This window comes from Sciurus vulgaris, assembly GCF_902686455.1.
Source record: "Sciurus vulgaris genome assembly, chromosome: 3".
NCBI classification, from domain to species: Eukaryota; Metazoa; Chordata; class Mammalia; order Rodentia; family Sciuridae; genus Sciurus; species Sciurus vulgaris.
Genome location: NC_136463.1, coordinates 152,599,225 through 152,671,313, shown reverse-complemented (window position 1 = coordinate 152,671,313; position 72,089 = coordinate 152,599,225). Strand labels below are relative to the sequence as shown.

Sequence of the window (72,089 nt, the reverse complement as noted above, 5' to 3'; positions counted from 1 at the left end):
TTCTTTCTCAGCATTTAGGTTTCAACTTAACTGTCACTTTTTCAAGGGACTTCATTGACAACCCTACATAAAATAGCCCACCTTGGTATTTTCTATTATAGCCCTGTTTTAGTCAACTGTTTCACTGCTGTGAACAGAACAATTGTAGAGAAGGAAAAGTTTATTTGAGGGCTCACAGTTTCAGAGGTCTTAGTCCATAGAAAGCTGGCTCCATTCCTCAGGGCTTGAGGTAAGGCTGAACATCATGGTAGGAGAAGGTAGCAGAGGCAAGCAGCTCACATAATGGTGATCAGAAAGCAGAGAGAGAGAGAGAGAGAGAGAGAGAGAGAGAGAGAGAGAGAGAGAGAGAGAGAGAGAGAGAGAGAGAGAGAGAGTCTCCACTCTCCACATAAAAAAACACATACTCCATAACCATGCCCACAATGGAACACTTCCTCCAGCCACATCCCATCTGCCTTCAGTTACCACTCAGTTAATCTCATCAGGGATCAATTGACTGATTATGGCCCAATAATTTCTCCTCCAAACCTTCTTGCATTGTCTCACATATGAGCTTATGGGGAACACCACATCTAATCCATAATATTCTGCCCCTGGCCCCCAAAAGCTCATACTCACCTAACAATGAAAAATACATTTAGTCCATTCCCAAGAGTCCCCGTAGTCTCAACAATTTTGAGATTTCTCACAGTTCAATCCAAACTCTTCTCTGAGGCTCAAGGCAATCTCGCATTGTGAGTGCCTGTAAAATTAAAAGCAATTTAAAGTATTCAGTATATAATGGTATAGAGTAAGCATTTCACTTCACAAAATTAGGGTCTTAGAAAGAAGGGATAGGACCAAAGCAAGATTGAAATCCAGCTGGGAGAACAAGTCCTATAGCTCCATGTCCAGCATCTGGGCACATGACACTGCGATGTTCTTTCCAAAGGGCTGCGTAACTCTACCCCTGTGGCCTTGTTGGTTGCAGTCAGTGGCCTTCCTGTTGGTTTGTTTCTGCTTGATTTCTTCAGCTTTCCTAAGATGATGTCCCATGTTAGTGGCATTTCTTAATCTCCGGGGTCTCCCCTGCAGCTTTGGCTTTCTCCTCAAATCTCCACGTTTTGCCTTCCCAGGTGGTGCTGGCAGGGATTCCAACCCTGCTGCACCTTCCCTGGCCTCCAAGGACTTTTTTTTTTTTTTTTTTTTTTTTTTTTTTGCAGTACTGGGGATTGAACCCAGGGCATTGTGCTTGCAAGGCAAGCACTCTACCAACTGAGCTATATCCCCAGCCCCCAAGGACTTCTTTTGAAATATTGGTGGAAGCCTCTATGATCCCCCAACTCCAGCATCCTGAATTCCTGCAGAACCAACACCATGTTTGACACTAAGGTTTGCTGCCATCTGGAGCAGTAGCAAAGCCCTCAGGGACCCTGACTGCAGCAGACTCTTGAGTACCTGGGTGGATGAGCACTTTGAAAAAACTTCCCAGGCCCCCTTGTGCCAGAAGAGTGCCCCCCACTTCTCAAGAAAATTTTCACTTTTACTCCTTTGAGCCTGAAGTGGTGTGGTCTTGCCAGTTCTAGATGCCCTCAACCATCTTTCTTATTGTCTCTGGGCAAAGTCTTTAGCATTTCTTTAGTGGCAGTAAGGTCTTTAACAACTGCAACTTCCTTAGCCCCAGTTTTACTCCCACCTTTCAAGTCCAAGTTTTTCAAATATTTCTGCTCTGCTTACTGCACCTGATTACCACAATAAATTCAGTTAAAAGCTGCCAGCAATATCCATGCTACTGCTTGAATGGTAGGCTGCCTATAAATTTCTTCTGCCAGATTAAAAAGTCGAACTCTTAAAATCAGCTTCACAGAAAATCTCAGGACATGAGCAAAATGCAAACAACTTCTTAGCCAAAATATAACATGAATGGACTGTACTCCAAATTCCAATAGAGTTCTCCTTTTCTGAACCCTTTTGAACTTGGTCTTCACTGACCACGGTCCTATTGCCATCCTGGTCTTCTGAGCTCCCACCAGAATTGGCCATCAAGCTCAACTTAAAACAACCTAAAGCATTTCCAACTTGCACTGCTAAACAACTTGAAATTCCTCCCACCAATTCCAAAAATCTCAAAAAGCTTCTGAACCACCTGGTCAGGTTAGTCACGGTAGTAACCCCACTTCTTGGTACCAATTTCTGTTTTAGTCAGCTTTTTCACTGCTGTGACTAAAAGGATCTGACCAGAACAATTTGAGGGAAGGAAAAACTTACTTGAGGGCTCACATTTTCAATGGTCTTAGTTCATAGAAGTTTGCTCCATTTCTCGGGGCTCAAGGTGAGGCAGAACATCCCGGTGGAAGAGTGTGGCAGAGTGAAGCAGCTCACATGGTGGTTGGGAAGCAAAGGGAGAGAGACTTCACTTGCCAGATACAAATATATACTCCATAGCCATGTCCCCAGTGAATCACTTCCTCCAGCCACACTCTACCTGCCTTCTGTTACCACTCAGTTAATCCCATCAGAGATCAGTTCACTGATTAGGTTATGGCTATAATCCAATAATTTCTCCTCCAAACCTCTTTGCATTGTCTTTCACATGAACTTTTAGGAGTTACCACATTTAAATCATAAAAAGCCCCTATTATTAATGCTAAATGGAATCTAATTTTGGCCATTTACACGTTTAAATGTTTATTATCTTTCCCTATTTTCTCCAGTACTCCCCCGCACTAATGTAATCTCCATAAAATCAAGACCATGACTGTCTTATCCACCATTAGATCCCACTGGATCTGGTACAAAGTACTTGCTTTTATATTTATTGAATAATGAATGAAAAACTGGCATGTGCTTCACCAGGCAAGTGACATATGGATTGTTGAGATGACTGGTCCTATCTTTACCATCACTTGAAAGTTAAATAACTCAGATACCAGCAGAGATGCACATTCTTCGAGATTTACATATAGTTGAAAAGAACTTCCTTTTCTGCAAAAGTACAATGCTATCCTCAGGATGTTTGGGAATTCTTGGTGTCTGAAGTTCTCAAGAGTGCTCCTGGTTCTAATTTGCTGGTTCTGTAAGCTTTCAGCCTCATTCATGTCTTTCTCATGCAGCTGATCTCAGCTTTCTGCTCCAACATGACCCAGATGAGTTTAAAAAAAAAAAACAAAAACCTGACCCAGCATTTGAGAATAGACTAGATTTCCTGAAGTGTTAGGGCATTGGTAGGAATGGAAAAGAGGCATCCAGGGGACATGGTTTTTGCATCCTAACACTAGGAAACCAATAACTTTAAATTTCAAAATTAAGCACTTCTGTCTTTAAAAGTTCTTTAGTTACCACCACTACCCTGCTGTTGGTCATTTTTCACTGGTGACATTTCTCAACTCCTCTTTTCCTTTCTATTTACTCTTCCTCTTATTTCTTTAGGAGAGGAGCTTAAAGCTCTCCTCTTGTTCTTATAAACCAGAGGGGTAATGGAAGGGGACAGAAAGGGAGGAGAAAAGGATCATTTGCCTTTCAAGCAACTCCCAGAGAAACAGCCCAGTCCCATATAAATAGAGTAGCTTTAGGCTGATGCGGTTTTAAAGAACACTTTCTATAATCCCACTTTACCCTTATATTCTGTGTCCCATTAAGGGAAATGTACTTACTGCCATCATAGCAATAATTTTGTTTACTTTCCAAAGAACTTCTATAGATAAGCCAGATTCTGGTGGACCGAATTCTCAATTAGTCATGATATTAGAATTTGAACAAAGATTCTCCTTGATTGAGACTTCTGGCCTCCACAACCTCACCCCTTCTTGCTGATATCTGTTACACTTTGATGCAGGTAGACCAAGTAACAAGTTTGGTAGGCTGAGTATAAAACAAAACAAAACAAAACAAAAAACAATTACATGTTCAGTTAAGATCAGAGTCAAGGAAGAGTAAGAACATGCTCATTTGAATGTAAAGGATGTAATATCAGTGGGCATGGATTGACTTGATTTCCAAAGGACAGCTTTCAGCACATAGAAACCCTCATACATCTTAGAAAAAAATAAAGAAAATAATAAAAGGACTATGCTCCTCCAGTGAAAGAGATTGAAACCATTTTCTCTAGATGAAAACATTTGGAAAGGTCATGTTTAGATTACCCAAGGAACATGATAGCTGACTCCCCAGAGCTCAGAGCAAAGTACCATCTCAAACTTCAAGTTTCTCTTTTATTCTAAGTAAAAGTTGACATATTCTAGACCAGTCAGGCCCAAAACTACTCAGTCTCTGAATACTGAAGAGTTTATATGTTAGAGAACTCTGACCCATTGCTGGCTTGCTTAAATGATAAGGAATGAGGCCATAAATGGAATGTTTGGATTTATTTTCTTCGGGCCACTGAATGAGATACATGCCATGTATTCTAGGAAGGTAGGACTGTCCCACCATCTGTGGCAAGATGGGGAAAAGAGAGACCGTGCTAGTCCTGTGGCTCTCCTTTTCCCATATAGGATCACTCTTCAACCCAGGGCATTGTCTCTCTTGAGAAGTCTCATTTGTAACCAGGTCTGAGAAATATAAGGAAACAGATTCTTTGTCTTTGAAAGAAGATGGGCCTGTTCACTGGGTCTATCCCAGACTCTCTAAAAAGGACTGCTGCATGCCTGTTCTTGGCATGGCTTTTATTCACGACTCCTCTATCACACCCTTCTTTACCTTCTGCCTCAGTGAGGATCAACTCCCCAGATGAAGGCAGTAGAGGTCACTTCTCAGAGTTCATGACTAAAGGAATTATTCTTCTCCTTCTCTTTTCTTCTATCTTCAGGTGTAACTTGCTCAGAGATCCAGAAGTGAGGACTTAGGGGGTTCTGAACTGGGGTTCGTGGTCAATAGGTGACTCAAAGTCCTTTCAGTCCCTTCTTCGAGTAGTTGTAGCTATGACTTTTATATGATTCATTTTTTCTTTGCCTCTGAATTTAACCTATAGACAAGACTTGTACATGGATCTCTCAAAGCCAGCTCCTTCGCTGCAATTCCAAAAACATAAGCCTAACCCAAACCAAATCTGCTGTAATGGCCAACCCCATTCTCTTCCTTATCTTTTTGTTCACCTCTTATTTTCCACATACCAGCCAGAATGATCTTTTAAATGTTAATTAAGTGATCTCACTGCTCTAACAAATCTTCTCACATACTGGCAGCTTCAAAATTTCTATGTGGGCTGCAAGAGGGACTAGTGGATATCACTTGCTAATATTGAAGAAATAACCATTAAAGAATGATGGGAGGATGAACTGATGGAGATTATAGGATGTAGGTGGCCTCAGCTCACTTTGAATAAAAGCCTTCTGTTTTCCATGACTTTAAATGACAAGGCAGACTTCCTCTTTCAATGCATCCAAAAGTTCCTATGTTAATGCAGGAATGTTCAGAGTGAAATGGTTAGATTATGAGAGCTATAATCTAGTTGGTCCATCCTAATTTGAATGGACTAGTTAGGTGGTAACTAGAGGCAGGTAGGGTATGAATGGAGGAGGTGGGTCACTGGTGGTGTGCCCTGAAAGGGCTCATCTTCCCTGTGACCCCTTCCTCCTTCTCTCTCTGCTTCTTAACTGTAATGAGCTCCTGCACCATGATGCTCTGCCTCACCTCAGGCCCAGAGCTATGGAACCCACGAACAATAGACTACCTCTGAAATCATGAGTCAAAAGAAACTTTTTCTTCTCTAAGTTGTTCTGGTCAAGTATTTTGTTCACAGCAACAGAAATCAGACTGACATACCCACCTTCCCTTTGCTCCTTGGGGGATGGACACACCAGCCCCTCCTGGAAACTGAGTCCAAACCAGGAGTCCTCCATACACGTTCTCCCCGCTCCACTCCTGATGTGGTATGACAAATGTCATCTCCTCAGAGAGGTCTTCTCTGAACTCCTTATTGAAGTTAAGAACAAGTTCCCATCCCCACTCCATTATTCTGTTCAACACAGTTTTCTTTATAACACCTTTCTCAATTTTATCAGGCTTCTAACTGGAATGAAAATTTCAAGAATGAAAACCAAAATGATTTTGTTCATCATTGTTACCCACCACCTAGAAGAATGCTTGCCACAATAGGAACTCAGAAAATAAGTGAATGACTGGCCTAATTCTTTCTTTTCTGGTCAAAAGATGATATGTAACTAAATTAAGAAGCTGACAAGGATTAATAGCAAGTTTGGGCCTCTGTATATGTAACCTCAACCATTCAGATACATAATTATAAAAAATGAAGTTGAAAGTATGTATGTGTTATCAAAGGACATTCATTGATCATGCCCTGGACCCAGAGGACAGGCATCAAGAATTTAGGGAAGTATATACATAAGTGTCTTATTAGTGCATTTAAGTACAGCTAGAATCATTTGGTCTGGTGCAGGGGTTTCTTCCTTTCAACACTATTGGAATTTTGGACTGAATAATTTTGATTGAGAGCAATAATCATGTGCATTGTAGGATATTTAATAGTACCTCTGGCTTCTACCCACTAGATGCCAGTAATAACCAACCCCTAGTTATAAAGAACCAAAAATATCTCCAGAAATTGCCAAATATCTCCTGGATGGCAAAATAGTCCCAGTTGAGAACCAGTGGCCTTGAGGACACTTACGTCTTCAGATGGATTACAGTGATCAACAAACGCTTGGGTGCCACAAAATAAAGAAAAGAAAAACTCAGATTGCTGATAGGTGGTTTTTTATTTCTGGCATGAGGGCTAGCACAAGTATTCAAAGGCCTGAATGTGTAATCAATCCAGCTTTAGCCTCAGAAATAGACAAAAGATCTACAGGATGAAGCCTGGAGCTCACCAGAGATTTCCAAAAGAAGAAGGAGGTAAATTAAATATGACTAGATAAAATAATTCATGCAACAGTGACAGGATTTAATTATGGGTGACTGCAGTCTATGAATGTGAATCAAAAAAGTGCCAAAGGCAGGCCGTGCAATGATGACTGAAATGATGCTCACCATAAATGACTGGCTTGTGAACCGGGCTTACTGGGTGAAACACGTGGAAAAGCTGCTCTCACAGTGGCGTTAATCAATAGGCAAGTCTAGGTAAGCAGTTCAGAAGCTGCTAAACTGGGGCTGGAGACATAGCTCAGTTGGTAGAGTGCTTGCCTCACAAGTACAAGGCCCTGGGTTCAATCCCTAGCACCGCAAAAAAAAAAAAAAAAAAAAAAAAAAAAAAAAAAAAAGCTGCTAAACTGATGGTATCATTGGCCCATGGCACTGGGATGAGAGGGCTTTATAAATCATCTTGACATCAATCCAAGCACTAGAAAACCAAAACTGAGGCTACAGATCTTAGGTCTGGAAGAATGTGACAAATGCTTAGATAAATCGAGTAGAGAGAAATGGTAGGGATGGGATGGGTATGAAATAAACATTGCAGAAATTTGTCAATGCAAATTTAGACCCAGTGCAGGCGTCAAAACAGTTAAGTAAATCAGCCTAGAAGGAGCTTGGAATGGAAAAATGATTACAGTACAGAGTCCTCCCAAGGAAAACAGGAAACACGCTGCACTGGGGGAAAAGCACAAAGCCTTTCTCTAACAGACAATCCTACATGCAAGTGGAAACTTGAAAGGAGATACAGAGCCGCAAACCCTCACACAAACACTCAGTAACCACATAACAGCTGCCTGATGCAGAGCAGACTCTGTGAATATGTCTTTGAAATTATCAGCGGCAACAGCTGAATAGGACAGAAGCTGTGAAGGCTGCTACTCTGTTAAGAGAAGCTTTTAGAAAAGAGCTGGGAGACCGTGGACTTCATGATTTCAGCAGCAGGGGAAAAGTGTTGTGAAGCTCTAAACCACAGCTTGAATGTAAGAATCACTAAGATTCTTAAGTTTAATTACGAAGAAATCAGCACAAATTTTCAGTGGGGAAACTGTCCTGTAAAACTGTGAGGTTAAACTGCAAGGGAAAATGTTAATGGATAAAGCAGCCTAGTCAAATAATTTAAACACCTTTCTGGAAAGCATTTGACACCGTTCTTCATAAAAACTCTAATCTGTAAAAATATATTCTGGCATTTACAAGGCAAGCTATTTAAACTACAACGAGAAAAAGGATCCCGCAAACCAATTTTGAGATAGGCTATCATATTCCAGTCAATACTCTGGCATGGCAGGAAGAACACTGAAGCTCATTTGAAATACTGTGTGTGGCTCTGATAAGGACATAAATATGGAGAAGGTGGAGCAGAGAGCAACCAAGTGATAAAGAGACTCAAAGGAGACATACTTTACATTAGCACGTATCTTGCAAAATCAGCAACTGCACAGCACTTGGTCAGCAAAGGAGGGGATTTATGAGAGAATTTCATTGAGATGTTAAGAAAAAAAATCTAAAGGGATTACAAATGATAATGCAACAGGGCTGCTTGACTTTAGATGTCAGACCAGGGTCTGCAAATTCAGGTGAACAACAACAACAAAATAAATAAATTGATTTTTTTCTGTTTGTTGAGGGAGGGTTTAGAATTTTTAAGGTGGGAAATGGGGCCTTGAGCAGCACGGAATGGGAAAGAGGGATAGTGGGTAATTGCCAGTGCAGTGGAAAGGAGAAAGAAAAAAATAAATTTTATAGCCCCTTAGACATGTATTTTAGAATCATCCTACCTTAGACTGGAGAGAGACACCTGTGAGTCTACTTCAAGGATTTATGTATAGATATTTCCCTTCTTGGGTCTACCTCAGTGGATTTTGTGTAATTCTGGTTTAGGATGCAGAAAATAACTTATCTCATTGATAGAGAATCTGGATCACAAAGTTCAGACTTCTTAACATTGTTTCTGGCTTTTCTTTCATTTCAAGTCCAAGCCACTGTTCAAGGTTCAGTTCCAATTCTATCCATGTCCACTGTGAAGTCCTTGCTGGTTTCCCCAGTTGGTGTGAACTCTTCCAGCTTGTACTACCTTTCACATTCCCTGGCACTGTTTAACTCTCAGGGAGAGGTCCCCAACTAGATCATAATAAATTTAAGGACAGGGATAATACATTGTATGTTTTCCTGTTTCCTCTTGATTCTTCTCACTGAACCTTTTGATAAAGGGCTCAAACATGAGTTGGAATTTAATTAGTGAAATACATATGGGCATCCTATAATGAACTCATTGCACCTTGTGTTCTCAAAGGTTTGGTTTTCAAAGAAAGCCAGAAAAGTGAAGCTGGGTTATGATAATGATAATGAGTATCATTTATTATGCACCTACTATGTACCCAGCACTAGAGATCTGAATTCAATCTATGATTTGAAAATGGAAAAAATTTATTTTCTTAGAAAAAAGAAGAAAAAAATTTTAAAAAACTAATGTATAGTTACATTTACTTCAAACTATTTTATTATGTTTTTATTATGTGGTCATATTCTCAATATATGAGTGTGTGTGTATGTGTGTGTAAATGTCTTTTTTAATGTTCTAGAGGGACAGACACCTGCTGATAACTGTGGTTTATCAGAGAGTGGAATAACTAAGTGACAGACACTCAAAGGAAACATAATTTACATTATCACATCAGTATGAGTTTGAAAAGGAGAAGATATTACTAAGAACTCTCCATTTGCCTCTACTGATACATTATTTTTATTTTTATAAATGTCTAATCATGTGTGTATCATTTAGGGTCCCACTAAAAAAGAAATAAACCCCTTAAATTATATCACCAGTGAGAATTTAAAGATATTTTAACTAGGTATTAAATGATTTAAAAGGCAAAATGGGAACAATGAAGTATCACAGAAGTGATCACCTTTGTTCACTGCTGGGGAACAAAGAAATAAGGTTGAAATTATTAAATTTTAAAAGCTTAGAAAGGAGCTTGGTTAGGACTGGAGTCTCCAGATCTCAGAGGACAGTTGTGGATCTCTGATAAAGGAGTCTCCGTAAAGGCTCTAAAAACTGCAAACTGGAATCAAGTGCTTCTGCTGGAGTGAAAGGACATTGCTGGGCAACCCTAACAGGAACAGGAAACAGCTAGTTCTTCCTCTTCCTTCCACCATTGTCATCATTTGGTGCCCCCTAATGGAGACAAGTGACTTGAGCTTCCTTCTCAGTCCCAGGGCCATGTGTATAGCTTATTGGTGAACCTCCCAATTAAGCTGTGCTACAAATGCCACCAGATGAATGAAAGAAACAATTTAGCTCTATCATAGTTGCAGGAGCCAGAAACAGTCTCAAAGACATTAGAAAGTGACTTACTATGTGTAACTAGGTACATTGGTTTGTTACAGAGTAAACATAGTAGTAAAATTTCTATTTATGGCTTTGCCACTAATTTAATTGGACAATATCATAAAAATAACAATTTTAAAATAATAATTATAATAATAAATAAGTAACAATAATTTAAAAAAAACAATAATTAAAAAGTATTTTCTTACTTTACCATGTGCAGGTACTAAGTTTGTTATACACACACACACACACACACACACACACACACACACACATATATATGTATGTCAACTAATTTAATCCTTACAACAACCCTATGAAGAACAAGGTTGTTAAGTAACTCACTCAGGGTCACAATATATTTTCCACACTTTTTTAGTGGTGCATTATAATTGTGCATATTGATGGGATTTATTGTTACATATTCATAAATGCACACAATATAGCAATATAATTTGGCCAATCCCTCCCTAGCATTTCCCTCTTCCCTCCCTGCCTTCAGTCCCTTGTTTCTCTTCCTCTACTGATCTCCCTTTGATTTTTAGGAGATCCACCCCTAACTTTGTTTTCCTTTTTCCTCTCTAGTTTCTGAATATGATCTTCTGAGTTTGACTTATTTCACTTAACAAGATGGTCTCTAGTTCCATTCATTTTTCTGTAAATGACATAATTTCATTCTTCTTATGACTGAATAAAACTTCATTGTGTATATATATACCACATTTTCTTTATCTATTCATTCATTGATGGATACCCAAGCTGGTTTCATAGTTTGGCTATTCTGAATTGTGGTGCCATAAACATGGGTATGCATGTATCATTGTAATATGATGACTTTAATTCTTCAGGGTAAATACCAAGAATTGGTATAGCTGAGTCATGTGATGGCTCCTTGCCTAGTCCTTTGAGGAGCCTCCATATTGATTTCCACCGCAATTGTACTAAATTACCATCCTCTCAACAGTGTAAAAATGTTCCTTTTTCTCCACATCCTTTACAATATTTATTATTTGTATTCTTGATGACCACCACTCTGACTGGTGTGAGAGAAAATCTCAGTGTAGTTTTGATTTGCATTTCCTAATAACTAATGATGTTAAACATCTTTTTTCATGTATTTGTTGGCCATTTGTATTTCTTCTTTTGAGAAGTGTCTTTTTATTTCATTTGCCCACTTATTAATTGGGTTATTTGATTTTTTGGTGTAAAGTGTTTTTTTGTTGTTGTTGTTGTTTGTTTGTTTGTTTGTTGTTTTGGTACCAGGGATTGAATCTAAGGTCACTTAACCACTGAGCCACATCCCCAGCCACACACCTCCTGCCCTTCGCCTTTAAAAAAAAAAAAAAAAAAAAAAATTGAGATGGGGTCTTGCTAAGTTTCTTAGAGCTTTGCTAAATTGCTGAGGCTGGCTTCAAAACTGCAATTGTCCTGCTTCAGCCTCCCTAGCCTCTGGGTTTATAGGCATGCACTACTATACCTGACTGCTGCAAAGTCTTTTGAGCTCTTTATATATTCTAGATATTAATCCTCTGTCAGAGAAGTAGCTAGCAATTTTTTTTTCCCATTCTATAGGTTCTTTTTTTATATTCCTAATTGTTTCCTTTGCTGTGAAGAAGCTTTTTACTTTGATGTTTCCCCATTTATGAATTATTGGCATGATTTCCTGAGCTTTAGGGGTCCTATTGAGAAAGTCTGCCTGTGCCTAAAAGTTGGAGTGTTGAACTTGCATTTTCTTCCAGGAGTTGCATAGTTTCTGGTCTAATTCTAAGGTCTTTGACCCATTTTGAGTCAATTTTTGCAGGCGGGGGGGAAAGGGTCACAAATATTGTGGGAAGGCCAGGAACTGAACCTGGCAGTCTGATAGAGAGATTGTCTCTTCATTACCAAGTTTTGCTATCTCTCAAACATTAACATGGGGTTTATCATGTACCAGGCAGAGTTCTACATCCTTAAAATATAGAACAACCATCTAAGGTAAAGACTGTTATCCCCATTTTACAAATGAGGAAACCAAAGACTGAAACCCCCAGACCTTCTTTCCCTCTCTACCAGTTGACAGTGTAGTCTCTTCTGCAAAACAGTAAGAACTCTAACACAAAAGAGCTCAAGTGTCCTGGCTCAAAGACAACTAGAAATAAAGACTGCCTTACATATTTATAGGCCCCTGACCTCACTAGATTGATGGAAGACAGTCTGTACATAAGTCCAAAAAGAATGCCAACTCAACATAGATTTTTATTCTTCTAGGAATTAGATAGGGGGATCATCAGCTTTTTTGAAAAAATTAGAAAAATCTTGCTTTTGGCAAGTAGCTCTCTGGCCATATGCATATCTGACAGTAACGCTCCATATTGAGTTGGGAGGGCAGAATACATTTTTTTTTTCATAGTTCTGCTTTTTCCCATTTTTATTTTTATTTTTTCCTGTTTTACTTAAATTTTCAGTCTACTACAGTCTTTGAGATGATTTAATACTGTCACAGCAGAAAGGTACAGAGCACAGAGAAGCTCAAGAACTTGCCTGAGGACACCCACCTGGTAAGAACTGAGCTGGGATTTGAACTGGTGATGAATTTCACGGAAAGTGACAGTATCAGGACTGCCAAGACTAAAATTGATCTTGTCTTGGAAATTCTATATTTTAAATGAAAACTCTCCTGTCAGTATATAACTTTGTAACTTTTGACAAGCCAGGGATAGGGACATTGATAAACTGCCAGTCCCTCAGCCGAGTGACCATCATTGAATCCCTAACAGTCTCACCACAGCAAGCCACAGGCCGGCCAGGCAGTATGCTGACACCACTTGAGGTCCACAGTGCAGGGCCTACCACCCCAAGGGGCCAGGCATATGGAGTAGGGAAGACCTGACTGAACCACAGAAATGGATTGAATTTATAAGGATAGAGCTCCATTTTGCTGGAAAGGCTCCCATAGGAGGGAAAAAAATGTGTGGACAAAAGCAAGCCCTTTCTGTTCTCTACTAACAGATGACTTCAGTTACCACTTTGGCTTATAAAAATGTTGGGACTGGGATTGTGGCTCAGTGTAGAGTATTTGCCTAGCATGTGTGAGACACTGGATTTGATTCTCAGCACCACATATAAATAAATAAGTAAAATAAAGGTTCATCGACAACTAAATATATATATGTGTATATATATATACATATATATATATATTTTTTTAATGTTCCTAATATAATCTTCTGGGAAACAAGTCTTGCTGTAATGACAAGTGTCCTGCCTCAGAGCAAGATCTGAACTCCTCCCTTTGAACATCTGCAGAACCCCCTAAAACAGTCCAACTGGGAATAAAAGTGAAGGAGAAGAGCGACCATCCAGGGATGGTATTGAAATGCACATTCCCTGTAGTTACTCCAAGAGCAGTTAAGGGAAATGTGGTTTGGGAGCCGCTCCTATTTCAACCCTTGCCTTCCTCAAGTAAGCTACCACAGGTCATGTCCAATGACCCCTTAAGCTTGCATGTGAGTTACTTTAATCAATGATCATAGTTCATCAAATCCAACACTAAGGGAGGAAGGAAGGCATTGATGTTACTTAGACAAGTGTTCATATTCCAGGACTCCATTGGTTATGCACATCTTTGCAGGTACTTAGTTTCTATGCCTGGGTTTCTTCATTTGACAAATGAGTGTGATATGCCTGTCTTATTGGCTGATGTGTTATGTGGCTATGGACGTCATGACAAAGTACCAAAAACTGCAGGAATGGCTTGAAACATCAGGAACTTTTTTCTCTCTCATGGTTCTGGAGACTAGAAATCTAAAGTCAAGGTACCAGCAGGGTATGTTTCCTCTGAAGGCTGTAAAGAAGAATTCTTCAAGCTTCTGAGGATCCCAGGCATCCTTGATTTTGATAGACCTCCAGTCTCTGCCTCTGATTTTATGAGGCCATCTTCTGTGTCTCCATGTCTTCTTCTCTACTTAAAAGAACAACAGTCATAGAATTTAGGGTCCACCATAATCCAGAATGATCCCTTCTTGAGCCTTAAAAAAACTACATTAGAAAAAACTCAAGTCAAATTCTGAGATTCTAGGTGAACATGATCAGGGGTATATTATCAATACACAACAGGGGTTACATAAGAAGATATCTCAGTACCTATCTATTATGTCTTTAATAGGAAGTTCCTATTGTTAGTTATTAACAGAGAAAGGTTTGATTTGGGAATGGAAGGGCAGAACTGAGGAGTGGTGGGGGAGGGGTGACATAAAGACCCAGCTGAGAGAAAGGAAGAGGTTCAGAAAGGGGAAGAAAAAGTGCTAGATGACAGTCCTCCAGGAGGTTTGCTTGGTTCCTGTGCCGTCAAATGCCAAAGCCCAGGATAAGCAGTTGGACTGGATGGGAAAAGAACACAGTCTGACCCAGTCTGACCCTGTCCCTCCAGTGTGGTCTTACTTCCCTGAGAGAAAGTAAATAGAGAAGAATAGGGGGAAAGAAGCTATGTGAGTTCCCACTTCTCCCTTTCCTTCTGTTATCAGCATTTCAAAATCTTTATCATGGGAGTGGGAGGAGAAAAGATTCTGAAAGCAATACTGCCAGAGTACTGAGGCTTCTCACTGAGAAGCAAGTAAAGCTCAGTGATTTCAGAAGATTCCTGAGCCCTGGAAATGAATCAAGCATAACAAAAATGTGAAAGCAGCTGGGAAAGCTAGGCCTCTTCCTTCCCAAAGCCAGGATAACAGGCATCCTGGATGCTCTAAAATTTGGTCAACATAATTCTGAATACACCAAAATTTCCTCCTGATGTAAACTGTACTCTGCCAAGCATGATGGCAAATAGTTTTGATGTAAGTGTAGCATATGTTTATGTTACTAGAAGAGATGGAAAGGCAAGGGTTGAGTCATGACTAAAAATTATTGAGGACAAAGATTCCTTTTGAGAGTCACTTCTTCAAAGATCATCCTAGTAGCCTTCCAAACCAGGTGTTCATAATGCCTTTTTTTTTTTTTTTCTTGTATCATGAACACTTTGACAGTATGGTGAAGTCCACAGGCTCCTTCTCAGAATAATGTTTTTAACTAAATAAAAATACATAAGAATACAATGCAAAACAATGATTTCAAAAGACAAGTGATTGGGCTAGGGTGTAGCTTGGTGGAAGAGAACTCATCTATCATGTGTGAGGCCTTGGGTTTGATTCCCAGTATCAGGAAAAACAACAACAACAACAACAACAACAACAAAAACCATATATTAAAAGGCAGTTATTAAAATATCAACAACACAACACATTTGTGATATGGTTCTATATGTGCTTCTTTATTAACACACTAAATAACAATATCTAGCAGCAGGTTCTATAGCTACTGTAATTTTAAAGTAATGAAGGATTTAAATAATATTTTAAGATATCTGCCACAAGTATAGTGGGATCTGCAAATATCTGTGATTTGTTGCCTATATTTACAATCGAATAAAATGCTAAATTTCACTCGGAGGCTAGTAAAAATAAACATGTTGTAGTTCTCAGAATCCTATTCATGGAGATTTGTGGAACCACAAGAATTTCTTCTAAGCAAACTTTTCAAAGGTATCCAGTTTGGGGTGAGACGCTTCCTGCTTGCCTGAGCACCAACTCAGTTATGTTTGCAAAGGACGCCCCCTGCTGGAAAAGACTGTTACTCTCTGGTCAACTCAATTGGCCCTGTTAGAAAACAATAGATCAGGCAATTAATTCACTGACACATCAAGAAACAGAGCAGGATGCTGCCTGTCAACCAGGCCCCATGGCATCTAATCAGTACATATTTTAAAACCCCTTAGGTATAAGGAGAAAGTGCTTATGGCTGGTGCTGTTGATCATTAGCAAAGGGACCAAAATGCCAGCCCGGCAGGCTATTTCTAGGGGGACTGATTTCCCCATTATTGCTGGTCAATAATAGCAAAACTCTACATATTGAGTCAAGGTTATATTTCCCAATGGGTTTGTCTGCCTAACTTCTTTAGGATCTGCTTTCAGTGCTTGCAGCTTGGAGCCAAATGGAAAGGAAGGAGAGGGGAAATGAATTCAGAACTTATCGTTTGCCAGAAACCAGCTAAGTAATTTCACATGTGCTATTGGATTTAATTCCTAATGCAATCCTGCATCAAATTTACTGTTATTATTGAGAGTGGTAACTAAGGCTCAGAGAGGAAAGCCATCACTCACCCACGCTCACTCTGAGTAAATGGCTGTGTGGGTTGGGTGGAGGTGAGGAGCCCATTTCTTACCCAGTCTCTGCCAGCAGGGGTAGGGCCACAGATTCCAAGAGCAGTGCCCACTCCTGTGCATGTAGAGTTCTGGAGCCTATTGTTTGGTTTGGATCCCCGACTTCATCACTATCCAATGGTATAAACTTGGACAATTTTTAAATGATTTTTGACTTAGTTTCCCTCTCTGTAAAATTAGGATAATAATACCCATTATACCCATGGTAAGGGTTGTTGTGAATGTTAAATGCAAGTACCCAATACTTGTAAACATTCAATAATTGCTAAATTTTTAAAAAATGAAGATGGAAAGAATTCTTCAGAAATAAAGTTTGAATCTGTTACCAATAGAGATGTCCCGTAAGAACTCTCAGACAGTATTTCCTCTTGAGATCCGAAGAAGTCAACAGCTAACCCAGAACATATCAATCACATTCAATTTTGTCCTCTTGGGAACAAATATTGCAAATACAAAGGTATCTAAAGGGGAGAGGTCAGAGAGACTGTTAAACATTCTACAATGTGCAGGACAGCTTCCCACAGCAAAGGATTATGTGGTCCCAAATGTCAAAAGTCTGAGACCAAGATACCTTGCCCTAAATGCAACACCAGTGAAGCACAGAATAATTATGACCGATGTGCTGAGCGGCAAAAGTGAAACTCTAATGGAAGGGGGCACAGACAATAAACAAATAAATTAACGAATAAATATAAGTAGATGATAAATGCCATGATAAAAAGGAAAGAGTGTGGCAGCATAGAGACAGATGGGTTGGCATTGCTTTAGACTGGATGGTCACGAAGGTCTTAGAGGAGGTGACATTTCAACTGAAACTGAAAAATAGCAAGTGATTGGTCTTTGAAGATGTGAGCAAAGAACATAGCTGGCAGAGGGCATAGTTCCTGAGGAGTTGCCAAGGTGAGGACCACCTTGCTGTAAGAGAGGAACAGAAAGAGTGGGAGGTTAGAGGGCAGAAGGGAGGAATGGGGGAGTCAGACTCTAACAAGGCCTCACAGAATGGCTTCCCTTGGTCAACACTACTTCTTGGTGTGCTCTCCAGTGAAAAAAAATGCCTCTGAGTCTTGTTAACTAAAATATATGATCGCTTTTGTGCTGTAACTTTAAACTGGTTTTAAAGTTGGATTTGTTTGTATTCATCTTTTTTTTTTTTTTGTCCTTGTTTTTCTGCTTTAAGGAGCAATAACAGGAAGTCTCTTTCCTAGCAGTGAATTGGCTAACAAGGTCCATTATTGGAATTGATTTGAGATAAAACCATATGGTGTTTTCCTGTTCTCTGGAATATAGGGGGTTATTCGGAGGCAGTATTGTAAGAAGGAAGTTAAAAAAGACAGAGACCTGAACATGGTCCCATTTTGCCCTTTTGAAACCTTTGGCAGCCCAGAGTCAGATGTAATATTGTAATGCACATTTGAGAATCAATAAAACCAGCATAGAGGGAAGTGGAAGGACAAGCAGGTGTCCTCTTAAGCCCATCTAGCTTTGCCCATGACTGGTCTGCATCACAAAGTGAGAGGCTAAGTGTGTTAGTCATCTTTCTTTACTGTAACAATATCTGAGATAATCAGATTGTAAAGAGGAAAGATTTATTTGGCTCACAACTTTGGAGCTATCTATGATCAGTCTCTGCCAGGCCTGAAGTGTGGCAGCACACTGTGGTGGGGAGCATGTGACCAAGTAAAACTCTTTAACCCATGGCCAGGATGTGAACAAGGACACAGAGAGAGAGACTGGGGCCCATAATCCCCTTCAAGGGCACACTCCCACAGACCTTGAACTTCCCACTAGGCTCCATCTCCTAAAGTTTACCATCTCCATCACCACCCCCAGTAGCAACAATCTGGGGACAAAGTCTTTTGACTTGGGGGCCTCTTAAGATCCAAACTATAGTACTAAGGGAGAGTCATTAAAGGAGCTGATCATCTGACTCTACCACTGTTCCTGGGAGATCTTTTCACATGAAAGTAAAAAGTATGACAGGATGCTTTGCCTACATCTCACACAAGACAGCAGTAGTGAGATATGGGGTAGCAGTTGTAGGATGGCATGCCTACATCTCACATAGGAGTGAGCTAGAGCTGCAGTTTAGTAGGCAAGTAATTAAGCACGTTTTGAATGAATGTTCATTGGACTGACTGGTTTATAAAAGGGGAGGAGGGGGTGTTTCTATTTTTGAAGACAGGTTAAAATATATCCAGGGTCCTCCAGGCAGGAAAGTGAGTGTGGTATAAACAATAGGATACAAACCATCAGAGGTCTGGATGTATCATTTTGATCGAAAATTTTCTTTGGGTGCCCTATTTCATCTAAGTTTTAAAAATTAACTGGCAGTATTTAGGACTAGTACTGGACTCCTGTTAGACACCACCATGGGATCTCCAATCACTGGCCCTCAGTGAAGTTAGGAAAGCAAGCCTGCCAGCAATTTGCCAGGGTCGCAACTGGTTCAGGACTCTAGTAACTCAAGCAAGACAAATGACTAGTCATTCTTACAAAATCATCTCCCCTCTTCTTAAGTTGTATTTGAGGCAACAAATAGTCCCAACAAATTTATGTGTAGCCATATGATTGATTCCTGTTCAGTGAAATTAAGTTAATTTGGAGGGAGGACAGCATCTTAATAGTTAGCCAAGATGTATACCCTTTTTGCTCATTCTTTCCTTTTCTCTGTTCTACTGCCTGGAACATGGATATGATGGCCGGAGCTCTATCGTTCATTTTATACTGTGACGTCAAAGGTCATAACGAAAGGAGGACAGTTGTAACTAGAAGGAACCTGGATCCCTGAAGACTTTGTAGAGTTAGTATAATAACTCAAAGAAGAATAGCTCTGGATTTCTATTAGCGAAAGAGAAATCAACTACTATATTATTTAAATCACTATTTTTAAAAGTTTTTGTTTAATGTATTCAGAATTAACCTTAAATGATACAACAACATTTGGCATAACTGCCCATATTGTGAGATTAAGTAATAAGACCAAGCATACACATCTTATTTATCTAACTTTCTTAAAATCATTATTTTGAATCAATGAACAATAGTCAAATCAACCGTATAGAAGGTCTTAGTTGGCCAATTTTAATGTCATTTTGTACCCCCACTAACCTAAGGGGTGTTTTAATGTAACTTGGCAGAACTTATCAAATGAAGAGAATGGAATTCAAGTGCCCTGTGGGCTTTTCATTTCAAACTGGTTTGACATCTGTGATCATCGACATACAGAAAGAATGACTGTCATTCTCAGGGTGCTGGAGCATAGCATTCACTAATTCTCAGCTAAAAACATATAACCAAAAGATCTAGAAATATTCTTTTTTTCCTGAGCCTCCTGTTGTATCTAATACAGTATCGTGTGCTGACTGGCTTCTAAGGCAGCCATGCCTGAGGTTAAAACAAGAGAAACGGTAACTCTCTGCATGTGGTGATTATCATTGCCCCTCACCAAATAATTCACACTCCACGTTCCAGGATCACAGTGCAGTCGTACTCTCTGGAGCTCTGTGGTGGAGCAGGGCCATGCTCTGGCCACTGAACTGTATCACTTCCAAGTTCAGCATTTAATTGCTCATGTGAAACCATTCAGAGTTATATTTTTCATTTGCCGCAGTGCCAACTAATGGCTTCTCATCAGCCTGTATCCAGGGAGGTTTAGCTACCACAAAAGTGTCTCTTACTGGACATGTAATTTGAATAAGAAATCAAAAAAAATGTTTTTTCTTGTTACAATACATTGAGATTTAGAGGTTGTTTGTTACTGTATCATACTATATCATCCTGACTGATAATCATATGATCCAAAAGAAGCCTTCTGAAGGTGGGAGGAATCACAGAGGCACCGAATGGTGTAATCTATGGTTCCAGCAACCAAAGAGAGTCTCCTTCGCTTTGCTGCGTGCATGTCATCCTTGTAACATTGACAAATTGTATTTTTAAGACCTTTTTTTGTGAAACAATTTCTCATTACATATCTACTACAAAAATTTGTCAGTAAGCAAAGCAAAGTTCCCATTCCTCAGTGGCTTCAGACCTTTTCAAACTTCCTGCCAATACTGACATTTAGATTCCATACACAATTAGCTCCACCATGTGGTATTTAGAATAAATGACATTTATATAGGATTATGAAAGCAAGGTCACATATCCAATATCATATACTCCTTGAGAGGGGGAATGTACATAATAAAAATGACAAACAGCTTGCTAGGGTATCAAATCAAAAGCAATGATGAAATGATCCTTTCATGTGAACTAGGAAGTTCAGCAAAAGTAAGGCATGTTCATTTATTTATTTATTCATTCAACTAGGATTTACTGAGCTCCATTATGTACCCAATATTGTTCTAGGCACTGGAAATAGAGCAAGAACAAGATAGAAGAAGTTCCTGTCTTAATTTAAAAGACATACAATGGAACAAATAAATACTACAATGTCACCTGGTGATAAATGCAATAAGCAAACAAAAAAGAAGATAGTGATGAGTGAGGGATTATTTATTTCAGAAATAAAGACAAACAGATCACATTTCACATTCCCAGAATTCTTTTAGATAAATGATCCCAATCTCAAATAGACATAAGTGTGAATATTCCCTCACAGAATTAGAATATGAATATTTCTCAAGATGCACAAATCTTGGTTTTGAAACTTCACCACACTCATCACATTCAAGAAACCAGAACTCATTGGAGAAATGGATGATTCCAGTTTTGAGACAGGAGATGGACAAGAATATCCCAGCATGTGTTCTTATACAAGAAAAGACAGCACTTAAAGACTAATATCAGGTCACATGAGTCTTCAACCTGCTGTGAGGACGGGTTACAGGGGCTCCCACTGTCAAAACTGGAGAGTATCTAAGCACCAACACAATTAACTGTAACTGATATTACATCAAATGAATAAAAACTCATGAGTTTGTAGTGATAATTAAGAAAAATATTTTATAGAATCTGGTATAGAATTAAGAATCATCACTCTGCAATGTAGATGGTAACATTGATTCAACAAGTATCACCTTGTACATCAATTTCTTTTTGCTGATGTAGCAAACTTAGTGGCTAACCACACACAGATTTATTATTTTGAAGTTCTGGAGACCAGAAGTCCAAAATGGATGAACATGGCTTCATTTCTTTAAGTGACTCTAGGGAAAATCTACTTCTCATCTTTTCCAGCTTCTACATACTGTCCTCACTCTTTCAATCTCATAGCACTACGTCATTCCAATCTCTGCTTTCATCATGATGTGTCCTTCTAACTCTGACCTTCCGGTCTCCTCATGAGGACACTTGTGTTCACTTTGGGCCCACCCAAATAACCCAGGATAACCACCCCATGATACGATTCTTAATTGAATCATACCTGCAAAGTCCTGTTATGTCATTCAAGACTACATATGCACAGTTTCAGGGATTAGGATATGGACATTTGCGGATGGGGTGTGGGTCTTACTCACCTTACTATAATTTGCAAAAGATTGTTTGTAAGCAGAGTACTTACACATTATCTGTTTTAGTCAGTTTTTGTGTCACTGTGATCAAAATACCCAGTAAGAACTTAGAGGAGGAAAAGGTTTTACTTTTGGCTCATTATATAAGAAGTTTCAGTCCATAGATGGCAGACTCCATTGATCTGGACCCAAGGTGAGGCAGCACTTCTTGGCAGAAGGGGATGGTGGAAGGAAGCTGCTCCCCTTACAGCAGCCAGAAAGCAGAGATAGAGGTGGGGAGAAGGGCCACCAGGAGGATGCACCCTTCCAGGGCATATTCCCAGGAACCCACGTCTAGTCATGCATGACCACCTGCATAGTTACCACCCAGTCATTCCATTCAAACTAGGATGGACAGATCTAACATCTAATTATTCTATCTCTGAATATTCTTGCATTAATAAGAGCCTTTGGGGAATACCTCATATCCAAACCAAAGTAGTATCAAAGCATCACCTCACAGATTACTTACTAATTGTAAAGGGAAAAATGACTTTTATAACTAAGGGGTTCTCATTATCATCATCTTAAATCATGGAAAAATGAGAACTTATGTACCAACTAATGTTATATATAACATTATATATAACATATAGTCTAATCAAAAATTTTAATCTGGATATAAACAAGCTTTAACTCTAACTTTCAGCTTACAGAAATGCCATAATAAAATAATTAAACATATTCAGGAGATGGGACTTGCTGTATGTCTACCACTCTAGACTCCTCAAAATTGCAATGCCATAAAAAAGGATGGGAGACATTCTAAATTTTTGAAAAGGATAGAAAAGACATAAATACCAAATGCAATATGTAACCTAAAATGGATATTGATATTTAAGTCATTTTAAAGATAATCAGTGGAACTTTAAATACAGTTTAAAATTAGATGATATTATGGAATATATTAATAACAGCTTCTTATTAATTTATGGTATAATGATCTTATATTTTAGAAACACACACGAAATAATTAGAACTGAGGTATATGATGAGACTCCATGAAGTCAAACAAAATGTGATCAAGTGTTGTGAGCCAAAGAGTTCCCAGAAATCCTATAGTTTTGGGAATTCATCTGAGTTACCTCTAGCCAGCAGAGAGTCTTGTCCTATTTGACCCATTTTGGACTTCTGATCTCCAGAACTGAAAAATAATACATCAATGTCATGAAAAGCCACTTTGTGGTAGCTTGTTACGTGAACAAGAAATTAATATACAAGATGATCTTGTATGGATCAGTGTTACATTATAGTTTGCAAAATGTTGATTATTTCTTTACCACCTTCTATGAACACTCTTCTATAAAACAGAGCCCTGAATCTTTATTTCTCTTAAAAATCACTACATGCACGAATTTTATTCATTTGATATAGTATCAGTTACAGTTATTAACATGCTACTCTTTAAAATGGGACTGAATTCTCTACAGAGTAAAAGTTACTCTAAGTAGACCCTAGCAAAGCTTCACAAAATCTCCAAACTGATCAAACTGAACCACAAATGACCCTAGTCAATGTAATATGAAGCAAAGAATTTGCCAAGTCAAACTCTGCCCAAATTCCCAATTCATGAGTAAAATAAATGATTGAAATCTACTAAGTTTTATGTTTGTTGTTCAGCAGGAAATAACAAATAATTTTGTATAAGCAAAACATTATAAATGCTTGATTTTTAATCCTTATCAATTTTTATAATAATGGAATGAGCTACTGCCCTAACAATTTCCAAAGGTATCCCAAAACGTTTTTGTTTGGAGTTTCATTAAGAACTAATGACTTTTCAAAACACATGATGTATTCCAGCCCATAGAGCCACTATTCTCATTGATTCTCACATTGGCTCTTCTTGCCCAATGGAAGCCCTTTCAAGTTGGCCCTTGTGTCCTTTCAACATTATTCTTATTATCTTTGATTATTTCCTTGCTTTCTTGCCCAAGATATTCCATTTTTTTTTGTACAAAACTAGAATTGATCCCAAAGACTGGTTTCTTTTACTGAGAAACCACATATAAAGACCATAATCTATCCGGACATTAGACATCCACCCCCCACAACTGAGGTATAATTTACAAATAAAAATGCACATTGATTCTAAATCACAAATTTCTCATCCATTTAAAAATCTGAGTTAGAAGTGCATTTTCAAATCGATGCCAAGTAATAATCAGTTGCATTTTTTAAAAATCTGTACCTTATCTATTATCTACTTCATTTAAGATGTCTTTCATATAAGAGTAGTTGAAATTATATGAAGATTAGGTCTTAGATGGAATCCAGATTAGCTTTTTATAACTTATAAAAATAAAATAGCTTATTTTCTTACAACTTACTTTTCTTGGTAAACATTTTATTTAGGAATAATTTGCATAAAACACATAGAATAATTAACATAACAAAATGCTCCCATTTTTGGTCGTTTGATGAGTCACAACTGTACAGAGCCATGTAACCATCACTACAATCAAGATAGATACAATTTTCATCCCCCAATGCCTCCCTGTACACCTTAGCAATTAAACGGATCCATCTCACACCCATTCTTTTCACCATGCCTCAACCTCAGGCAATTATTTGTTAGTACAGACTAGTTTTACCTTTTCTAAAATTTCACAGGAATAAAATTATGCAATAAGTATAATATGTATTCTTTTATGTCTGGCTTTCTGCACTCACTTGTATATCTTTTCATCTACTGAACATTTGGGGTCTTTCCAGTTTGGAATCATTAAGAAAAAAGCTGCTATGAACATTCATATACAAGTCTTCATGTGTATGTTATGTTTTTATTTCTCTTGGGTAAATATCTGAGAATAGAATTGCTGGATCCTATGGTAAGTGTATATTTAACTTTATAAGAAACTGCCAAATTATCTTCCAAAGTGGCTGCACCACTTTGCATTCCTACCAGCAACATGTGAGAATTCCAGGGGCTCCATGTCATCACCACTACTTGGTATTGGCAGTTGTGATTTGTATGTGGCTTAAATGTGCCTATGCCTCACGTGTTGAAATCTAAACCCCATTGTTAGGTATTAAGAGGATGGACTTAATGTACTAAGTTTTGATATGGGTCTTGCATAAGGTCATAGGGTGTAATTCCAATGACTGAATTCAGGTGGTTTTTATCAGGAGAGGACAGGGTGGGTGCAGTTGCACACATCTGTAATTCCAGTGGCTTGGTAGGCTGAGGTGGGAAGATTGCGAGTTTAAAGCCAGTCTCAGCAACTTAGCGAGACCCTGTCTCAAAATCTCAAAATTAAAAAAAAAAAAAAAAATTAAAAGTAGGGAGTGGTGGTGGCTGTGGATGTGGCTCAGAGACCTAGCACCCCTGGGTTTGATTCCTAGTACAAAAAAAAAAAAAGACATACACTTGGGTGTTCCCTATACTTAGCTTCGTAAGGTCCTATAAGAAAACTATGATTGAACGCAGCTCCTCCATCTTGGGCCTCTAGAACCAAATCAAAACAAACCTCTTTTCTTGATAATTCACCCAGTATGTGATTTTCTTATAGGAAACAGGAAAAAGATTAATGCAAGCAATTTATGCTTTCTTGATGGATTTAAAGCAGTTTCTTGTGTTTTGCTTTCCTAATGCCTAAGGGTATTTAGCATCTGTGTCTACTTGAGTATCTTTTATAAAAAGAATACAAAGCCAGGCATGGTGGAACATGCCTGTAGCTACTCAGGAGTCTGAGGCAGGACTGCAAGTACGAGGCCAGCCTAGGCAACTTGGCAGGACCCTGTCCCAAAATTAAATAGAAAGGGCTGAGATGTAGCTCAGTGATGAAGCACCCCTGGGTTCAATCCCAAGTTCTGTAGTGGTGGTGAATTTATTCAAATCTTTTGCCCATTTATTGTGTTACTTGACTTTTCATCGAGCTCTAAACATTATTCATATATTCTGGATAAGTCCTTTTTCAGATGTATGAATTAAAAAGCTTCTCCCAATCAGTGAATTGCTTTTTGATTTTTAACTAGAGTCTTTCAAAGAGTCGCTTTAACTTCAATAAATTTCAATTTGAAAATTTCTTTCATGGTTGATATTATGTTCTAAGAAATTTTGCCTATTCCAAGAGAGAAAAGAATTTCTCCTGCTTCTTTCTAGAATTTCTAGTTTGGCTCTTTGTTTGGGTCTATGACCCATTTTGAAATCTAATTTTGCACTAAAATTATATATGGAGTGAAGCAAGAGTTGAGGTTCACTTCCCATGTGAACATATCATTACTCCACTTGTTGAAAAGACCATCTTTTCCTTATTGAATTACTTTGGCATCTTTATCAAAAACCAATTGTCCACATATGCATGGGTCCATTTCTGAACTCCATTCTGCCCATGGGTCCTTAACAATTCTAATGGAATGTGTCTATTGCTAACAAATTCTCTCATGTTTCTCTGAAAAAGTCTAATCTATAATTGTGAAGAATATTTTTGCTAAACATAGAATTCTGGGACAGCAGGGTTTTTTGTTTTTCTTTCAGCACTTGTCACACTGAGGTCTCTTACTTGCAGGAATATGTAGACATTTTTATCTTGATTCCGCTGTATGAAATGTCTTTTTCCCCCTCTCCATCTGCTTTTACAATTTTGTTTTGCTTGCTTTCAACAACTTCACTATGGTGTACCTTGATGAGGTTTTTTTGTTTATGTTTTACCTTGCTTGTTGAATTTCTTGACTCTGTGGGTTTATAGTTTTTATCAATTAGAAAATTTTCAGCCACTTTTGTCTCCCAACTCCAACTTCTAGGACTCCAAATACAAGCACGTTAGAACAACCACAGGTGGCTGAAGCATTGTTCTATTTTTTCTTTTCTTTTCTTCATCTTTGTGTGTTGGCATGCTTCAAGTTCCCTACTTCAGTTCTACAAAGGACAATCTACTATAAATCTATCCATTCTTCGTATCTAGCTAGAGAGCAGAAAAATACCAAATATTAGCAGTGCTTTTTAAAAATGAAACTTACATATTTTTGGATTGATGGTATAAATATGTTGGCCACAATAAAATATTTAAGGACTGCTAATTTAGAAATTTCTAAGTCATTTTTTCAGTAACTTATTATGTCTATAAAATTAGTTTGTATGTATACAGATGTACAGTCAGAAATGATACTAAATATGACAGTAAAAATGTGCTGTAATTTTTTTCACTTTGACCTCTTTGGAAGACAGTGATAACAATCAGTGGAAAATGCTTTATTGTATCATGTCAATATACCACAAGGAATATTTCAAAATAATACAAAAGTAATCCACACACTTGATTAAGTGAAGATCAAATGATTCAAATTTTTTCTTCCTTAGTTCTTCATAGTAGTTGCTAAAAGTTCACAAGCTGATTTTTCCAAGAAAGATTATTCTAGTAATTTTGAGTGTTCAATCCGTGCAATGGTCCAGTCAGGCTTTACTCCTTGTGTAAACTCCCTCTGAAATCTAAGAAAAACATTACAAATGTGAACCTTGCATCAGTCCAAATATTTCTTGGATAATATATAAATTGCACAGTGTGTATTAGAGGCAGTTTTTAACAGTAAGCTAATTTAATGGTGTTAAATCAAAAATCAAAACAAAAGAAGTTTAATCTGCCAATTCAATCACAAAAATATACACCTCAAACTGAAATATATTCTCAACTTAAGTGAACATTTTTAATGGACTGATTTATGTTCAACATCTGCTAGCCCCTGAAAGAAACCTGGATATAATTCTGTTACTAAATACTAGTTAAAAATACATGCTTAATATAAGCAGAAATATACTGGATTCTGGTGAGGCAAACAGCATTTTAAACATATGATCTAGTGAAAAAGGAGAAGCTGTTCTTCAAATAACTGTTACCAGTAGTGGAATTTACTTTACAGACATTAAATCAATCTTTAAAACAGCAATGTTTTGAGCTGCCTGGGTCTTAATAAGGAATATCAGAAGAGACAAGATTTAGTATTGATAGTGATCTTTAATTATAAAAATGTCTTTAAAAAGAGATCATCAGTAATTTACGTGAAACAAATATTTAAATATATAGAATATTTTTATTAATTATGAATAAAACAAGATTTGTTTAAAAAATGTATTTCTAAAAGAAATGTTTAAGAAAAGTAAAACAAATGAGAATGTAATCCTCTTTTACCTTAGTGAAACAAAACATTTTCTTTCTTAGGTCATTTTTGGAATATGTTATTTTAAAGTAAATTTGTATGACTTTGGCAACATAATAATAGTATCCTCTTTAAAAAGTCTTAAATATGTTCCACTTACTTGATCCAGTTGTTCAGTTTCAAATTTTATTAGCACAAAGATATAATACCTCTTTTAAATAAGTTGCTAACTTCCTATTATAAGTACCTCTTTAAGGGCAATGTCCCTTCAGTTTTACATTTAAACCCCTACCACAAGACCTGGCACATAAATGACCAAAAAACCATGAATGTTCCACATGACAATTATGACACATTTTATTTTCTGAGGATGGTTACAACTCCATCTTCCTCCCAGGTGTTCTTCAGCAATGTGACACTCATAACTGTTGTTTCCATAAAGTGGTGGCTTGCTTCACACCCTTGAAACTGGCAGGTCACATAACTGCTTTTATTAGCAGACTGGCAGAAATGATGCTATTTTAATTCTAGGCATATCCCTTTGCTGTCCTAGCAGTTTCCATTTTCTTTCTCTTAGCATACAATCATCAGGTAAAAGATATGACTAGCCTGAAACTACCATCAGCCCAAGCCATGAATTCAGGTATTGGAGAGTGAAGCATTGTAGACAAGCCAAGGAGTACCAAGGCGCCACACGTGAGAAAAGAAGCCATTGTGGAAATAAATCCTCCTTCTTCTTCCACCCCAGATGATGTCAGGTGAAGCAGAGAAAACTCCACAGCTAAGCCCTTGCACAGTTTCTGAGTAGTGAAATAGTAGGCAAAATCAATGGCTGTTTGAAGTCACTGACTTCTGAGAGTGGTTTGTTATACAGAAATAGATAGCTGAAACACTCTCTGATAAAATTCAGCAATATTACTTGTTTCTAATTTATTTTCACTACTAATTCATATCTGGTATCTTTACAACCTTTTTTCTTTATAAATAACTTGTTCAATTCCAATCCCCTACTTCCTAAAGCTGCCTTTAGTTTTCATATCTTCATACCACCTTCCATTTCCTAGAGAAAGGAAACACCAAAGCATGATTGTACTTACTCATAGCTTGCACTAAGAAGCTGTTTAGTTTCCACGTTCTGATCCCCAAACTTAACCTGGAATACACTGGCTCCACTCAAAGTTTCACTGGGGATGTTGGCACTGGTTAGATACCAAAAGCACATCAGGATATTAACGAACTTCCTTCCTTAGAGAAAAAACACATACACACACATACAAATACACACAATGATCTATCATCCATATATCTGAAATGAAATCATAAATTGACAGTAGTTACATAGTTGTTATAGATCAAACTTGTGCACATTCTGGTATACTGTTAAGATACCTAGATTGATACTTTATTTTTAGAAAATTTTTTTAGGGCTTGTGATGTAATTGTCCTTATCTCTGCATCTCAGTAATAAAACTACTATTTATCAAACTACTATTTATCAATACATACTTTACTAAGCATGCTACATGGATTATCCTCAATTTACAGCATTTTTAAAAATTATAACAATTTATGGCAGTTATCTGTTGTCAAGATAAAAATGAACAGGAAAAAACACCTTTTTTTTTTTTTTTTTTTGGTGCTAAGTAATTAAGTTATGCTCAACTGCCCCAAAAAAGAAAAGGTTCTATTCTACCCTAATTTCCACTTTGTCAGGCAATTCTGACAATAACCTGTACAAAAATCAGTAACCACAGTACCAGGATGAAATTTGAAATATTAGGGTTGAATAAAATATTTTTATCACCAAAAATACCTTTACAAATGTTTCTAATTAACATATATTAAAAATTTCTAGCCATTGAGTCCTCTATCATATTGCTTTGGAAATATGAAAGCAGAGGCTAGATTTCTTATGTCCCTGGCAGATAGTACATATGCAAATCTGTGTGGAAGAAATCAGTCAATGAATTCTCAGGAATGCTGTAGGGAAGTGTACACAATGGACAAGGAAAAGAACTGATAACCACTAAGGTTCCTTTCAACCATTTCCATTATCCCTAAATTCAATCTGGGAGTTCTATAGTTAACCTTACTTTCCTATCATATTAGTCTTGAGCTGATAGTATCTACTTTTTCTTTTACTCCACTTCTTCCATATAATGTATAGCTGTAAATTTAAAATGCTCAAATGTTTCCTTCAAGTTAGAAAATCTGAAACAAATATTTCTAATCTGTACCATGGAAGTAGCTTGTCCTAAACAGACCATTTCCAAAGCATATAATGACATTTTCTTCTGTGCATTACACAGCAGTAGGGAAAATACCTACATAGAAAGGCATTAAAACTATTAGCATAGTTCAACTTTTTTAGAGGTAGGTCTTAAAGAATGAATATATCATTTCCTTTGAAGTTCTATAAATATCTGCTTGTACAGCAAAACTGCACTATTTTTGTGATTATTCACTACTGAAGCTCATCTGAACAATTAGGGATCATTTAAGATGAACTATGCTCCAGCATTACCTTTCTCATCATAGTAAATGGAGATGTCTCCTGTTGATGTATACACAATTTCATCTATGTCAGCAGCAAGAGCATTTTTATGGTTATCGGGTAGTGAAGAAACCTTTTCTCTTAATACATGAAGCACCTAAGTTTGGGAAAAACAATCTGTTAGTGTACTAATTCAATTTTTGAAAATATTTCAAAATGTGACCTTTATTGTGGAATGAATTTTTTTCTACATCTGTTTTTAAATTTACTATCATATCTACTGATCCTCAAAGGCAAGGCTGAAAAGCATCTAAATATTCAACTAGGTAATTCCTACTAGAACATTACATATAATAGCAACTGAAAGGCATCACATTTACCTATTTATGCCTTAAGAAGGAGCAACGATTTTGTCTTTTATATGACCCAAAGTACTCATAAGGGCAGATTCTACTTTGGTTGATGGTACATGCACTATTTTTAAGCATGAGTAAAAACGTGTATCATTCTATTGCACGAGTCATATACATATTTCTAAAGAAAAGTGAAAAGTTTATTTTACCTCTTTGGCCACAAGTTCTTCCAATAGATCAAATTTACACTGTGACAACAACTTGGATACATGAGCAAAAGCCTTGAAAAAAGGTAGGAGGGGGGAGAGTGACAATTATTATTTCAAAATACTGCACAAAGTATCATATAATGTTCATATTTTAATGGCTAATCATAACAAAGAGTATTTTATGGTAAATGTGGTAAATAATGTGAAACACTAATGTATCAATGTTAGGCATGGTTTCTTTAAAGTTGGCTCACTTTTCTTATAGAGCCTTCCCACAAACGTAGTAGAAAGTGAGCCAACTGCTAATTATGCAAATTGACTCAGAACCTGGGAGATAACAGGATGTGGTATTCTCACTAGATGCCTCAATAAAAATACTCCTGTATATTTTCTTTTAAAATAATGATAAAGTAAATAAACATTTGACTAGTATATGAACCACCTCTTAATAATATGGAGAGCAGTTAGAAAGCAGGAAACTCCAAACTGTACTGGAAATCTAGAGATCTGGATTGCAGTCAGAAACTCATTAAGAAAGGTAAGGTAGGTTTAGGAAAGTAGGAAGAAAGAGAACAAATTTACAGTTGATGGCTCCCAACTTTGAAAAATGAGGTCTCATTTTAAAGGGGGGAGAGGAGTGGTTATAATTCTCCACATTCCTAGCAATAAGAAATGCAGCTGTAAATTATGATCATCTAGGCTGGGGTTGTAGTTCAGTGGTAGCATGCTTGCCTAGCATGTGTGAGAAACTGGGTTCAATTCTCAGCACCACATATAAATACATAAAATAAAGGTTCATCAACAACTAAAAAGATATTTTAAAAAAAAGACCCTCTCCTTGTCTTCCAGAAGCTTTCAGTCGATCTGGGGAGCAAGATCTATTAACTGATAAGTTCAAGAATTATGACAGGGCTAACAACAGGATTACAATTTAAGAGGATATAAAAGAGCCACCTAACCTAACCTGGGAGGACCAGAAGGGGCTTCCTAAAGGAAGCAATGTCTACATTGAAATCTGAAACGCTGGCAGAAGGAGACACACAGGAACATCAGAGAGAGGACATTGCCTAATTGTTATGGACTGAACTGTGCCCCTACCATTCTTTTGCTGAAACCCTAACCCCCTGTATTTGGAGACAGGTCCTTCAGAGAGGTGATTAAGTTAAAATGAGGCTGGTTAGGGTTGGCCCTAGTTCAATCTGTCTCGTCTCTTTATAAGAAGAAGTGAAGACACAGCACAGAGATCTAGGGGCACAAACATGCAGAGGAAAGATCATTCAAGGACAGAGCAAGAACACAGTCAGCTGTAAGACAAGGCAAGAGGCTCAGGAGAAACCAACACTTCTGATACCCTGATACTGAAATTCTGTTGTTTAAGCTTCCCAGTCCATGGTATGCTGCTATCATAGCCCTAGCAAATTAATACAATAGTGGAGTTTCATTTTGAGAAAATGCACACATCCAGATGAATGCAATGACTCTTCGCAAACATCTTTGAGGTATTCAGGGTTCAGAGATACTGCATGTTCTGGTAAGCTTTCATGTGGAAGATGGGTGATAATTTAGGCAAAAGAAACAATGACCACAACCATTTCGTTGAAACTCAACCATTAGAGTCTAATTTGTACAGTCTTCTTTGTATAGCCAAGGAAGATCACACCTGAGCAAATTATTCTAAAAAGAAAAAATGAATCATTAGGAGGCTGCCCTGGTGACTTAGGTGTATTCAACCTCCACAGGTTTCTAGGAAATAGCCTTCTTTTTCATAAGAAAGGCTAAAATGTACACAATATAAGAAAACAGTATATGGTTTGATAGCAATGATATGGACATGTCACATACAAAGGCAAGCAGAGTCTGTGGAGCTAACATAAGAATTGTAGAACACTGGGTCACCAATTCCTCCATCCTAGCCTAGATGATATGTAAACATCTCAGGGCCAGCGAGCTGGAGGAACAAGATTGCTTGTATACCACAGGTGGCATTGCTTGTATATGTCACAGGTGGCATCCTTGAGCTATCTTTTCATCTTTCTGGAACTGTTTTAGCACATGTAAAGGAGGATTAGACAAGAAGAGGTGTTTTTTCAATTTCATGTTGTATGATTAAAAAGGAAAAATCTTGCTGAACATGATCTAATTGATAGTCACAACCCAAGAACATCTAACTTCTGGAAGAGTAGCCTAAGGAAAAGGGGAAAGTGGAGCCAATTCAGATAGAGAAAATAGCTGATTTTGCATCAGATTATTCCCAAGCCCTACAATTATACCCACACAACAGAAGGTAAAGTTGTATTGTGACAGTTAACTAGGGAGAAGGGTTTTGGCCATGTTCTTTTATAAAACAACTGATTTGTCTGGTCACTAAACAAAGATTTAAGAGACTATTTGCTGACACCAGACATTCTTGTTGGAAATCATAATAGTTAATTGTCAACTAAACAAAAAATTGACTTAGATAAAAAGAAAAATATATAAAGACTGGATGATGGAGTAGAAATAGAGTTTAATCTCAGGAGGAAGGCTAAAATAGTTCACAGGATTAGTGTGATCTGAAAAGTACTCTAATCTTTGTGTATTCAGAGAAACAGGGGCAAAGACCTGATTCTTGCTCTTGGTGGGGAGATGATGTGCATTCCTCACCAACACATAAATGAGCTGGTACAATCACATCTGTTATGGTGGACAAGCTCATGTCATCAGCAGGCACTGTGGAGAATAGTAGGATCACACCAATCTACCTTTGCATGGACAACTGACCTTAAGACCTGACATGAGCAGAAACTTACCACTGTATCATGAGTTGAGTAGACATATTAATCAAGTTTGAGCTTTGGTTTTTTTTTTTTTTTTTTTTTTAATAAACATATAATAGTTAAGAGTTGACTCAGGGACATAGGAAGCAGGAGTTAGTAATAACACTGATTACATAAAGTTGAAAATACTTATTAAAAGTGACATAAATAAATAAAAATGGCTGAGATTATAAAAATAATTGCAAACAAACTAGGAGTAAAATATCAATACTGTAAAATGATCATACTGATGGTATGATTATAAGGTTTATGGAGGTATTAACTGGGAAATAAACTATGACTAGTTTATCAATGGTTTCACAATGTCTGGGAGTGACAAACTAAGAGAATCTAATAAAGGCTTAGACAGTCTTTCATTCTAGAAAAATGCATGCACACAAAATCTGCAAATAATCTTAGGACTAAAAGTGATCATTATGTGGCAAGTGTAAGGCAAGGTATTATTAGTCACTCAGAAAGAGGGCCAGGGGGCTATCAATCACTAAAAGCTAAGTATTCCCAGTGTGCTGTGGACTGTGCCCTTATCAGAGCCCAGACAGTTTCAGCAAACTGAAAGGGTAAAATTAATCGTCTCCAGGTTATTCTTTAAGGAATGGTGGTGGTGGTAGTAGGGTCCTGTCAAAAAACTGGTAGGAAGTTCTGCCTTTCTACCCGAAATGACAATATAGTACTTTGAAAACATTATCTCATTTCCCACCATAATCTCATCCACTCAATTTACTCAACAAATGTTTCTGGAGTGCCTACTATGTGCCAGTCACTGTATTCCCCATTTTTCAGATTTGGAAAATCATGCCCCAAAAAAGACCGAATAGCTTTCAAGTGGCAGAAATGTGCCTTGAATCCATTTGTTTGATGCAAAACCTGTAGAGAGAAAAAGACAACTGGGGACTTCACCTTAGTCTCTTACTGGGGGAACTCTGCGTCCATGCAAACACACCCAGGTGTCTGAAGGGCTTGGTGTCACCACCAACGATTGATTAACTTGACATTCAGTGAGGAGACCCCAATGCTAAACACTTCTGCGTGTAACAGCTGAATGCGCGAGAGAAGAGTCAACTAGGGAAACAAACCTGCTTCGCCCCCTCAGAGAACTCTGCGATGCTGAACTCCTTGTCGAAATAGGCCCAAATAAGGAAAGCGTAAATTCGAGTCCGAACCCAGTTGATGGGGTTGGAGAATCCCAGAATGATCATCTTGGTTTTCTGGCGCTGCTGGGGCTGCTCCTCCGTGCTGTAGCCGCGCCGAGGGCAAGCAGGGAAAGCAGCGAGGGCTGCGGGGAGTCTGCGGGGACTGAGCAGGGGTCGCCGGCGGCCCCGAGGAGGCAGCACCAGGGCCTCCAGGTTCCAAGTGCGGCGAGGAAACGGCACCCCTCCGGAGCCCAGGTGGCGGCTGCAGAAGCAACAAAGTCCGGCTAACCGCGGCCTCACCTCTGCTGCACCGGGTGCCCGGAGTCGGATAACCCCGCCGGGCAACGACCGGGACAACAGCGGACAGAGTAGCAGACGGGAGGCCAGCGCCATGTTTATGACCTTTCACCCCTCGGCTTGCCTGTGCCCTGTTGAAAGGAAGTCGATGGGAAACCACCTCAGCAGTTTCCGAACCAGGGACTGGAGAGCAAAGCTGGCCTGATGTTGCCACCTCTGGTGAATCCGCCCATCCCCGCTCTCCAGCACACAGGCCATGCACAGGCCCTTGGGTTCCCCGCCGGGCGTTCAGAACTAGCTGTCCTCTGGAGTCCGCCGAATTCGCGGACCTTTTCTCTCCGAGTCGTGTTTCCGAGCGGATCACACGCTGACGAACGCTTTGGAGCCGAAGTTCCGAGGCCTTTGAAGAAGCATAGCGTGAGTAACCATGACGGGGCAGCGCCTCCAGGTACCTCGGCTCGAGGGTGTTTCGCGGGAGCAGTTCATGCAGCACCTCTACCCACAGGTGAGGCCCTCGTGCGGGGCTCAGCCTCAGGAAACCAGGAGAGACCCGTCCGTACCATTCCGACGGCTCCGAACTGGTTTCTTGTGGTTCCGGGTGTAGGGAAAAGGCGACCTGCTGCAGCGATGACAGGTCGGCCCCTCCGACAAAGGAGAGGGCGTTTGGGCAGGTCGACTGGTTCGTATCGGAGAAAGCAACCAGCTCCACGTTTCTGCCGGGCGCGCCGACTCCTGGGTGCGAGAATCATTTTGCCTAACTTCTTTACTTGCTGCGAAACGCAACTTCATACAGAGCTCTGTTGAGAAGTCTACCATTACAGTGGCCTTGCGTGCCCATCTTCTGCCGGGCTTTCTAAAGTTTAGGGCAGAAATCGCCGCTCCCGTGTTGGTGCTAGTAGCATCTGTCAGTCTACTCCAAGTTGATAGATTTGGAGGTGCAACTTTTCACTCCAGTGCGACACCAGGAGAAACAATGGAAATTCCCAGAAAAACTTCCACTGGTCTTGAATTTTAACTAACCTGGTTTGTATTCCAGACGTTGGAATCCCTTAATTCCTTAAAAGAAAACGCAGGAAATATTAAGGCGAAAATAATATTTTGGCCTGAAGTATTTTGTATGGAGTCTAGGCTTCAGAAACACAAAATTAAGGAGCCCGGCAGGTTTAAAAAAAAAAAAAAAAAATCCGCAACGTTACAAAAAATCTGTTTAAAGTACAAAACAATAACAACAAAAATCTAGCAAATTTTCTTGATATTTACATCTGTTAGGGTGGTCACAAAACTACAGTTCTGAGAATCATAGGTCAAGGTTGAAGGGTTTTTTGATTTGGGATTTTTTGTTGTTTTTGTTTTGGTAGTTAGCAACTCACAGGAGATATTCATTCAACACTTAATTTATTTTGGAGTCTAGGGGTAGACGGATTGTTCCTGTTCTCCTCTAGTCCCTTTTCTCCGTATTAGTCATAGGATGCCTACAGGGCATTGTGAAGATCGAATGATGTCTGTGGAAGTGCTTTGTAAGATGCATAGCAAAAAGGTATTTTGTAATTTACTCCTTCTAGACAAGATATAATATGTCACAAAAGAAACATTAAGTTCCATAGTAGAAAGTTACAAAGAACCCTCTCTGGTTATAGTGCAGTAAAACTAAAAATTAATAACAAAATTGGAAAAGAAGAACGTTTTTCCTAAAACACGAAAAAGATGATTGAATATAGCCCTATCAGATTTTTTAATATGCAACTATAATTGTGTACGGTAACAGGTGCATGAATAGACAGACCAGAAGAATAAAATAAGTCCAGAAAACTCAATATTGTACTTTCTGTATATGTTCAGAAATATTTCGTATATAATGAGCACAGCATTTCAAAAATCATTGGGGCAAAAGGTGACTTTTAAATAGACTTTATTTCTTAAAGAAGTTTTAATTTCATTTTAGAATTGAGCAGAAGATAGAGATTTCTCATATGCTTCCTATTCCCACCAGAGTGGTACGTTGTTACACATTTTCACCCAAACTCCATAGTTAAGGGTTAACTTGGTATATATTCTATGGGTTTAGACAAATTTATGACACATACCCATCATTGTAGTATTATACAGAGAGTAGTTTCATTGCTCTGATGTTGCTAAGGTAAAGGAAAAGTCATTTAGAAAATGATAAAAATTATCTGGGCATCATGGTCCAGACCTGTAATCTCGGTAACTCCAGAGACTGAGGCAGAAGTATTGCAAGTTCAAGGTCAACCTCAACAACTTAGCTCCTGTCTCAAAAGAAAATTTTAAAAAAGGTTTGGGAATGTAGCTCACTGGTAAAGCACCCCTGAGCTCATTATTCCCCAGTACCAAAAAAAAGGAAAAGAAAACAAAATGATAAAATTAGGTATATCCCACCATATGCAAGAATAAACTACAGGTGAGCCAGGCACAGTGCTGCACTCTGTAATCTCAATGGCTCTGGAGGCTGAGGCAGGAGGATTGTGAATTCAAAGACAGCCTCAGCAATTTGGTAAGACTAAGCAACTCAGTGGAGACCCTATCTCTAAATAAAATATTTTTAATTAAAAGTTTGAAAAAAGAGCTGAGGATGTGGATCAGTTGATAAGCACCCCTGGGTTCAATCCCTAGTATCATTTAAAAAAAAAAAAAAAAACTACAGGTGGATCAAAAGACTGAAGATATGAAACTGCATAAGTAATAGAAGAAAATATGGATAAATTCTTTTATAACCCAGGTGTCTAGGCAGCCTTTATAACAATAACTCAAAATTTAAGTATAATAAAATATTAACATTTGACTAGAAAGAATTTATATGAAAAACGCTAGAAGCAAAGTTGAAAGGCATACAAACTAGGAGGAAATATTTGCAACACATAGCTCACATAAAGGGTGTAAAATAAATATTGTATATATTAACTTTATTTTTTAAATTTTCTCTTTTTAATTTGTCCTTTTTAGTTATACATGACAGTGGAATATATTTTGACATATTGTACGTACATAGAGTATAACTTCCCATTTTTGTGGTTATACGTGATGTAGAATTACACTGGTCATGTATTCATATATGAACATAAGAAAGTTACGTCTGATTCATTATGCTGTCTTTCCCATTTCCTCCCCCCAACTCTACCTGTCCAATCTGGTGAACCTCTGCCCCTCTCCTTTTCCCCACATCCTCACCAACATTTATTGTTACTTGTATTCTTGATAATTACCATTCTGACTGGAGCAAGATGAAATCTCAGTGTAGTTTTAATTTGCACTTCTCTAATTGATAGTGATATTGAGCATTTTTTCATATATTTGTTGACTGATCATAGTTCTTCTATGAAGTGTCTGTTCAGTTCCTTTGCGCATTTATAGATTGGGTTATTTTGGGGGGGTGTTAAGTTTTTAAGTTTTTTTAGTTCTTATAAAGAACTTTTAAAATAGGGGGGAGAAGGCGAAAAACTTGATAGGAAAATGAGCAATCAATTGGGAAAAAAAAAATCTTGAAAATGGCCTTTAAACATGTAAAAGGATGTCTCACTTTACTCGAGAAAATAAAGCTATACTGAGATACCACTTATTAATCACATTGGCAAAAATTAAAAAGCTTTGACAATGCCTCTTAGTGTTGCTGTGGAGAAACTGCTGTCATACTTTATTACCAAATGACTAAACTTACGGCATATCCAACAAAACTACATGTGTTTACTTTATGACCTAGCAGTTTTCTCATTACGATTCTATTCTGAAGATATTCTTCCAAAAGTATAAAAATATCTACATAGTGTTGTTGTACTTGCAGATTAGTGAAAATAACCTACATGCATATGCACAGAAGAGTGACTAGATAAATTATGGCCCAGTTACACTGTGATATACTAAGCTGTAAAAAGAATGGAGATGTCTGAACTGACATCATTTCACAGGGTATATTTTAAAAATTCTTAACCAAGTTACAAAAGAAAATGTATAGTAAACTATGTTTTTTTTTTTTTTTAAAGGGAGAGGTGAAATAAGCTAATGTATATTAACACTTTGTAAAAAAAAATACAGAAATGATAGCTAAGAAATTAATGATGATTATCTCTGGAGGATGAGTGTGAGGTAGAAAAATGTGGATGGGGAGACTGACCTTTATGTGTAGTTTTGACTTTGGGAAATCATGTCAATGTTTTACATTCCAAAGAAATAATAAAACCAATAAGGATAAGATTTTTTTTTTAAAAGCAAAACCTTAAAGTAGAAATAAAAAATTAAGAAATGAATCTACCTAAGGAAGGGGGAAGAAGTAATCTAAGTTACTTTTTTAACACAGTACTTAGGTAATATGTTCTCAGTGTAATGATAAGAAGTGTAGACTTTTTTTTTTTTTTTTTTAAACAGCGGTATGACCATGTAATTCTGAAAGAACTTTCTGTAAGTTCTGGAGTTTTGCAAATGATTAAACATTGAGAATGATAGGAATTAAGTTTCTCATTGTTGGAGAAGAGAGTTATAAATATATAAACAAGCCGGGCGAGGTGGCACATACCTATATATAATCCCAGTGGCTCTGTAGGCTGAGGCAGGAGGATCGTGAGTTTAAAGCCAGCCTCAGCAAAAGTAAGGTGCTGAGTAACTCAGCAAGACCCTGCCTCTGAATGAAATACAAAATAGGGCTAGGGATGTGACTTAGTTGTCAAGTGCCCCTGAGTTCAATCCCTGACACCCCAAAAAAGAAAATAGAACCACAATAATTAGACTAGAATTAACCTTGAAATAAGGCTGATTCATACATGATTCATACATATGTGCATTAGGTATGTATGTATGTATAAATATAGTACATATATGGAGGGAGATAAATATATGTATATGCATATGTGTTTGTGTGTTTTGGGGGATATACTCAGATGCTTATGTATTTCTTAGCTCTGTCCAATGAGAAGGCAGAAATAATGATGTGCCATAATCCACTGAGTCCCAAGTTTTTAATTCTGTGAATATTTTGATGAAGTTAATACAAGTGTGTTAAAGTAGGTTGAAAATCAATCTACAACTTATGTATGTTATTATATTAAATAATATTAATTAGTATTAATTTAATATTACATATTATATACTATATTTAAATTTTTATAGATGTTCCACATTTGGGATGATGGTACAAAATGGGGTAAACATTCCCCACTTGAAAGAAACCAGAACTACTTAAAGAGATGAGTGTAGTGCTGGGCTAAAAAATGTATAAAAGGATGCTGGATTATGTACTTTTGCCACAAAGTAAGAAACTATTCAGGTTAAAAAGTCATAAGACCAGCTTAAATGGGCTCTACTGACCAAATTTAGAATAATTTGAGTTTCAAAATGACAATAGATTACCCAGAGAATAAGCTAAATGGAAAAGTTAGAGGTCATTTTTGACATTAGTATGTCAACTTACAACTGTAGAAGAAATGATAGAGTTTCTTAAAAATCACTGTTTTTTGCACTCATCCTTACAGTACTTGATTTAGGCAAGATTTACCTGTTGAAGTTAACATCACAAATATTGGGCAAGATATCAGGTGCCACCTGATGAGGTACCCAGGGAGAGCCACAACATTCCTTCTGTGGTACATTCCTTCCCCAAAATGCATAATCTGAATCTAGTCATGGAGGAACTTCAGATAAACCCAAAACAAAGGATATTTAACAAATAGTCTATGCACTTCAAAAATGTCAAGGTCATGAAAGACAAAGGCCAAAGAACTGTTCCAGATTAAAAGACATGGCAACTGAATGTAATATGGCATCTCAGGCTGAATTCTGGGCCAGGAAAAGAAATAACTCTACATGAAATTATTGGGACAATTAATGAAATCTAAATATGGACTGTGGGTGAGATAATAGTATCATATCAGTATGAAATATAATTTTGATCATTACGCCATGGTTTTTTAAGAGTGTCTTTGTTCACAGGAAATACACTTGAGTTTTTAGAGAGAAAGGCTTATGTTGCCAGCAGTTTAACCTTGGAATGGTTCAGAAAAAATCAAATTAGGTTAAATAATATGTCCCTCTCTAAAAACACAGAGTGAAATTGTATCAAAATAAAAAGTATAAAAATATTTGACTATAAAGTACAAATTTTAATAATTTATATTTTTTCATAAATAGCATGAAAATACTTTATGTAATATTTAAATTTCTCTTCTTTTCTATTGATGGTGCTACTGTTTTGTTTTCCTAATCTTAACTTTTTTTCCAGATATAATTCATGGACCCTCTTCATATTTTAGCAATAGCATGAACTGTGAGAAGTTTGAGTTTGAGTATCTGGAGATCAAGAATCAAAGCTTATCCCTCTGTTAACAAATGTAGCTCCTGATATATTGTTGGTTTTCACATTTTTTTTGTTGCATTTTTCATTACTTACAGAGAAAACCTCTTGTGTTGGAAGGAATTGACCTAGGAACATGTACGAGCAAATGGACAGTGGATTACCTAAGCCAAGTTGGAGGGACAAAAGAAGTAAAGATTCATGTTGCTACAGTTGAACAGATGGACTTCATTAGTAAGAATTTTGTATATAGGTATTTTCTTCTGAAGTTTATTCTGGGGAACAAATAACTTTTTTTGAACTTTAAAAATATTTTTACATCATTATACAATTTTTGACTAGTCTGATGTAATCATGGAATAGCTTACTGACTTTAAAAGAGTAGCTTTTAGTAGACAAGAATTCAGAGTTTATATAATTACACCAAGACATTTCCAAAGACTATTTCTTTAATAGGGCATATACCCAATACTTTTTGGAAGTTATAAAAGAGAGAATTTCTACAACTAAAATTAGATTACATCTAAAGTGGGTGTGCTATGGTCATTCATTGCTCCATTAATCAATTTATCCTACCACATTAGTAAACTTAACTAGTGTAGGAAATTTTCTAAAAGGCTCTTGGTTTCTTTTTCTGCCCTCTACAAAAATATAGAGCAAGCTATGTTTGATATAATCTTCCATCAATTTGTTTAACTTTTTCAAAAAACCATAGTTTTCTAACCTTCAATACTTTAATTTCTTTTATAGTAGGCATTTTATGCTATGGAATCTCTTAAAAGTAAATAGAGCTGAGGATTAGGCTCAGTGGTAAAGTGCTTGCTACCATGCACAAGGCCCCAGGTTCAGTCTCTAGTATTATCCCCAAAGAAAGTAAATAGATAATCATAAGCTGCTGAATATCTAAACTTGAAAGCTTTAAGTGTTGTTATTTTGCAGATTTCATGTGTTGTTTATTTCCCTGAAATTCATTAAAAAATGTTGTTAAAAACCAACAACTTTCAAATACTGAGCACATGCACTTCCCAGCAAATCTATCGAAAAACCATGTGGTTCACAAAAGATTTCAGTGTAGAGATGAGTTAAACAGAGTTTCTCATGTCCAGTGCTATTCCTTTCTCATTAAAGTTTTCCAAGCTCATGTTACAACTGCCAAAACTTTTCTAAATTTTTGACCATTTGAATGGTCACCATTATAGTTTTGGTTTTCAATAGACCATGAATTGAATTTAATTGCTATAAGGTTTTCCAAGTTTAGGAACTTTTCACTTTTTATTAGATCAAGAAAGTACTGGAATGATGAATATTTTTCAGCCTGCAATTAATGATGTTCATTTTCTAGAGTCTAATGCTGTAATAATTGGGTATTGAAAACTCATCTTGAATTGCTTTGATGTTTTGTCATGTCTTTTCAAACTTGTTTTTGAAGCACATATATTATATAATAGTTTCTATCCCAGCTTCCTCAAGCCCTTTCATTAGAGCTGCTAAAAAATTGCAAGATTATTTAGTGCAAGGAAAAAAAAAAAGGTTTAATTCTTTTTAGCATTTTCCAGGCAATAGGAAAGAAGAGAGTTATTTAGGCCTAAGAGACACTAGAAAATACAAAATTTTACAGATACACATATTATTAAAATCACTTCAGTTTGAGATCGCTCCTCTTGTTCATCAAACATCTGAAGATGGATGAATTAACAAGTATTAACTTTTACATTTTTCTTCTTGGGTCAGGATACTATGGTGAACTGATATTGATATCTTCTGGTCATAGATTTAATTGAAAAAAAAAGAGTCTAAATCTTAGAAGCTTTGCTTTTCTGCTCTACCTGGGGCATCATGTAATTCTTTTGTCTTGCTTTTATTATTTTTTATACTTTTATCAATCCTGATCCTTATTTTATAGAGCAGCCTTTCCAAAATGGGTGAAGGTTTGTTTTTTTTTTTTTTTTTTGCTTCTTTTAAAAATGTTGATGACTACTTGCATGCTGCTGAAGGGTATATGTTTTATCATTATTACTAACCCTAACATCTGTCCTTCACTGAACACTCAGGTACTGTGCCAAACATTCTACATTTTATTTCTCATTTAAACTACAAAAAAAATCTGTGAGGTAGAGATTGTTTATAATGATTTTATAAATGAAAATATGAAGGTTTAAAAATATTAAGACACTTATCAAAGATCATGCAGTTCAAAATGATAGAACCCAGGATGTGTACTCAAATTTACCTGACTCCATGGCATCCATAATAACCCCTCTTTGATATTGCCTTTCTTACTGGTCTGTGTACTTGTCCAGAAAAATGGTCCTTTAATAGCAAAGCAGCAACTCCTTCCTAAGATATTTCTTTTTATCTCTGTTAATAACTGCAGCCTGCTAGTTCAGCCTGTGTAATCAATCATCCTTTGCTCAGCAGCTATGTCAGGAACCAGAGCTGCCTGAAGAAAGAGAGAAATCAAGGTTACTTACTTGCATGAGAAAGTCTTGAAACCGTGAGGTCTGTACTGTATAAAAGATATGGAGTGAGGCTCAGCTTTTGGAGAGGATTCCACTGAGCCTGCAGCATTGCTGAATAAACCTTCCTCTTCTACATCTCCAATTGCCACTTGTCTCTTTCCAGTGCCATAATTTTGCATGCTTTCCATAACAATAGTAGATGGCCTTCTGTTTGGAACATGCATTAAATAGTAAAGCCCTGAAATAGAAAATATTTAATATGAGAATACCAAGTAAATTTATTGATGTAATTGACCCAAAATTTTACGGTAGAACCTTGTGATACCTTGTGAATTAGTCTGAGCAGATGGCGGACTCCTCTTTTCTGCAATGCTCATGCTACATAGCAGCGGTAGCCTCTAGTTCAGATTGACGTTCGCACTCACAGTATCCATCAGTCCATAACCTGGCATCAGATACACTTTTTTTAAGAAGAACACAAGAAGTAGTACTTTAGCAGGATAGTATCAGTAAGAGTCTTCATATTAATCCAAGTGCCATGTTTTGGCTCACCAAGTGACAACTTAGTTGCAAGAGAACAAAACTATGGAAGTGGTACTGAAATACCCTAGCTTAGGTACACAACATATTCCCCAGAAACCAGTAGTGTGAAATAACCCATGAACTTAGCTTTTAGATTCCTCTAAGGGATGTAACTCAGTTATGAGTTAAATTGCATATAGGAAAGTCCCATTCTCTGCTTCCTACCAAGTATTTTTAGTCAACTCATGATCCTTCATGGGCAGACATAGTTCACCATTCAGGGGTCACTTCACCATAAACAATGTTGGCTGACATTTCATGTTTACCCAGTTTGTTTCTACGAATATAGTACCAGGAGAAAGTAAGCCAGTCCAAGGCCTATTTCTCATAGTACAAATATCATTTGGGAAGATATTTGGTAATAAAACTGAAAATATTATAAGTCTTAATCAGAGGTTTGGAGGCAGACTCAAAGACAGACTTGAGGACATCATTGTCTTGTTACTGATATGGTTATCTTCATGTACTGATCAAGACTTTTGATTCTAGAAATTTGAAGGGATAAGATAGAACCTGGAGAAAAGATAGCTCTTTAGGGTCAAGAGTATGTTGTAAAGGAAACAAATTTTACTTTCAATGTCCAGCCCTATTCTCCCAGGTGGAAGAAAATAGGCTTTAGAGCAGAAATTTTGAAGTAGAAGTTGGTAAGTTCAGTGGAATTTTTGAGCTATTCCTCAGAAGCCTTAAAATGACAGAGGGTGCAGGAGGGTTAGAGCAGTATTACTAGCTTCTGTGTTCTTTGATGATGCCAAAAGCCAGGAATATTGGGGTTATCTTCACTGGACCATTTGCCTACTGTCTCTTCCAAAGAAGCACTAGTAGTTTGTCCCGTTCCTCACTCAATTAATTTACTTCCCCATGACACTTGAGAATAGGTAGCTATTGAAGCCTAAAAGTTCGTCGTATATTTCCAAAAGTAATCAGATACCATAGAAGCATTTTTCTACCAATAACTTAGAAGGATACTGACCTATAAGAATCCATCTGTAATATAAATTTTAAAATCCTTAATTCCATAATTTTAGATAGCTTCAAACAAGCATACTACTAAAATGAATTTTTAAAATTTAGAATTCCACTTAATAGGTCATAATAAAAACTATGGATATTGTAAAATGTCATATCTACCTGCTGCAAGCCTATAGTGATTATATTACTAGTTGATCTTTCATGAAGACTGAGGATTCTTTTGTATGTATTTCAGAACTTTACCTTTTGACAAGTTGGTCCAGAGGGCAGCTGAAGAAAAGCACAAAGAATTCTTTATTTCAGAGGTAATTGTTTTTAAGATTTTTTTAGACAACATTAGTATGTATTCATATTCTAGTTTGTTTTATTAGAAGGAATTCATATGCTAAATGATTCTTATGAAAGATCATTAGATATACAGGAACTATAGCCTTCTCTGATAATTGTTCTTAAGAGTTGACCCAGACTCTAGCACCGCTATTTATCAGCTCTCAAACCTTGGCCATATTATTTTTCTGTGCTCAAATACACTCATCTATAAAATGGAGATAAAAACAATATCCATTTCATAAGGGTTTTATGAGAATTAACTAAGTAAAATCTGTAAAGTACTTACTATATATCTGATACACAGATACTATTCATTATATGTAAGATATTAAGATACTAATATTACTTCCTGTAAGAACTCAGAAACCACTCTGGACACAGGAACTCACATAAGAGAGTTTATTAAGCAAACAGAGTGTCTCCCTGCAGGGTAAGAGAAAGTGAGAGGAAAAGAGAGAGAGTGAAATGGAGGAGAGAGCATGAAAGAGAGAAGAGAGAGAGTGAAAACAGCAGGGAAGGTATCCTTAAGCAGTCGAATACTATGGGTTAACAGGGGACCAATAACGGAGAAGGATACTTGCAAGCTGACTGATGAACCAGTAACTAGCTAGGATGTTCACAGACTGACCAGAAGTTGGGAGGCAGGGAAATGACTGCAGCGTAAAGGGCGGGGGAGCAGCTTTATATTATACTTCCTTTGAAAATGCTTGGATCTAATATGCCAATTCACATGCTAATGAAGAACTTTATTTTCATATCTTACTGTTAAGCTGTTTCTACAATTTTTATTATTATCAATATGGTTTCTTTTGTGTATACTTGATACAATATTTGTTTAAGATTAAATCAGAAGAATTTCTATTTTCATAATAGTCCAGTTTTAAATAGTTCAGTTTAAATACCTTGAGATAAGGCATTGAACCACAATATTTCTACAGTTTTTTTAAATTCACTGTGTTATCTCAAAGCACATTGCAAAAATAAGCTGCTTTTTAAGCTTTGAATCAGAAATTGCTGTCTACAGCTGGGCTGGGCAGTTTGGTTTAACAGGTGTTGTGTTTTCACAGTTCTCTCATCAGGCAGTGGTTATGCTAGATTGCCACTGAAATCCCTGCAAACTCTGGTGGTCTGTGAATCTGTGTTGTGCCCAGCATGTCTTAAACCTGATTCCATTAGCTATACCTGAGAACTGTCTTTTACAGTCATGCTTTGAACATGTGTATTTGTTGCTCTTTGGCACTTCCCTAAGGGTAATGAGAACACAGATTTCAATAGCCATGAAATGTGAAGTAAGGTATAGAAACATGATGAAGATTAAGTCTAAAAATTATGGAAAGTCTGTAAATAAGATGAATTTAGACTGTCAGTTCAGTCCTATGGAAAGCTGAGACTGAGATGGAATTAAGAGTGCATTAGGTAGATAGTAATGTCTGTAAAAGGGAAGGAGAGGAAGCAGGCTTGGATAGGGGAAGCTGTCCAGTACTGCTTATCAGAGTAGTCCTGCCTTATTGGCAATGCCTAGGTCTTTCACTGTCTTACTCAGTGATTGGTTAGGGCTGCCCTAGGAAAAGTGTAACCTTGGTTTAGATACTAAAGTACACCTGGGGAAGTTAACAGCTAGCAGTCCTAAGTATATCACAGTTCTGATAATTAAGTAATGAGTCCTTTCTTGAGTCGGAGCAGTGCGTCTCAGCTACGTGAATTTATTTTTTAAGTCCTGAAACATTAGACTGTTAGGAGATCCTTAGAATTTTGAAGAACTTTCTTTGAAATCTGTTTAGCCAATAACAAACTTACAGAACCTATCTGATATGGCACTAAAAATATGAAAATAGTGAATCCAAGAATTCAGTTAAATTTATGATCATAGATTTATCATGTTTTAATGTAAATAAAATATATTTTGAAGTTTGTTATAATGGTCATACTGGTTCATACTGGTTTCAAAGAGGCAGAATTCTTGATTTGGTTTGCCCTTAAACTGATATATTTCAGTTCTCTAATTCTCATGGAAAAGGCAGGTAACAGTGAATGGGTTGTTTTGGTTGTTTTTGTCATTTTCTTTTTTTGTGGTGCTGGTAATCAAATCCAGGGCTTTACACAATGCTAGGCAAATGCTCTACCATCAAGTTATACCCCCTAGCCCTACAGTGAATATTTTATATTTCAGACAGTTCCCTATTTACCTACTTAGTGAAATGTAAAAGATAATTTTTAAAAGGATCCATTTGAGTTTACTAGTATGAAAGGATATACTTCTATATCATACATGAGCTAACTCTTAAGGATTTGGCTTTAGAATTTCTGTTGTCAGAGATAGGCTTAGCACTGTTCCAAGTTTTAAAAATTTATTAAAAGCAAAAAGTATTTTTCTTATCTCTTATTTTATATTTAAACATTAAGAAGTTTGTTGTTGGTGCTTAATATTTTGAAATCATGTGCCCTACACAAGTAGGGCCCTTTTATTAATAAGAGATTGTTAAAAATCTAAATAATTTGGAATATAAAGTCTAAATCATTGTGGTTTTAGGTATGGTGTTGTAAATGTTGCCTTTAGAATTTATTTTAACTATTTTGTGGATCCATTCATCATTATAAGCCACATATATGAAGACATTTCTTCATATGGCCACCAGAGAGCATTAGTAGAAAGGGTAAGGTAATTGAACTTTTTAGAAAAATACTTCACTGGGTCAGTTTTTAAGACTTATTTCCTTCCTTCTTTACTTCCTAAAGTTTTTAAACGAATACTGTTATTTTTCTTTGCAATGTTTAAGGATGAGAAATACTACTTACGGTCACTTGGAGAAGACCCTAGAAAGGTAAGAAATGTGGATTTAAGGCTGGGTGCAGTGGCATACACCTGTAATCCCAGTGACTTGGGAGACGTAGGCAGGAGGATTGCAAGTTCAAGAACAGCGTGGGCAACTTAATGAGACCCTGTCTTAAAAACTAAAAGGAACTAGGGATGTAGCTTAATGGTAAAGGACCTCTGGGTTGAATTCCCAGTTTAGGGGAACAAAAAAAAACTGTGGATTTAAAACAGTTGCTTAAAGCCTAAGTGGTTGTATGTGTTTTAATTGTCAGTGTAATTTTTATAGTTATTGATTGACATATAACTTATCTCTTTTCTCAATGATTTGTGCCCCTAAATAAGATTGTTAAAAGTTGATTACTTAGTTCTTAGGTAGGAGTATAGAATCTTAGTGTTTAAAGTCATCTAATTTCTATACAATAAGAAATCCCTTCTATTGAATATTTTACACATGGCCAGTCAGCTAATGAAATACTAACCCAAAATAATTATAGACATCCTGAATAATTCATTATGTAAGCTTTGATGTATATTCAGAGTCAAATGTTTAGAGCTACAGTAGAGTATATGACAGTTGTATAAATCATGCTTAAAGTAGAAAGAACCTTTCTATTAATGAAGTATATAGAGCTTAACAGTGTGATACTGTTGAATCCGCAGTCTTATTACACTGTCTTATTTCTCCATTTGTAAGGTAATATGTTGTCATATGTTCGCATCATAGTATTTAAAACACTGAGCAAACTTTTGCCCTTTTCTTGCTTAATATTGTGTAGTCTCATTGGCAGCCTTAGATAAACTATGCATTGCAATATTGTTTTACAATTCTTTCCAGATATTAATTTTTATCTAATATTTTGTTTTTACGTTTCTGTTGATACAGGATGTTGCAGATATCAGAAAGCAGTTTCCTTTATTAGAAGGAGATATTAAGTTTCCAGAATTCTTCAAAGAGGAACAGTTCTTTTCCAGTGTTTTTCGAATTAGTTCACCCAGATTACAGCTTTGGACCCACTATGATGTATGCTAACTATGTGAAAAATCTAAATCGACAGAAATATAGCATTTATAGATTTAACATTCATAGTTTCAACTTTATGAGCTATCCTAAAGATCTTTTTGGTGTAATTTGCTGAAACATTGAGTTTTGAATAAGCACTTTATAAGGCAGTGATAGGGGAGTAAATTATTTAGCTAATGGCAAAGTCTGGGTTTTTCACATTTTATTTCTCTGAGCTCTTATTCTTGATTCATCCTCATATATATAAGTTTCATGAGGTGGTTAGGGTTTTTTTTGTTTTTATTTTTTAGTGTATAAAGGATGGCCACTAGATCAATCAGTTTGGGGGGCAGGTGTGTAATTGATATGTGTGACTCTTGCCATATAGTTATATTATTCAGGAGAAGGGCAGGAGTTTATGGAGAACTATTTCTAATTGTAAGAATTTGGGGGTATCTGAAGATCTTAGGATTTTTATCTCTTTAGGAACATAAAATGTCTGCTATATTGGTAAAGTAGGAAGATGTTTAGATTTTTTTATCTTAATTATTTAGACTATGGTGTTATAATTTTATTTGCTTAAATATACATACCTGTATATATGCATTTTTTTTTTAAATATGAAAATACTAGTATGGTGCATGGTTTGGTGTCAGGAAGTGGAGAAACAAGAAGCTGAAGTAATACCTTAGAGATTTCCAAAGATAAAATAATTTTTCAAAAAGTTCTCAAACTGTTAAGTTTTATATGTGCATTTTATAATTCATTTAAAGACCTCTTAGGAGGATTTTAGCATAGTCAGTAAATCTATAATTAAATGAGACAGACATGAAATCTTAGCACATTTTTTTTTAAGATTTTACATGAATGACATGGTGAGAAAAATGATATGGTGACTCATAACGTTTTTAGCTATAAGTTCTATAACTTCAGAACATTTTAAAATTTTAAGTAGTTTCCCTTTTACCTTGACTTGTAATAAAATATATAAAGCTTTTCTTAAGAGATGCTAGTTATAATTATGTGGTTAAGGTTTATATAAGTAAAGGGTTATTGCTAAAAGGAGAAATACTTCAATAGTAATGAAATGTGAATAATCATGAATATATCTTGCTTTAATGTATATCTTAATTCTTTAGGTGAGAATCTTGTGGCTCTGCCTTTTAACATTTTTCAGTTAGTACTAATTAGGTATATTTTTGCTTACATAGGAAACACTAAGATTGCTCCATGAAAAAATATATTAAGAAAATTTGCCAGATTATATTCCTATGCAAGTAATTTAACAATGAAAATATCTATAACTCTATTATTTTTGGACATATATTAAGAGTTAGCAGTGGTTGTAACAGTACCCATTTTCCTAACACCTAGTTTTTCTAAGTGCTTTCAGTCTGTTCTCTAATGTTGGTCTTAGAGCATTCCTTGAAACATAAATATAAGAAGTTATTAATCAAGCAGAGCCTCAAGTACAATTTAACTGTTTTCACAGTCAGTTAATGGTTGGATAAGGGCAAGTAGTTTCCTAATACTGGACTTCCTAATTTGCCAATCCTTCCCAATTTAAGGCAATACTGCAGAAATACCTTTACAGGTATAGCTATATGTGGAATACAAGGATTCTGTTGTTAGATTAAAATATGACTGTATGAGTTTTAGGTAATATAAGTCAAATCTTATTAAAAGGTTGGGGTTTAGGCTGGGTACAGTAGCACATACCTATATAATCCCAGCTACAGAGACTGAGGTGAGAGAATTGCAAATTTGAGGCCAGCCTAGGTAAGGGCAACATAGCAAGACCACCCTGTCTCAAAATAAGTAAATGCATGAAAAAGAATTAAGGTTTATAGTTAATTATGTGAAAAGTCATTGGTTCTATTCATTCGAATTTTAGACACTGCTTACCAATAAGTTCTTATTGGTCTTCAGGTAATGGATAACTTCTTAGTACAAGTAACAGGAAAAAAGCGGGTTACACTATTCAGCCCTCGAGATGCCCAGTATTTATATTTATCAGGTATGGGTGGTTTTTTTTTTTTTTTTAATTTTATATTTTTTATGTCTATTCAATAACTTCTTTTGAGAAATCTTACTATTCACATAGAGGGGAAAAAACATTTTGGGGCGCTTCTTGCTAATTATGGTTTATTGTGTGCTCCATTGTATATGTGTAATATATACAAGAGTAGTCTGCCTGAAGAATGAGATTTTTTGAGATTATTATCTTAATTACATGGGTATCAGTGGTCTTAATTAAAGAATGGGTCATGGAAAACTGTCTTAGCTTTCAGGAAAATAGTCATTATTCTCATAGTAATTGAACAGGAAAGAATTAATTTTCAAATTTGTATTTGTTAATACTTTATTTTAAAATGCTAACTTTGCTCAACTTTTGTTTTCCCTTTTTTGAACTTTTCAGGTACTAAATCAGAAGTGCTGAATATAGACAACCCAGACTTAGCTAAATATCCACTCTTTTCCAAGGCTCGAAGGTACGAATGCACCCTTGAAGCTGGTGATGTATTATTTATTCCCGGTAAGATTTCTAGACCTCAGCAATGTGCTGTTTATAAAATCTGCACTATCATTCATACTTTATGTGATTATTTATCTCTCCGTGTGTGAGTGTGTGTGTGTGTGTGTGTGTGTGTGTGTGTGTTTAAAGTATACCTTGGTAAACTCTTACAAATTAATAGTATTGTTTCTCAAAAGCAATGTATATAACATATAATTATTTGTTGTATATAATACTTAATAATAAATGACTGTTACTGGTTTCTGTATTTACTACATTATACTTTTAATCATTAGAGTGTACTCCTTCTACCTATAAAAAAAAGAAACATTACCTGTTATAACAGCCTTGCATAGGTCCCTCAGGTCAGGAAGTATTCCAGAAAAAGGCATTGTTGCCATAGGAGATGTCAGCTTGCTTTGTTATTCCCCTGAAGACCTTCAGTGGGACAGATGGGGAGGTGGGAGGCAATGATATTGATGATCCTGACCCTGTGTAGGTATAGGTGAAAGTATATGTTTATATCTTATTTTTCACAAAAAAGGTTTGAAAAGAAAAAGCACATAATTTTAAAAATAGAAGAAAGCTTAGAGAATAAGGATATAAAGAAAGAAAATAGTTTTGCACAGCTTTACAATGTCCTTCATATAATTGATCATCTATAAAAACTGGATGCATTTCTTTCTTATTCTTATATTCATTGAGAACAGCCATTACTTAATCTTAAAATCGATTGTCATTTTAAAAATTTGTATTTACACTTTTGATTTTTGTATCTTCAGAACTTGGTTTAGAGATATGCACTTTTATTCTACATACAGTTTTTTAAAAAACAAAAAAAAAGCCTCAAAATACTAAACATTTTTAAACAAAAGCAAAAGTCCCATCTTTGGATTTAAATTTAACAGAATGGTTAGCTTTTTCTTACTAAGAAATATTCTGGAAAAAAGTTGAAGTTATGATTAAAACTGAAGACTACTACTGCATATCAAACTATTTTAATCTTTTATTTTTCCTCAAGCACTCTTCCAGTGAATTTGCTTCGAAAATGTAAACCTTTCTTTCTAAGCCTTTCGTAAAAGTACACATTGTTTCACATGATTAGTATTCCATCTTTGTTACATTGTGGTGTTGCTTTAATATTCCTCTAGCACTTATATTTTGAAAATGTTTAGACTCAATTGAAAACAAAGCAAACTTTTAGTGAAAATAAAAAATTAATTAGGTATATAATGTAGTTTACTCATCATCTCTGTCATCAAAATATTTGCTGTAGTTTTATGTACTAATTGTTGTAAAGGAGCTGAAATGTAACATTATAATTTTATTAGAAATATAAAATAACGAAGCTACAATGAATGAAAATTTCAGCAAGTTAGAAACCAAATTACAGTTTGAACATGAAGTCTGAGAGCAAAAATACTGTACTGAATCAGAAAAGGTCATATTCCTCAAATAATGGAAATGTTCTGTGTACAAAAAATAAACATTTTTGATGTAGTTGTGTGACTCAGGATGTGTAAACAAGTAACACAAAACACAATCCAAAATTAGAGAACTACAAAACCAATATAGCTTTGTTATGTCCTTCAAGTTAAAAGGAAAAATTGCTATTTCTAAGATTTTTTAACTAAGGGTTTTGACACTTTAAATTGGTTGGCAATTCATAAAAGTTAAAATGATTCTGTAAGAAGTGTGCTAACGAAGGGATCTGGTTACAAGAATTATTTCTTACATTGGCTATATGCAATTCGTGATATTTCAGTGACATTTTGGGTTTTTTTTTTTAACTGTAGGTTTTATTTTTAACTTGTTTTTTGAAACTTTCTCCAGCTTTATGGTTCCATAATGTGATTTCTGAAGAGTTTGGAGTGGGAGTGAATGTCTTTTGGAAGCACCTTCCATCTGAATGCTATGATAAAACAGACACCTATGGAAACAAAGATCCTAAAGCAGCATCAAGAGCTGCACAAATTTTAGACAGAGCCTTAAAAACACTGGCTGAATTACCGGAGGAATACAGGGACTTCTATGCACGGCGAATGGTCTTACACATTCAAGATAAAGCCTATAGCAAGAACTTTGAGTAAATAATGAAGTGAATGTGATGCATGTTAACACTTTAATAAAATATAATTCAGACATTGGGAAAGTATAAGTTATAAATTTTTAAAGATTCCGTCTTTGTTAAAATAGAAAAGATAAATCAATCTCAGATTTACAGATTAAATATGATGTGGGTCTTGGTATGGTTTCCACTTGATACAGATTGTTAAAAGAATGCTGTATTGGGACCACTCTTTAGCTATATGATGCAAATGACTGGGCTAGGGATATAGCTTGGTGGTGTAACGCTTGCCTAGCATGCTTAGGGTCCTGGATTTGATCTATACCACCAACAAATAAACAAAAAACCCCAAGTAACTAAAAATCCAACTTAAAATGACTTCAGCAATAAGAAACTGCATTAAATCTCATTACATAAAGTCTGATAGGTTTCAGTGTTCCTAAACCATTGCTTTGGTAATGACACCAAAAGTTCGGGAGATTTTTCTTCCTTTTCTCTAGCCACAGCATTGGCAGTTATCCTAAGGCTGGCTACCCTTGTGGTCATGGGATGATTGCCAGTAGTTGGGGCCTTGTGTATCTTCATTTACATTCAGCAGAACAACCTGGCTGGATTCCCGTGGTCCTGTCTTAACGTGAGGAAGCTTTCCCAGAATTTGCTACCAAATCCCTGGGTCTCATTGCTCTAAAGTTGCTTAGCCCTGTCCATCCCTGAGATAAGTCATTAGCAAAGGGTTTGCAGTAACCCTTAGGCTACTCAGGTATACTGGAGCTGGGAATAGAATCCTCTTTGAGGCCTTTGAGGTATGTATGGGGCAGAATGGGTAATTTTTAAAATCAGAGTTCTGATAGAAAAGGAAAAATGGTAAACAACTGTGTTGTCTACTATATTTGCACATAATCAGAATCTTTTGAGGCACGTTTTTTGAACACATAGATGCCTAGGCCCCAACTATCGACTAGACTTTGATTCAGTTTGTTTGGGACTTGGTATAGGTATCTAATAGAATTTACAGGCTGTTTTGATGTATAATCAGGACTGAGAATCATTGGACTATAATGATTTGGATTCTTAGTTTTGTGATTTAACAAATGTTTAATCTGATCCTGCTTTTTCTTGCCACCCAATGTCAAGTCAGCCTCTTTTTTCAATTGTTTTATATAGAAAATAAATCAGTTTTAGTTCATATGTATGGCTAAACCTCAACCTACTTAAAGTTTCCTCCACTAAATCCATTTTCACCTATCCTTTTTCTAAGGAAAATTTTTTTAAGTGAATGGGAGATCCTAATGTCACCTTTGAAGACAGTGAGCCATTGTACGTTTATCGGTGCTATTCTGTTTTGCACCTAGCAATTATATTACAATGTCACTGAAAAAAGACCAAGTATATTTACTGAACACAAATGTGCCCATCTAAAGCAATCTCTTACTACATCATTTTGGTGCATTTTAATTTATTTTCTCTATTGAAGATATCCATTCACTCATTTTATGTTGGAGTAGTTTCAGATGGAAAATGCAAATCACAGTAATCAAGAAAGGAAAAGTTCTGACTTTCCTAGCATCTTTTGAAAAACTTACTGAATTTACTAAGATCAACAAAGGTGAACAAAGGTCTGTCAGAAAAGGAATTGTTTTAATATACTAGCCAAATCTAATTACTAGACTTTGATCTTTAGTTACTTCCTAAACAAGGAACTTCTTTAATCATTCCTGTTACTTCAGGAAGGAGAAAGACAAAACCTTAGTTCGCACAGTATTTATTTATAGTCAGGTTTTAATGAACTTTTTTTTTTTTTCCCCTTCCTCAACCAATGAGAATTTGTGCAAAGTGTCAATGTAGAAGTAAAACAGTTACAATTAGTGCACAGGATATTCATTTTATTTCAGTTTGGTTAGTGGGGAAACAAACTGGATGAAGTGAAATAATCTCTGAAGCTTATTTTCCTCATCTTTAAAAAAGAATACATGCTTCATAAGTTGCTACAAAAAAATACAAGGAGATAGTTAAGGACAGAAATAGTTGATGACTGGTGTTACTCCATTTAATTTCTTTTTTGCTAAGAGGTTTGAGGTAGCAATATTACAATATTTGGAAAGCTAAAGATAGACCTACTGGGAAGTTTTAAAATTACTTCCCTGGTTGTATTTTTGTTAGGGTCTGTTCATTTTAAAATTAAGATATTTTAATCTTTTTTGCCTTCTGGGTTAAGGCCAAAAGAATAAAGTATTACACAGTATATGTGAATGGTAACCTCACAAGGATTTTTTTTATTCTTGAAAGGAATCAATCTTAGAAACTAATCAATCCAGACTGCATAAATGCTTGTCCAGACCAACACAGCTGATAGAAGCTAGGATTGATTTCAGTAGTAGTGACTATGTATTAGTCATTCTCCCTTCTTTCTCAATGTTTAGCACATCTCAAATACTTCTGAATGGATTGCATAGCTTTTCTTTGGCTGGTTTGGGAGCTGAACCTGATGCACAAAGGAATTTCCTTCCTCTCTCAACAAACCTTCTCACTTCACTGCTTGATATATAAAGGATTCAAAATAAAACAAAGCAGGCAAACAGCAAAATATAATACCAAAAATGGAACAGTGCAGCCAAAGAATGAGGCAAAGGTATACATGCTGGCATGAAATTTTCCCAATGTAATTACACACAAAAGGTGTCAGAATATGTTGCCATTTGTATAAAATAAGGTGTGCTGTCTGTAAACATTTATATAAGCATGAATTAGCTCTGCAAGACTTTACATGAAACTAGTTCTAGTGGTTGCCTCTGAAAAGAGGCTGAAGAGCTAGTGGGAAGACTGGCAGTTCTGTGTTGTATTCTTCACATTTTGAAAGCATTATGTGTGAAGTGTAATTATTAATTTTTCAAGAACATTAACAATATTTTTCTTGGAAATGAGTACATTTGAATTCTACTTACTCAGTAATTTCAAACATCTTTCATGAAATATCAAAACAAAGTCAACAAGGCTTAATTTGTGTCCTTTATCCTTCTGGAACAGCTGTGTGAACCCAAGTTCTTAAGAACGTAGTAACAAAGTTTTTCTCTCACCTATAAAAAGTTGTCAACAGATATACAAGATGAATCTAAGAGGTTAAAAAAAAAGTACAGGAAGTTGAAAGGCATATCTGGATAGAATTGGAACTGTGCTGCATGCTTCCTTCCTCTGGTGCTAAAGGAACCAACAGATTAGCAGTCAGGCACACATCTGGTGTTGTCTGTCCAGTTTCGAGCATACATGCCATGAATGCTTGGGTGTCTTAAATACACGCTAAAGTGGAAAGTAAATGACCTCCATAAGGAACTCTGCCTATCTCTACCACTAACTGGTATAAGAGCAGCTGCGCCTTTCTGCCTTTGTAAAAAAGTGACTTACAGATGAAGCTATTTACATCTCATCCCTCAAAGGATTTTAAAACAGACTACCTTATAACTACTACTTTTTGTTCCATATTTTCTCTCTTTATAACCATTCCAACTTTAATCTGTTACACATTTCCATAGTAACACACTGGGACTTTGTACTATATCCTTATGGCCTAGACTCTGCTTGCTCTTGGTGGATGCCCAGATATTGGTGCATGAATGAAATGAAAACTGGATCATATGACATTCTAAACAACTCTCTTCAGGAGCTAGAAGGAATACAGATACCTGAAATGATTAGCAGAGAAAAGGAAGACTTGATGTTCTAGAAAATGCAACAGGAAAAAAATGGTAGAATGCAAATTTTCATGGAGTAATTTAAAAAGAAGGGTTCTGTTTTTACAGAAAAGATTTTCAAAGTTCCTCATTTGAAAAATCATGGAGGTTAATGAAAGCATGTATAGAAACCCAAACTGGCAAGACAGATACAGCTTCCATTCAAATAATGATATGAAGTTTAAAAAATGTTGACAATATAAAGCACATCCAAACACACTTATGTAGATTATTAATTTTAATACACTTATACATTCATGCTGTGGTGGTAACAACTTTCACATTATTTATAGGACTACTTTTCTCAATTGACTTTTCCATCACAAAGGCACAATCCAAGAGGACACACTAACATTTACAGTAACAGTTCTAAATGTGGAAAAAGGACCAATCTAAAGTGTCAAACAAAATATTTGTATATGGATAAACTAGAATATATTTCATTCTGAAAATATTGTTACTTTTCAATATGGTCTCACTTTGATGTGGTAACAGTTTTAGGTACCAGTGAGTCATTCTTAATATCCATTCAATATATAACAATTAAATTAATCATTCATGTGACTGGATAACTGAATTCAAATAGTTCATATTTTTTAAATGAATTTGTCTATTAAAAGTCCTATCTTTCCAGTTTAGTTAATCCTGTGAAAATAAAAGCCTTTTCTTTCTCCATAGTCCATTCAGTAACTAAGCTATTTTATATTAGATATATGTGAATTTAACAAAGAATTATTAAATTGAAAAAAGCCACCCAATTATGGTGTTTTAAGGCAAGGTAATATTAATGTTAGAATCTGTTCAACTTGTTTCTGTGATGGAAATTTTTGGTCTGGAAAGCAGGTATTTTAAAAATTTAGATACTACTCTACTACAGTTTATAGAATTGTGTTTGTTTCTAAGCATCTGGTTAAGAATTCTTTTCTCATGAATCTCTAAATATTTGGAATGTATTTACAGTCATTAAGATGTAATTCTGGGAACAAATCAAGAAATTAACATTTTTACCTTATATTGTTTAATAAATTTAGGTCCTCTGGGTCATTAAGATATCCATCTTTTGCATCTTATTTTTTTTCAGTCCTAAAGCAGCATGTTGCTTCCCTGCTTAGCTATTTCATGACCTGCAGAAGCTAATTATTAATAAACTGTTTAAAAAAAAAAAAAAGGGACTGGTCACCTTTTGTAATCGCACAGCCATGTTCCAATGTTGGTTAAAATTCATTAGATCTTGGTTTCTCAAAATATATTTATCTAGGTCAAGAAAAACGGGCAGAAGGAAACTTCACCCAAATTATGTAGTAGTGTTAAGCAAATTCAGTTTTTGAGCCAAAATTAAATCATTTGTGTCTTCAAACTTTCCCTTGTAACTTTTCTTATAGCAATATAATTTTGCATTTTGGCCAAAGAGAGCTATTTTCTTTTGGCAGACAAAATCATGCTTCTGGAGAAACACTAATTTAGATTTGTAGAATCTGTTTCCTTTTCAATAGAGAAGCTGATAGAGTATTATTTATTTATTTTACCTTAGTTGATCTCTTTCAAAAGACTAATGAAAATTTGAAATCTACTCTGTAGTATATTTTTATCAAATATATATATAATTATATTCAATTTAAACCAATTTTCAAAAACAACTGTGTTTTGGCCAAGATTTAAGAAACCCAAAACAGTCAATTAAAAACTGTCAATAAAAAATTAAGCCACAGTGCATAAGTGTGAAGTTTTAAAAATCAGCTTTATGCTACTGCACATTATTGGAGAGCTGGAAATATATTTGACTCTCAAGAAAAAAAAAAAAACACCGTGGCACATTAAGAAAGAATCCACACGTTTACAAAACATAAGAGGCAGGTTACTCCAAAATGATGGAAAATATCAGGGTGCTTTTGCTTTTCTGAGGAGAAATTAAGTGCTTTTACTCAAGTTTTCAGTGTCAAAGTAGCTAACTGCTGTTATGTCACCAAATTTAATTTGAAACATTACTCAAAGAATCAACTATTTCCAACAATAGAAATTTTAGTTATCTTTTCAAAGGTCTATATCATTAACCTTCATTTTTAAGGGTCCTATATCTTTTCATAGGATTATCACAAACCAACTTTTTAGATTTCAAATTAACTAATTCTAACCCAATCCAAATTAAATACTTCACATTCACGAGCAAAGAATACTATTGCATATTACACCCATACTTTAGGAATGTGTGCTTCTCCCTAACCCCCAAACTGACAATGCATCTATATGAATGGCATCTTACATCTCATTATCTGAATTTATGGCACTCCAAGTGCATATGCTTTTCCGCTGAACAAGTACATTAATATTCTTATAAGTCTCAAAAAACTTCATGAACCCTGAAGTGATTCTCTATGGAAGGAGGTTCCTTTGCAAAATGAATTTGACTAGTCACCTGCATACCAAAATCCCCAAGTATCTGAACAAATTTCTTGTGCTCCTTTCCAATCCAAGATCTCATGGGATCACGTACTTGGTAAGGTGTTACGTGGGTATGAACAATAATCCCTGTTTGTGCGAATTCTTTTAAGACTTCTGGATATGTAACCCATGTATTGCTTCCTCCAGAATGACCACCATCCAGCCAATACATTGTTCTTATGCTTTTGATGAAACCATCTATGTTCTTGTCTTTCTTGGCTTCTTTCAATTCAAAAAGCAACTGATTCAAAACAACACAGCCTTTACTGAATCCAATCAAAGTAAAAGATGCACCATTTAGTGATGGTGGATTAAAACTCAGGGCAGACTCATTACATTTTTCATAGGTCCTCTCTTTTTCTCCCTGGCAACCATTACTAGTAGTAGGAGAAGAATTAGATCTACAGTTAGATGTTTTGGAGTCCTTATTCCAAACATTGCCATTCTTCGATAGCAATCCGTTCTGACTTAAGTTAAAAGCATTAACTAATAACATATAAAGATGCTTAAAAGCGCCAAAGTCAGCATTGTGTTCTGGCGCACCAAACATGTTGCTTTTCACAAAATTATCATAGCAGCTGAATTTGTGCAAATGCATTCTGGAACACTTTATCACCCAAATATAACTATTGGGGAACCGGTGGGATAAAATGGTGGCAACGTTTTCTAGACTCCAGTTTTCCCACTGGTAATTCTCAGGATGACGAGTCATAATTTCATGGTAATTCTGAAAAGTAAGAAAGATGAAATAAACATTAAATACATATTGACATAAAATTATTTCCACAAAATAGTTTCCCATCTTTGTGGAGGAAATTAGGTTACAATGACCTATAGCTAATGTACTAGAAAAGAAAATAATTTATCATTACTTTCTGATTATAAGATTTTGAATAAATCCCTTCTTCAGTTTAAGCCTCATCTCTACTTAAGGGAAAGGGTGATAAGATATACCTCCATTGACTAGTACTTTTAAAAAATAACTTAGAAGAATAGATATGTTTACTAAATTTTATTCAGTATACATATGATCAAATTTCCTAATACATGAACTGAAATTATAAATTTGGTTCATTACACAGACATTTTGTATGTGAACACCCAAATTTAAATTAATTGAAACTACAATTAAAAGTTTAGTTTCTTTTCAATTTCAAGTGGTTAATAACCACAATACTGGATAAGACATATTAGATGATGTTAAGTGCAATGGAAATAAAGTAGGGGAAAAGGAGGGTAAGGTTTTGGAGTGGGTGGAAAATTAATATTAACACAGAATGACCAGGAACGGCTTCTCCAATAAGGCAATTGTTAAGAATGAATTGAGGGAGTGGGCCCCATGCGCAGTCCAGGCAGAGGCAAGTACAGCTGTAAAAGGCCGTTTGGTGAAAACATGCTGGATAAAAGCAAGATACATCCATGAGGCCACTGTGGCTGTAGTAAACAGGAGCAAAAGTGATCACAAGGGAGGCACAAAGATGGCTGGAGAAGAGGGAAGGTGCTGATCAAGCTTGGGAGGATTTTTGGCTTCTGCTCTGAAAGGTTTGGGAGCAGAGTGTTGATTCAGTAGATATTTTGAAAAAATTACTCTGCCTCCTCTGTGTAAAAGGGCAAGAACTAAAGGAGGGAGACCAATGAGAGGCCACAGAAAGAGAATCCCCATGAGAAGGTGTTTTTTGATGTAGAGGTGCTGAGAAGTGGTCAGACTGTGAATATGTTTTGAAGGTAGAATCAATAGGATTTATTGAGGGACTGAATGTACAGTATATGAGAAATAAAGAGTATTGCAATGCTACCATTTCTGTTTTCAAAAAAAAAAATTCATAAACATAGAACATCTCTGGAAGGATGGAGATCTTAAAATAAGAGTGGAACCCCTGGAAGGAGAAATGGGAGAATGAAAGGACCCCACATCCTTACCCATCCTTAATGCTAGTGGTTATCTGCATTAATTTTTTAAAATCTTTGCTACTATGATAAAATGTCTTAGTTTTTACTTAATTTGCATGTTTTGCTTCCTAATTGGGATTTTGTGTATTAGAAATTTTCATTTTATTCTTTTGTTAATTCTCTGTTTATGTCCTTTGATATTTTTCCCACTGTTAATGCTCAACACCTTCGACAGAAGGTTATTTTTCCTATTACCTTCTGTACATTCAGATTTATGATATACACAATTATCACAAAATCATAAGCAATTGGATCTGGAAAGGCTTATCTGAATTCTTTTCATAGTTAAGGAACCTGGTGTCCTAGGAACTATAGTTATATAACTATTTAATGAAACAAAATGAACCCAGATTTTATGACTGTTTATAGATTCTACCACATAGAAAGTACTATAAATTTAAATGGTATCTCCCTTGATTAGCTCCAGGTTATATGATTAGAAGGGGGGAAATGCTAAGGAACTATGTGTACTAAAATGAAAAAAATGGGATTGTTGCTGTTCTGTCAAACCCTAGATCTGAGAACAATGAGTAAGTTCTTTCATAGTCTAAAAAGACATTCCCATAGGACTTGCTAAAAGGCAGCCAAAACTTGCTTCTGCAGCCCAGGCTATTATCTATGGCCAACCTACATACAGAAAAGGGCTTTCTTTGGAGAGGATTTTCATCCTAATTGGGAAAGCAATGCACTTACTATCCTTGTAGGAGTAAAGCATGGAAGTCAAGCTTCCCTTCATCCCCAGTGAGGCAGGCAACAAGAGAATCTCTGAGAGAGATTAAGAGGTGCTTACCCCAGTTACATGCTTGCTGGCTTGCAAAAACTTAGGGAACCACACGTTACTGCTACTGGTCAAAGGATTTTTAGAAAAACTTGAACATATCTTTAAGAGGTTAGAAACATTCATAAAATAAAGATTTAAACTAGGTGGTCTTACTTAGAGCAGAGTGAGGAAAACTATATTAGGTATAAGCTACACTTCCATCAAGAATGAATGCATCAAGAGAACATTTCTGCTGGCATAAAGTGCACATCCCACTAAGCAGGCTAGAGTGACCAGAACAGGATCCACCCTATAAAGGGCTGCCTGATAGAGCACAGAAAGCCCCAGGGTATATGACCAGGACACACTGCTTACGGCACAGTCATCTATATATCCTACTCTTTAGTAAAGCAAAAATTTTAAAAAGTTAAAAATTGGAAATGATCCAAATGCATGAAATACTGAATGGATTAACAAATCATATATCCAATCATATATCCACACACTTAGTAATAGTCTGGATTTGCTAATGGACTAGATAATGAGGTATGAAAGAAAGACCTAAAGGACAACTTCAAGATTTCTAACTTGAGCAACTGAAAGGGTAGTTTCCATTAACTGGAAAAAGGAAGACTGCACTGCAGTAAATATCCAGTGATTTTAGTTTGAGATATCTACTAAATACCCAAAAGAAAATAACTGCATGCAATTGGCAAGCCTAAAATTGAGAAATATGACTAGGCTAGATACACAATGTCAAGGGTGTCTTCGTGTAGGTGATACATAAGACCACAGAACTGAAAAAGATCACTAGGAGAATGAAGACAGAGGAAAAGTCCAAGAATGGAACACTAGGGTGTTCTAATAATTTAAAAAGTCCCCAGAAGGAAGAGGAGGGACTAGAACTTATTAGGTAATCACATATTTAGTCTCCATTGACTCTCTATAAACTATTGCTCTCATTTTATAGCTGAAGTAGCTGAAATACTGAGAACAATTGCCAGGAATTTCATAGCTAAAAAATATAAAATTTGGGTTCAAATCAAGGCAATCTGACCTCATAATCTGTTTCCCTTCTAGAAGACCTAAGGTTTTTAAAGTACTTCATACACTGCACAAATTTAACTATCACTGTACAAAAAGCTACTGAAATCTGCGGCTACATAAAGTAAAGATGTGAATAAACCACCTGTAGAACTTTTTAGGCCTCATTGAAGACCTATATTCTTCCTGGCACACTTTAAAAATACTTAATAAGTGCTCAATAAATGTTAGTCATCATTACCATCATCGACATTACTATAGGTATGCCTGCAGTAGGTGGTCACAATTTCTGGAAGTCTGTCAAAAATACCACATGGCTGTTTTCCCAGAGTACAGAGGTATCAAATGTGTAAATTTTCTCTTAAATCTAAATACTAGTTTTTCATAGGTTTTATTGGCAGTCAAACCAGTCAATTATTTTGAGAGCAAAGGAAAATATTACATACATTTTACCAATATTTGACTCATGGGTGGAAGTCAAACATCATGTTAAAGTATCAATTACAAAAACATAATATTGTTTCATGCCATAAAAAAACATATCCAGCTAAATTCTAGCTTTACCTGTTTACTAGTGCCAACAGAACTTTATGTGATGAGAGAAAGTTTCATGTTCTGTGGAAATACTATCTGCACTGTCCAATGCAGGACACACCTGCCATACCTAGTGACTGAGCACTTGCAGTCTAACGAGTATGGCTGACAAACTGTATTTTTTATTTTATTTAATTATGGCTAATGTGTTAGACAATGAAGCTCTGGATTAATACCCAGCTTCCAAGACAACATAACCATGAATATTTTCCTGCAGCTATCACATTAATAATAAAGACATGCATGCAACTATAAAATCAATAATAAACATAAAACACAAAAAGGTAGAAAATTTAGATGAGCATCAAAATATGGACATATTTAGCAATTACTGTCCCTTTTGTTCCACCATCACTCAACATTTTTTTAGGATTAATGGAAGTGTCATACCTTCGTAATGGGTTTTTTGTTTGCTTGTTTTAAAATTACCATCAGCGTTTTCTGAACACATATGCTGGTGCTGACTTAATCTAAAAGCCATCTCTCAGTCCCCTGCCTAACACTCACTCTCTCTCTCTCTCTCTCTCTCACTCACACACACACACCATGCACAGTCTTCTAAGAGGCCAAGTTAAAAATGAGCATACGTTATGTATCTCATTCCCTGTCTCAAATTCCACCTTGTGATGCCTGGATTGACGGCTGACTCTAAAGAGATGGTCCCTGCAAGGGCACTTTCCCCTAGGTTTCCATGGGAAAGGGATCAGGGGTGTAGAAGGGACGGTTTGGGATTTCATGGAGTAACGGAAGCGTCAGCCCAACTGTGGGTGTGTTCAGGGAAGGCAAGAAACCGGGCAGCCGCTACAAGGGAACCCAGTGAATCTACAGGGGGGAACAGGTGCCTAGGCCCCAGGTTACCTGTACATCCCCGGGAAAATAGAGGACGTGATGCTGGGGCGGCGGTTGCGGCTCCTCCTTTGCCGGGTCCCCAGGGAGGTCCTGCCGTTCAGGTCCCTCTCTCACTGCCGCCAGCAGGAGCACCTCGTTACTGCGCTGCGGGTCGGCTCCTGGCACAGTGGACAACTGCAGACACTGTTGGCGGCGTCCCTCGGCCGAGGAGGAGCATCGTGCACCGCCGCTGCCGCCTGGGTTCATAGTTCCGGCCTGCAGGGAGGACCAGGCGTCTCGGATTCCGAGCTGCGGCAGCAGGAGCAGCAGCGCCTGGGACCGCAAGAGCCTGAACCCCCACATGGGTCGCCGCCACTAGAGCGGTTCCGAGGTGGGGGTGATCTGGGGGCGGGACTTCGGCCGGCTGCCCAACGGCCCACAGGAATGGCCCAAGCTGCAGCCGGCGCTGGGCGACGATGACGTCAGTGGCTGACATAAGTGCGCAGCGTGCGTAAGGAAAGGAGGGGTGTGCGCGAACCAGCGCTCGCGTTCCGGAGGGGCGGATGGCAGGGCGGGGCCGGAGGAAGACCGTTTGTGATTGGTGAATTCAGCCGCAACCGGGAAGTTCGAACGGAAGACTGGGAAAGAGCTGGAGAGAGTGAAGGAGAGAGAAAAGAACCCAGGGTCCTAAAGCAAGAGTGGGCGGCAGTTATGGCGCATGCGCAACAGTGGGACGTGCCATTAATCCGGTAGTACTTAAAGGTTTGAGTACACCGTGCTTCCGGTTTTGATAGGTTCACCTTTCAGGAGAGATTTATCTAGACTTTCGAATCTTAAAAGGAAGGCAGTCCAAAGACATAAGTAGAGTAATTCAGCCGCATGGGGAAAAACGTGGAAACTCTTCTTCCTGCCCTGGATGAAGGGAATCTCTCTTCTCATACCTTGAGTTTCCCAAGTAGCATTAGTTAGAGGTGCAAAGATTTCCCGGTTCGCGGGGAACTTGTAGCTAGAGAAGTCTAGGGCCTCACTGGTCGGTACTGGAGGGCAGGGCACGTGGCCAAGAGCAGGAAAGATCGGCATCACTTCTTGAGCACTTTTCCTGTGGGCAATGTTTACTGCCAATGGAATTTGGTATTTTAGGAATTAAAAAAAAAAAAATTGAACAGTGTAAGAAAATTGTAGGTGACCAGCTATCTTATGGCCTGTTCTGTAGGAATAGGAGGATCTAGCAAAATTTGTTGAAGACAGGGAAGGAGGAAGTGGGCTAATCCAGTATTCTAACTTGCTTGTGAGGCAAGGCAGTGTAAAGAAGTCTCTGAGAGAATTAGTGAAAATTATAAAAATTAGAGCCAATATTTACTATATTGGGTTTACTATAGTCCAAAAATCTAAGCATTTTGTATAGAACTGAGTCAACATGTGTGTACTTGAGCACCCACAACTTTTCTGGGTTCCATTTTTACAAATATTAAATCGCTTGAAGTAGGAACACAAGAGAGCAAATAATAAAATGTAACTTCCTTATGTAGTTTCTTAGTAGTTGCATGGAGATGTACTATGCCTATCTACTCTGTTCTAAATTATTGGAATCCACCTGACACCATAACAGTGTAATAAATTATTCAATTACTATTACTAAGTAGATCTGCTGCTTTCTAAAAATAACTGGTTAAAAAGAAATAGAGGTTAATTGTACAAGGAGTATATAACCACATTAAGGTAACCACCTTCATTCTTGTTTTGAAAATACCTCCCCATTAAGCAAAGAATTGCTAAAATGAGATCTAAAAGTCCAAACGTGTACATGCATTGCTAATGCAACTTTTGATTTTTGAGTCCTTATTTTTCCATTCAACTTTTAATGAAATCTCTCATTGAAGGGGAGGGGAACTCCTGTGTTTGTAAGAAAATTAATTGTAATAAATATTAAATACTTAAATGTTGTCTCAGTATCTGTAAAACAATTGTAAATTGTCTCAATTGTAAAACAATTGAGGTCTTTGAAAAACAAGTAAAAATTTAAAGGGCAGAGTAAACAAACAGACTGAAGTAAAACAGGATTTTTCCCACAAAAATTTGTACAATCTTACAGGAGATACTTCTCTCAGAGAAACAGCTCTCTCAATCATTTGAGTTATATTATGTTATTTATGGTAAGTCATTGACACTCAGTTCCTTTTCATAGGTCTCCTTGATGTTACTATACTATTTTCTCTCTCCTTCCTCTGTATCTTCCAAGAGACCAATTTTTGTTAATCTCTACTTTTCTAACAACCATGAGCACAACTGGACCATCACTTTACCACTTTCATTGTCTCTCAAAGCTGGACTTTCAATCCCAGCAAGAGGTCTCACAGGTACAAAGTTACTATAATCAGTTTGTGAATTTTATCCTCTCTTCTTACTGATAGGGAACTAGGATTGTTGTTAGTTATAGTGCCCAAAAGGCTACAGCTCATCTCTGGCTTGTCAGTTCTCAGTGGATCCTATAGAGCTCTAGGAACTTTTGTTTTGCTGCTCAACATAAAAGAAAAAATTGCGAAAATTTTGGAAGGAAGCTGAGAAAGACTAATATACGTTGGAAAGGACAAGAGTAAAAGGCACAAACTTCAATATTTACAGAAGTCAGGTCTTTATCATAAATAGTAAAAATAGCCATGTGTAGTATAGGCCCGATGGACAACAGTAGAAGGCACAAAATCCAATATTGACAGAAGGCATGTTTATACCATAAATAAAATAACCTTATGTAGTGCAATAGGAATTGATAAAAACTGACAAACTTAAAGCGACATGTCCTATTTGAAGAAGTCAGTCACTATTTACTAGTACTCATTTGTGAAATGAAGGCAGCATTTTCCCAACCCTTTAAATTTTTCAAGAGAAATCAGATACAGAGATTTTTATTTGCCAACTTATAAATGTTGACAACTTATTAAACTTGTTTATAAAATGTATCTGATTAAATGTATGCATAGGTCAGATTTGGAATACAGGCTACAATGTGCAACTTCTCTTCTAAAAGGTAAAATGAATGGATGAATATAGGAAAGCAGAGGATTCGGGTAGTCAAGACAAAAGCACTTATATGTGGTTTCCTATAATAAATTGAGAGGGAAGAGAATTGAAAAAAAAGATTTCAAATTCTTCTATGGGTTTGAATTGGATTCCATTTGGTTTTCTTGTAGACATTCCACCAAGTATTGTAATTCTTTTCAATTCTTGGTTTTGAGCAGGTATTTTAGTGTGTATGTGTGTGTGTGTGTGTGTGTGTGTGTATGTGTTTTAATAATTCTCTGTACTAAAACTAGACCTTGAGAGTAACAGGCTTCGAATGAGGTATGTAACTCTGATATATAATTTTGCTCCCAAAATGCTTAATTAAAAAAATTAGACAATAAATAAAGCCACTGGTGATCTGAAGTCTTAATTTGAATAACTAGTTTCACTAACTAAATTATACTCTTTCTGCCATTCCTGTAGCATGTGATTTAAACATGCTTCAACAAAATATAAATCACTACATGTCAAGACATTATAGATTATCTTTAGAACTCAGCGAATCCTCAGATGCAATGATTAGCTTACAGTACTTGCATACATTGTATTTTTCTCACTGTTAAGGGGTAGAAGAAGTAGAATTAATTAAAGATGTAATCCTTAACAAAATACTAGGCTAGCCTAATCCAATAACATATAAAAAGACTTACACACTCTCACAAAGTGAGATTTATCCCAGGAATGCAAGGTTGATTTTACATCTGAAAATCAAATAACATCATATACCATATCAAAAGCATTAAAACTACAAATGACATAAATCGTCTTAATGGAGACAGAAGCATTTGACAAAATGAAGCACCTTTTTATGATTAAAAAAAGCACAACAAACTACAAATAGATGGGAACTTCCTTAAGCCAGGTATAGTGGCATACACTTATAATCCCAGCTACTCTGGAGGTTGAGGCAGGAGGATCACAAGTTTGAGACCAGCCCAGTCAATTTAGTTAGAGCCTATTTCAAAATAAAAACCAAAAGAGTTGGGGTATAGTTTAGTGCTAAAACTCTTGCCTAGCACACCTGGGTTTAATCTCCAGTACTGAAAAAAAAAGGGGGGGGGGGGGGACATTCTCAACCTAATAAGAGGCACCATGAAAAACTCACAACTAACATTATATTTAACAATTGAAAGACTGAATGTACCCCTAAGAACAGGAACAAGGTGAAGATGTCTACTCTTGCCATTTCTAATTAGCATTGTACTAGAAGTTCTAACCAGGACAATTAGGCAAGAAAAACCAATAAAAGACATTCAAGAAGAAGTAAAACCATGCAAATAACATGATATTTAGAATGTCCTAAGAAGTGCACTAAAAAGACTTTCATAAAGGTGAGTTCTGCAAGGTTGCAGATACAAAATCAATTTATAACAACTGTATTTCTACACACTTGCAATGAATAATCCAAAAATAAATTAAGGAAACAATTTCATTTACAATAGCATAAAATACTTAGAGATAATTTTAAGGAAAGAATTACAGGACTTAAATAATGAGTTATAAAACATTTTTTCTGAAAAAGTAAAGAAAACCTAAATAAATGGAAAGACATAGGTTCATGGATCAGAAAACCTAATATTTTATGATGCTTTTCAGATTGATCTGCAGATTCAAAACAATTCATATGAAAATTCCAGCTGCTGTGTTTTGCAGGAATAGTCAAGCTGATCCTAAGATACATGTGGAAATGCAAGGAACCCAGAATACAAAACAATCTTGAAAAAGTTGGAGAATTCACAAGTCACCATTTCAGAATTAACTACAAAGTTGTAGTAATCAAGACAGTGTGTACTGGCATTAGATAAACATGTACAAGAAGGGAATGGTTGAGAGTCTAGAAATAAACCTTAAATTTATGGTCACTTGATATTCAACAGAAGCACTGATAATTCATTGGGAAAATTCTTTTAACAAATGGTACTGCGATGACTGGACAGTCACAAACAAAAGAATGAAGTTGGACCCCTTCCTTACTAATGTACAAAAATAAATCAAAATGATTCATAGACTTAAGTTCATGAGCTAAAACTAAAAATTTCTTAGAAGAGAACATAAGAGTAATCTTGAAGACCTTGTAATAACCAAAGACTTTTATATGACACTAAAAGCAATAGAGTTCAAAGAAAAAATAGACAATTAGATTTCATTTAAAAAATTTGAATGCTTCAAAGGACACTAATAGTAAGAAGATAGCCCACAGAATGAAAGACAGTACTGTATTTGGAAATCATATATCCAATGAGGTAGTTGTATCTAAAATATGTAAGGAATTCTTACTACACAACAATAAATACAACCCAGGTTTCAAAATGGGCAAAGGATTTTAACAGATATTTCAGAGAAGATATAAAATGGACAATAAGCACATGAGAAGATGATCAACATCATTATCCATTAGGGAAATACCAATCAAAACCACAGGAGATACCAGTTGAGGAGGGGGAGGAGGAGGAGAAAGAAAATAACAGGTACTGATAATGATGTGAAGTTGGAACCCTCATTCCAACTAGTAGGACTGGTGTAGTTGCTTTTGATAACAGTGATAGTTTAGCAAAATGTTAAACATAAATTTACCATGTGACCCAATAATTTCACTACTAACTATATATTCAGGAGAAATTAACATGTATCTATATAGCCACTTGTTTACAAATGTTCATAGCAGCATTATTCAAATAGCCCAAAAATACAAATAACTCAAGTGATCATTAATTGATGAATGGATAAATAATGGACCATTAATTTATGAATGGCATATCTGTACAATGTAATATTATTCAATAATAAAATGGAATTAATAACTGATACATGCTATACCATGATTGATTCTTGAAAGCATTATGCTAAGTGAAAGAAGCTGGTCACAAAAGATCATAAAATGTGTGCGTTCATTTATATAAGAGGTTCAAAACCAACATATCTATAGAAATAAAAGGTAGATTTGTGGTTGGATAGGATTGAAGAGAAGGGGAATTATTTAAAAACTAGTTGCTAAGTACACACTCAAGAGGAAGAGAATGAGGTGCTATGTCTTAAAAGGAAAAAGTATCGAAACTCTTAAATGCATATTTTAAAACAACAAGATTCCACTTTAACACACAAGAATTAGGTATGAATTCAGTGTGAACTATTATATATATATATCATATATATACTATTATACTATTATATATGATATATGTCATATATATGATGTTGATAGACCTTTATTTTATTCATTTATTTATGTGTGGTGCTGAGAATCCAACCTGGTGCCTCACACATGTTAAGCAAGTGCTCTATCACTGAGCCACAATCTCAGCCTTTCAGTGTGAATTATTAAATAAAAAAATAAGAGACGAAGTAGGCTTGGC

At 36.4% G+C, this 72,089-nt stretch overlaps 3 protein-coding genes across 6 annotated transcripts; 1 reads left to right on the top strand and 2 right to left on the bottom strand.

Annotated features, from left to right (window-relative positions):
• Window positions 1-22,846: 22,846 nt before the first annotated feature.
• MAIP1 (matrix AAA peptidase interacting protein 1) lies at window positions 22,847-35,411 on the bottom strand. Of its 2 annotated transcripts, XR_013762310.1 has the most exons (6): window positions 34,950-35,411; window positions 31,061-31,132; window positions 30,529-30,655; window positions 29,102-29,249; window positions 27,167-27,339; window positions 22,847-23,052 (listed from the first exon to the last, which is right to left on the bottom strand). XR_013762310.1 is itself a non-coding variant. In XM_079130311.1 (5 exons), the coding sequence occupies exons 1-5, from the start codon at window positions 35,397-35,399 to the stop codon at window positions 27,261-27,263; spliced, it is 876 nt and encodes a 291-aa protein (XP_078986437.1). In that variant the 5' UTR covers window positions 35,400-35,411; the 3' UTR covers window positions 27,088-27,260. The 2 variants fall into 2 exon arrangements, 1 of the variants encoding a protein (XP_078986437.1); XM_079130311.1 differs by lacking the exon at window positions 22,847-23,052 and having other exon boundaries at window positions 27,088-27,339.
• Window positions 35,412-35,670: 259 nt separating this feature from the next.
• Window positions 35,671-58,846, top strand: TYW5 (tRNA-yW synthesizing protein 5). 3 transcript variants are annotated; one of them, XM_079130308.1, is made up of 8 exons: window positions 35,671-35,808; window positions 41,697-41,851; window positions 45,844-45,913; window positions 48,716-48,760; window positions 49,637-49,774; window positions 51,683-51,770; window positions 52,173-52,289; window positions 54,102-58,846. In XM_079130308.1, the coding sequence occupies exons 1-8, from the start codon at window positions 35,731-35,733 to the stop codon at window positions 54,356-54,358; spliced, it is 948 nt and encodes a 315-aa protein (XP_078986434.1). In that variant the 5' UTR covers window positions 35,671-35,730; the 3' UTR covers window positions 54,359-58,846. The 3 variants fall into 3 exon arrangements, with proteins under 3 accessions (XP_078986434.1, XP_078986435.1, XP_078986436.1); XM_079130309.1 differs by lacking the exon at window positions 48,716-48,760; XM_079130310.1 differs by lacking the exon at window positions 35,671-35,808 and having other exon boundaries at window positions 41,697-41,789; window positions 48,675-48,760.
• A 1,542-nt stretch (window positions 58,847-60,388) lies between these two features.
• On the bottom strand, window positions 60,389-66,152 carry LOC306655656 (mitochondrial protein C2orf69). The gene is made up of 2 exons (XM_079130307.1): window positions 65,707-66,152; window positions 60,389-61,227 (listed from the first exon to the last, which is right to left on the bottom strand). Exons 1-2 carry the CDS (start codon window positions 66,037-66,039, stop codon window positions 60,400-60,402), a joined length of 1,161 nt encoding a protein of 386 aa, XP_078986433.1. The 5' UTR covers window positions 66,040-66,152; the 3' UTR covers window positions 60,389-60,399.
• Window positions 66,153-72,089: the final 5,937 nt, after the last annotated feature.

Excerpts from the sequence above, each read along its gene's own strand:
- TYW5 (XM_079130308.1), top strand. The coding sequence starts at position 35,731 with ATGACGGGGCAGCGCCTCCAGGTACCTCGGCTCGAGGGTGTTTCGCGG. Across the intron at positions 48,761-49,636 it reads TTGGAGAAGACCCTAGAAAG|GATGTTGCAGATATCAGAAA; the intron begins GTAAGAAATGTG and ends CTGTTGATACAG. Across the intron at positions 49,775-51,682 it reads AGCTTTGGACCCACTATGAT|GTAATGGATAACTTCTTAGT; the intron begins GTATGCTAACTA and ends ATTGGTCTTCAG.
- MAIP1 (XM_079130311.1), bottom strand. The coding sequence starts at position 35,399 with ATGGCGCTGGCCTCCCGTCTGCTACTCTGTCCGCTGTTGTCCCGGTCG. Across the intron at positions 31,133-34,949 it reads TCTCTGAGGGGGCGAAGCAG|GCTTTTGCTCATGTATCCAA; the intron begins GTTTGTTTCCCT and ends CCTTTTTTCAAG. Across the intron at positions 27,340-29,101 it reads CTTCTTAGTGCAAGCTATGA|ATTTCAGAGGGAGTTTACAC; the intron begins GTAAGTACAATC and ends TGTTTTTCTTAG.
- LOC306655656 (XM_079130307.1), bottom strand. The coding sequence starts at position 66,039 with ATGTGGGGGTTCAGGCTCTTGCGGTCCCAGGCGCTGCTGCTCCTGCTG. Across the intron at positions 61,228-65,706 it reads ATTTTCCCGGGGATGTACAG|AATTACCATGAAATTATGAC; the intron begins GTAACCTGGGGC and ends CTTACTTTTCAG.